The sequence below is a fragment of the Lolium perenne genome, chromosome 2 (assembly GCF_019359855.2).
Source record: "Lolium perenne isolate Kyuss_39 chromosome 2, Kyuss_2.0, whole genome shotgun sequence".
Taxonomy (NCBI): Eukaryota; Viridiplantae; Streptophyta; class Magnoliopsida; order Poales; family Poaceae; genus Lolium; species Lolium perenne.
In genome coordinates this window covers 27,860,503-27,932,591 of record NC_067245.2, presented here as the reverse complement: position 1 = coordinate 27,932,591, position 72,089 = coordinate 27,860,503, and the positions used below count along the sequence as shown (strand labels likewise).

The 72,089-nt window shown below is 42.2% G+C and overlaps 4 protein-coding genes across 4 annotated transcripts; 1 reads left to right on the top strand and 3 right to left on the bottom strand.

The window, feature by feature from the left end:
* Window positions 1–23,271: 23,271 nt before the first annotated feature.
* LOC127331623 (UDP-glucosyltransferase 29-like) lies at window positions 23,272–24,933 on the bottom strand. Its single transcript, XM_051357794.2, has one exon. It carries the CDS (start codon window positions 24,851–24,853, stop codon window positions 23,450–23,452), a length of 1,404 nt encoding a protein of 467 aa, XP_051213754.1. The 5' UTR covers window positions 24,854–24,933; the 3' UTR covers window positions 23,272–23,449.
* A 27,651-nt stretch (window positions 24,934–52,584) lies between these two features.
* On the top strand, window positions 52,585–55,487 carry LOC127331620 (uncharacterized). Its single transcript, XM_051357791.2, has 7 exons — window positions 52,585–53,075; window positions 53,823–53,900; window positions 53,985–54,127; window positions 54,678–54,748; window positions 54,841–54,936; window positions 55,062–55,154; window positions 55,242–55,487. Exons 1-7 carry the CDS (start codon window positions 52,620–52,622, stop codon window positions 55,322–55,324), a joined length of 1,020 nt encoding a protein of 339 aa, XP_051213751.1. The 5' UTR covers window positions 52,585–52,619; the 3' UTR covers window positions 55,325–55,487.
* Window positions 55,488–56,028: 541 nt separating this feature from the next.
* Window positions 56,029–58,232, bottom strand: LOC127331622 (uncharacterized). The gene is made up of 9 exons (XM_051357793.2): window positions 58,153–58,232; window positions 57,865–57,984; window positions 57,716–57,783; window positions 57,352–57,460; window positions 57,199–57,267; window positions 57,049–57,106; window positions 56,544–56,779; window positions 56,412–56,463; window positions 56,029–56,319 (listed from the first exon to the last, which is right to left on the bottom strand). Exons 1-9 carry the CDS (start codon window positions 58,153–58,155, stop codon window positions 56,252–56,254), a joined length of 783 nt encoding a protein of 260 aa, XP_051213753.1. The 5' UTR covers window positions 58,156–58,232; the 3' UTR covers window positions 56,029–56,251.
* Window positions 58,233–59,361: 1,129 nt separating this feature from the next.
* LOC127331621 (F-actin-capping protein subunit alpha) lies at window positions 59,362–63,692 on the bottom strand. The gene is made up of 10 exons (XM_051357792.2): window positions 63,466–63,692; window positions 63,239–63,354; window positions 62,732–62,821; window positions 62,021–62,085; window positions 61,768–61,929; window positions 61,177–61,255; window positions 60,995–61,072; window positions 59,978–60,052; window positions 59,859–59,894; window positions 59,362–59,741 (listed from the first exon to the last, which is right to left on the bottom strand). Exons 1-10 carry the CDS (start codon window positions 63,581–63,583, stop codon window positions 59,634–59,636), a joined length of 927 nt encoding a protein of 308 aa, XP_051213752.1. The 5' UTR covers window positions 63,584–63,692; the 3' UTR covers window positions 59,362–59,633.
* Window positions 63,693–72,089: the final 8,397 nt, after the last annotated feature.

Here is a 72,089-nt window from a genome sequence, read left to right as displayed (position 1 = left end):
AATCAGTTAATTTATCCAAGTAATCATGGGATCTCAATCAGTTATTTTATGCACGAATCAAAAGATATCAACCGTTTAATTTTGCAAATAATCTGGAATCTGTTCAAATTCAGATCCGAATCTGCTTTCTTTGCCTATGATGAATCGTTGGGCACAATTTTTACAGAGTGGGTTCAGCGAACCATTGATGTGTACAAATCTGTTGTGCATGAGCTTTGGTTCGCTAACACCATCCCTCAGAGACATATAATCGTCTCCACTCTAACCGAGGCTGGCTCTGCTTTTTCCTTACTTTGTTATCATGCACGTTAGACATCGTTGCAACTCCTTCACTCAAGTTCCAGCTTGATATGGATCGTGTGTCCGGCAGCGACGTCGGCAGCAGCGATGACGAGGACCATCACACCAAGACTCGCCAGTGTCGGAGGCCGCAGTCGGCCAAGACGTCTCCTACCTCGACGTCGCCAAGGGTGTCTACAGTGTGCCCTTCTGCACTAGGAGACTCGGCGGCACTGACTTCAACTGCCTCCTCACGATGCCGAGAACATCGGCAACATCTTCCCCAAGGTCGGCGCGTCGGTGAACCCCTACTCCTTCCGCGCCAAGCACAAGGCGCTCGGCATGCACCTCCGCAGCGTCCAGCGGGTGGAGATCTCCGCCGGGCGCATGCCTCCACTCAAGTCCAAGGCTCCCAAGGGGAGCAACAAGTGGAGGCAGAGGCAGATGGGGTAGGCGGAGTCCTGGACGTGTGCGGCTGCTGCTGCAAAGCAGCTTTTATTTTGTTGTTAGCTAGGGATCCCTTGTTGTTATGTTGTTAGTATGATGGTGTTGTGAAGAACCTCGAACCTGTTACTATGTTGGCTGCTGTGTATGCGGCTTATTATCTAGGGAGGGATCCCTATTCTACTATATTTTGTTGGCCCTACTATGTTTTCTAGATTTACTATGACTGTGAATTTGGCGTACATTACCCTGGAGATTTGCTTCTAGATTTAACTACATACGTATGGACCAGAGGGAGTACTAGATTTGCTGCCATATTGGGCAAACAACGAGGGCCAAAAGGCACAAATAATTGAAGAAAGACAGAAATGCAAGCTTCTCTAGATTTGATACTAATTTGGTTGAAAAAGACAAAGAGACATAGGGGAAAAGGTGCTCTTTTTTTTGAGAGAGAGGGGAAAAGGTGCTCTTAAAAATGCCAATTCACGCCGAGAGAGACAGAACCCAGCTCCTGCTCACGTACAACCAAACGCGGTCTCGTCCTGTCCCACGCGGTCCCTTTCTACTAGCCCCACACGTCAGCACGGAACGGTCAACTAAACGGGAATCCTCCCGTCTGAGCTCCTTCTGCGGGTTACAAATAAGGGCTTGCGATAATCGAGGAAAAACATAAGGCAATCTTATTGACTAATATAGCTGCTTAATTAATAAAAGGATTAGCTACAACGTGCTCGCTTTGCCCATTTATTAAGGTATAAGACCTGGCAGGAGAGAAAGTAATCGCTAGTTTCCTCATTTTTCCCATGCATGCTCGCACGATTAAAGCACCTTCCGCACGCGCTACTGACTCCTCGTTTCCTTAAACCTCCTCAAGTTTCTGGATAGACCAATGCTTTTTCAGATCGTGGGTTAATGTGGCCCTCATGCTCCCGGTCCCGTTTAAAGTTCGTAGCGAGGGAGTAAATTAAACATGGCATCTCGTGCATGAAGCTTGACAGATCGATCAAAGTTGGCTAGAATAGCAATACAATGCTGCTCATTAGGCTAGCCATAGTGGTAAGTATCATGCATATGATACTACTACATGATACTATCTCTATAGTGGGTACTATCATGGAGTAGTATCATAGTCATGTTATATTTATTGTTTTTTAGAATCTCAATGCAAATTTGTGTACAGGATTTGTTTAGCATTAACTTTTCTCGTTATTTGCGCTATGATATGGTATCTACCTATGTTACTCTAATCTTCTCTCTCCTCTTTAATTAGCTGCCACATCAGCATTTTTGTGGGACTAATCTGCATGATACTAGTTATGATACTAGCACTATGACTAGCCTTAGGCAAATGCATGCCATGTACGATAGTATACATCCAGACATGTTAAGGAAATCGGTAATCGTTAACTGCTCGGCCGGCTTTGGGAGTAGCGATTAATCGGAATTCAGACGATTAATCGATTTAATCGGTCGGCTATTAATCGGTGCAACCTACACAAATTAGCACTTAAAACAATTTATATAAGAAAAATGAAAAACCAAAGCACACAGTCTTCTTATGTCATATAGTAAGCATTAAAGTTGATAAACAAGGTCTAGACATATTCAAACCAGACAAATCATGTATCTACCCCTAACCCTAAACTCTGTCTTATGAAGTCAAGCATGAAGAGAAGTTGTTTTGGGTTTCAAACATGGAAATTTCAAAAACCCTCCCTGCAGCTACATTTTGGAGTGACTAAGAAGGATAAATGCTTAATTTTTGATATTCATGATTTAAACTTGTTCAAATCTTGGTCAAACATAGGATTTGACCAAGATTCAAATGGGCATAAAAATTCAGAAAAAACAATAAAATGAAAAACCAATGCACATAGTCATCTTATGTCATCTAGTAAGCATTCAATTAAGTTGATAAACAAGGTCTAGACATATTCAAACCAGAAAAATCATGTATCGACAAGCTACCCCTAACCCCAAACTCTGTCTTATGAAGACAAGCATGAAGAGAAGTGTTTTTTGGTTTCAAACATGGAAATTTCAAAAACCCTCCCAAGAGCTACATATTGGAGTGACTAAGAAGGATAGATGCTTAATTTTTCATATTCATGTTTTAAACTTGATTAAATCATGGTCAAACCTAGGATTTGACCAAGATTCAAATGGGCATAAAAATTCAAAAAAAATGAAAAACCAATGCACATAGTCATCTTATGTCATCTAGTAATTAAGCATTCAATTAAGTTGATAAACAATGTCTAGACATATTCAAACCAGAAAATTTATGTATCAAGCTACCCCTAACCCCAAACTCTATCTTATGAAGTCTAGCATGAAGAGAAGTACGTGGTTTTTTGGTTCAAACATGGAAATTTCAAAAACCCTCTCAAGATCGAGCTTCATTTTGGAGTGACTACGAAGGATACATGCTTAATTTTTCATATTCATTTTTTATACTTGTTTAAATCATGGTCAAACCTAGGATTTGACCAAGATTCAAATGGGCATAAAAATAAAAATAAACAATAAAATGAAAAACCAATGCACATAGTCATCTTATGTCATCTACTAAGCATTCAATTAAGTTGATAAACAAGGTCTAGACATATTCAAACCAGAAAATTCATGTATCAAGCTACCCCTATCCCCAAACTCTGTCTTATGAAGTCAAGCATGGAGAGAAGTACGCAGTTTTTTGGTTTCAAACATGGAAATTTCAAAAACCCTCTCAAGAGCTTCATTTTGTAGTGACTACGAAGGATACATGCTTAATTTTTCATATTCATGTTTTAAACTTGTTTAAATCATGGTCAAACGTAGGATTTGGCCAAGATTCAAATGGGAAAAATTGAAAAAAAAATGAAAAATCAAGGCACATAGTCTTCTTATGTCATATAGTAAGCATTCAATTAAGTTGATAAACAAGGTCTAGACATATTCAAACCAGAGAAATCATGTATCTACCCCCTAACCCTAAACTCTATCTCATTAAGTCAAGCGCATGCATGAAGATATGTCGTTTTTGGTTTCAAACATTGAAATTTCAAAAACCCTCCCAAGAGCTTCATTTCGAAGTGATTAATTAAGAAGCATACATGCATGCTTACTTTTTCATATTCATCTTTTAAACATATTCAAATCTTGGTGAAACCTAGGATTTGACCAAGATTCAAATGGGTATAAAAATTCAAAAAAAAAACAAAAAAGGTCTTCTTATGTTATATAGTAGGCATTCAATTAAGTTGATAAACAAGGTCTAGACATATTCAAACAAGAAAAATCATGCATGTATCTACCCCCTAACCCTAAACTCTGTTTCATGAAGTCAAGCATGAAGATATGTGGTTTTTTGTTTCGAATATGGAAATTCAAAAACCCTCCCAAGAGCTTCATTTTGAAGTGACTAAGAAGCATACATGCTTACTTTTTCATATTCATGTTTTTAACTTATTCAAATCTTGGTGGAACCAAGGATTTGACCAAGATTCAAATGGGTATAAAAATTCAAAAAAACAAGGTATTCTTATCTTATATAGTAAGCATTCAATTAAGTTGATAAACAAGGTCTACACATATTCAAACCAGGAAAATCATGTATCTACCCCCTAACCCTAAACTCTGTCTTATATATGAAGTCAAGCATGCATGAAGAGAAGTGGTTTTTGGTTTCAAGCATGGAAATTTCAAAAACCCTCCCAAGAGCTTCATTTTGGAGTGACTAAGAAGCATACTTACGTGCTTGCTTTTTCATATTCATGTTTTAAACTTGTTCAACTCTTGGTTAAACCTATGATTTGACCAAGATTCAAATGGGTATAAAAAATGAAAACCAAGGTCTTCTTATGTCATATAGTAAGCATTCAATTAAGTTGATAAACAAGGTCTACACATATTCAAACCAGAAAAATCATGTATCAAGCTACCCCTAACCCCTAACTCTGTCTTATGAAGTCAAGCATGAAGATAAGTACGTGGTTTTTTGGTTTCAAACATGGAAATTTCAAAAACCCTCTCAAGATCGAGCTTCATTTTGGAGTGACTACGAAGGATACATGCTTACATTTTCATATTCAGGTTTTAAACTTGTTTAAATCATGGTCAAACCTAGGATTTGACCGAGATTCAAATGGGCATAATTTAAAAAAAAACAAAAAATGAAAAACCAAGGCACATAGTCTTCTTATGTTATATAGTAAGCATTCAATTAAGTTGATAAACAAGGTCTAGACATATTCAAACCAGAGAAATCATGTATCTACCCCCTAACCCTAAACTCTGTCTCATGAAGTCAAGCATGATGATATGTGGTTTTTGGTTTCAAACATGGAAATTTCAAAAACCCTCCCAAGAGCTTCATTTTGAAGTGATTAATTAAGAAGCATACATGCATGCTTACTTTTTCATATTCATGTTTTAAACTTATTCAAATCTTGGTGAAACCTAGGATTTGACCAAGATTCAAATCCGTATAAAAATTAAAAAATAAAATAAAAAACAAGGTCTTCTTATGTTATATAGTAAGCATTCAATTGAGTTGATAAATAAGGTCTAGACATATTCAAACCAAAAAAATCATGTATCTACCCCTAACCCTAAGCATGTATCTCGTTGTTTGCGCTATGATACAATATCTACCTATGTTACACTAATCTCCTCTCTCCTACTTAATTAGCTGCCACATCAGCAGTTTTGTGGGACCAATGTGTATGATACTAGCTATGATACTAGCACTATCATGTGGGTACCTAAATCTCGAGTCAAAGTTTGACACGAAACCGATGTGGACTTTATTAATGGTGGAAGGGAGTAACAATCATAAGCACATTATTATTATTGATTGAACAACATTTTATTTGATGTGCCATAAGAAGTTTAGAAACTCCTAGCCCCTGGAGGTGGCGTTTTGGCACACGCGTGCATATGCACCCATTATTGAAAATAATAAAAAAAACAATTATATAAATGTTAAAAAAATCTGACATAATTTTTTTGGTATACATTGTGATATCCTATGTTCGTTCATAAGTTTTTGTGGAAAAACAACATTTTGTGTGGTGTGTACAAAAAAGGCAAAAAATGTGCTGTACGTAGTCGTGTTACAGCATCAAAATTTGACTTTTTTACAGGAAAATTTTAGTTTAGAATTTTTTGACACTTTGAAATGTGGATTCACATAATGGATTCCTCTACCTCGACCCCCTTGGATTCCTGAACAGACTTACAGTACTACTAGTAGGGCCTACTATTTTTTATTATTATTACCTACTGCAGCCAAAATTTAATCTCATCGAGCGGTAAAATTCCCCGTCAACGCCCAAATATCTCGCGCCGCAAAGTTTCAGATCTGCGAATATTTTTTCCCCTCAAAAGAAGGACTGCGAAATTCCCTTTTTCTCCTCTATCGCCCAGCTTCGCCCTAGTTTCGCCCGCAAGCCCTCAGAGAAATCGCCCCTCTTACCTACCTCCCACCTTCACGGCCGCCGCACCGGAAAATCACCGCCGCACTTCGCCGTTCAAGCTGCCACGGCTTCAAACCTCGAGGCTGCCCTATCCGCTTGATCCGCACCTACTCCGGCGTCCACTGCACCGTATCTATTTCGCCGACTCTATCGACCACCGCACCTGACCAGCTTCGCCGACACCAACGTCCCCGTGCACTGCACATCATCTGCTTCACCGACCTTCTACTTCGGCCGGCGCGCTGAACACTTCATCGACCGCCCAGCATGTCCTTCTGCGACCCCCCAAGATTTGCTTCCCCGGCACCCACCGCAACAGCAGTCCCCTCGCCGACCTCCACGTCACCCGTAAGAACGCGGAACACGTCTAAACGCCGCCCGTAAATAGGTAACCGCACATCCCCGCGTTTTGTTCTCGTTAGGAGTATTGCAATTGATCGTATTTCTGAATTCTTGCTATATTTTTAACTTACAAGTGCTTTCGTTGGTAACCACCTCATCCTTTAGATTTAAACACGACGCATAAGTATTTTTTTCCCTGACCTAACCCACCCATTTTCTGAAACTCTACATGGTATCAGAGCCTAGGTTTCCTTCCTGCTAGTGCTAGCCGCCCCAAACAGTACCATACAAGTTCTTCCTTTGACCACAAAAACCACCGTTGAGATGTAGAAATCCCGGCGGCGGGAGGCCGCATCAGGTGCTCTGCGTGGGTTGCGGCTATCACACACATCGATGTGAGTTGTGTGAGATCGGCGGCTGCTCGCGCGGGGACAAAGAAGAGGGTGAAAATCGTTTTGGTTTAGAAAGGAGAGAAGAGGAAGTTAATCCGTGGCAGAGAGATCTAGATCCGTGCGAGGGGGAGATGTTGGAGGCGTGCGGAGTGGGCCGAGCCTTTGAGCGCAGGGCGGAGCCGGAGGTTGGTGCTGGACGTTGACCAGCGCGAGCCGGTCGATGTGGCCAGGTGCGGTCTGCCAGGTTGGCCAGGGCGCGCAGACGAGGCGCCATCCGAGTGGAAGTGAGGAGAAAATGGAGATGTGAGGCTGTGAGGATATGTTGTGATGGAGTTGATGAGGCTGCGGTTGAGTCGTGACGGAGTTGATGAGGCTGCGGTTTAGTAGTGATGGTTGTGGATATGTCCAGGGGAAAGGCATGCGTGCCTGAGGTGAGACTAGTTGAGGCCTGACCGGGGGATAGGCATGGGTGCTTGAGGAGTGGATGGTTGAGGCAGGAGTTGGCTGGGGGTTTGTGGGAGAGACAGAAGAGGTCAAGGTCGGCAAAGGGAGAAGAGAGGCTGAGGACATTGAGGCGAGTGTGGATGGTTCTGCGGAACTTGTGTGGTGAGGCAGCCGGGGTTGTTGAGGACGTGTATGGTTAGGAGTTGTGCCTATCCCAGATGGTTGAAGCTGGATGTCTTCGCTGCTGATGAAGAGATGAATCGAGATGACAAGATGATGGAAAGTGCAATGCTGTCATGTATCCTAGGAGTTATGCTGAAAGTTCATTACTCGTCGTTGTCATATGTGTCATGTTGTTGTTGCAAGATGGCCATGGTTGTTTACCCATGATCATCTTGAGGGAGTGTGTTGGACCATGAGTGAGTTTAGTAGTAGCGCTATAGTAATATTGTATCCAGTGTGAGGCCCATAGAGGCCCATGTCCAGTGGTATTGTAACCCTAACTCAGATGATATAAATACAGAGTGTGGTGATCTGAGTGATTTAACCCACCCATTCGCTGAAACTCTACAAAATATGAGCCAGCAATCATGAACCGTTGAATGCTCTACATGTCCACGATTGACAACAACAAAGCCTTTATTCCCAAACAAGTTGGGGAAGGCTATACAAGTCCACCATTGACACGATTACAATTTCTCACTATTTGGCCGTAGGCTACTGCTCTAGTTACATCATGTTTGATATCTTTCTGCGATCCTGTATTACATGTTTATGCACGTCATAATGCTTCTACTACTGTTTGGTGTCAATTTAATTATAGCAAATCCTTGACTCAGAATCGTTTGTTGTTATTACACGTGCAACAGTACATCTTACACTCGTAAACGTAGAGTAAAGCTAGCCTATAATCATGTAAGTACCTGCTGTTTTTTGTATATTGCTTAATGCAAACTTCTATATCTTGGATCCTGCTTTCACATAATTGGCCTCTCCTTCATGCAGAGGAGAAATAGTGAGGCACTGTGTTCTTCTGTCCAAGTACCTGATGAGGTCCGTGTGACTCAAAAAAAAGCTCACGTAAGTTCCCTGTTTTTTTTGGAATGTTAATTTACCTCCTGTGCGTAGTTCAATTGCATCATTTTTCTGTATGTTGCACTACCTAAGTTTCCTAATGGAATCTAATAAATTATAAACAATTACCATATGGAACATTGCACACTGCCTTTGACCCATCTGGCATCCGGCATGCCTGGGTATAAGTTACATGATTTGACTATGTTAAACAAGTCCTGAAATTCTATTATGTTAATTTTTTGCCTGTTGCTTCATTGAGTTTGCCTGTTGTTCCATGGCTGGTGCATGAAGTTTGATAGAAATGATCCTAGCTGAAATGATGCACTTCGTGTTTTTTTATTGCTTTATTCCTAACCTAGCTTCCTATTCTACTTGAAACATGATTGCTTTATTCCTAACCTAGCTTCCTATTCTACTTGAAACATGATTGCTTTATTCCTAACCTAGCTTCCTATTCTACTTGAAACATGATTGCTTTATTCCTAACCTAGCTTCCTATTCTACTTGAAACATTGTGAAAAAAATAGTTATATTACTTGTTTAAATGTCTAGCTTTGTTTTTCTGAGTCCCATTGACATGATGTGGTATATCCATATTCAAATGATTTGGCTGTTTATATAATACGCTCCATGTTCAATTGCTTCATTCATTTTCTAGTAATCTACTAGTAAGTAGCACGTGCTTTGCACGTCACGACATATATAATTTTAAAATATATTTCCATATTTTATTTGATGTTGATAATTATTATTTTTTGCTAAAATTACTCACAAAGCCTAAAGTTTGGCTTTTGAAAAACTAATACACCCTAAAAGAAGTAATGGAAGGAGTAATATGTGAGTTCACTACAATTAAGTTTTTTAGTCAGTATGAAATAGAAGTATACCCTAATACGAAAGTGACAAAACTTTTTCATGGACACCCCATTAGGATTATGTATATTTTTGTGATTAGAGTCGAGAATTTTTAAGGATCTATCTTACCTTTTGAGGCATGCATATTGCACGGCAAGACTATCTAATTTATATATTTCTACTCCGTACCATATTTTTTGAAATTTAAAATACATTATCCAATATCTATGTATAAATTTACTACCACAATACTTTTTATGTGACCCACACATGGCCACCATTATATTTTATATCAAAACTGGTTTGTCATGGGAAAAAAAGTTAGACCTTAATATGAGTAAATACGAAATATTAGTACTAAATTAATATATAATATTTTATCAGCCTTGGTTGGTGGACCAATGAACTTCGTATCTTCGAGCTTGAAGATGGTTCTTGTAACATAGTAATTGCTATTTGTTTTCCTAGCACAGAATTATATATCAATATCTTCACATAACCATGTACGATGAAGATGATATTTTTCATAACACAAAGGCTAATGTAGACGATGGCTTGTGCTTCTATAAACTCCCAAAACAAAAATGTTTTCTTGAGTAAAACAAAAGAACGGCTGAGATTAAATGATACATGTTTGGTATTAGGGGTGAGATGGCTGAGATTAAATGATACCATGATACTCTTTCGGGGGATTACACTATTTTAAATTTTGATGGTATATGAAAGCTAAAGCCTTAGATTTTGTTGGCAAGTGAATGTTGTCATTGGCCCTGTTATGGATTTTGCATTTCTATTGCCACTACTTGTACTGACATCTCGCTTCATTCGTGTTTAATTCGGTCCCGTTGGTACTCGAACCCGGTGGGCTGGCCGTGCACTCGCAAGCCTTGCCACCGAGCTAGCACTCGCTTCTCGTATTAAGCAATGCCTCGTTATGCTTAATTCAAATGTTATGGCACTTCATACAAGCCATACAATTAATTGTTGCATTGACCTTCTACGTTGTCGAAGGCACTATCTGAGTCATGCTTAAATCAATCATACATTATTTTCCTAATTGTATCCAATCCAACATGCACATGTTTTGACTGTATTTGGCTATTTGCTAGATTTCTTCTCGTGCAAAGTGACTCGGCTTCGTTATTGGGCACATGATGTCTAGTTGCTTGGTTCATTGTATACATCATCGCCATGATCTAGTTTGGTTTGTTCTAAGAGGCATGTGGCTTAACTGGTTTCTTTGTTATATCTGCCCATGGTTCTTTCAAAATTATGTCAACAGTGTTGTTTGTTTGCCGTGTATTGTATTGCATTTTAACTTGTTTTGTCTTAGTTTCAGCCTACAAACAAAGCTGTAATGTCAGTAGGGACAACCCATTTATCAAGTGTTGCGATCATTTCACAGAGCAACAAAGGATGTAAAGGCATGTGCTCTCATTGGTCCACTGAGTCCAGTACACCAACCATTCCAGAAGAAATAGATGTACGAGGCTCTATTTTGGATTGCTTGCTATGTTATATCAGCTCAATGATGCTCTTGAAATTGGAGGTCTTTTATTGCATCATATGATGTTGTAACTTGTTTTATCTAAATTTCAGGCTTCAAATAAAGCTACAAAGCCAGAAGCAAGGGCCAATGCCTCAAGTATTGATGTTTCACAAAGCAGCAGTGAGAGTGCATATTGCTCGCATAGGCCCATGGTATCTATTGCTCAACTTAATCCGGCACAAAGAGATTTGGGGGATGCACTCCAAGAGACAGTTGATATATTTGGGCGGGAAAACAAAGATACTGATGAAATAATTGCCAACACACGCCAAGATATACATGAATTGAAAAATAGGCAAACTTTGACAGAAAATGTTCTAAAGAATCTCCTATGCACTTGTCATGGTAAGCCATTGTGATGTGTCCTGGGAATTGAAGGTGTCTAAATAAACTTTGATTCTCGTTGTTCACCAAGTGGATCATTGATGCCAATGCTGTAATTACTTACTGCTCAAAATTTCGTTCAAAATTTCGTGGTCTGTAATAATTGCAAATTTTGTTGTTGTACTAAAATTAGATATGTTCCATGTGGCTGCTGTATTTTGTGTGAAATAATATCCTGTTGTGTACTTCAATTAAACCATAAATCGGCTGCATGCTGAAAATTTGAATCTGAGCGCACGTGTGAACTGTTTTCCGTCGTAATGCAATAAAGGCTGTTTCTTCGAAGACTATGAACATGGTAGCCCATTAATAATACCTTAATAATTATGCCTGCTAGCAAGATAGATGGTCCTTATTATAGTCAGGCATGCCAACTTGTATGATTAAAAGTCGTTCCTACACATTAAATCTACCATCTGCATTTTTCTCTGTAATAACTTTTCTTTTTACACAACTCAAAACTTGTCATGCTAATATGAAATTCGAGATGGCAAAACATGGGAAAGATAAAGATATCACCAAAAACTCTTTCCTGCGAAATGCTGGGTTTTGAAGCCCAAGTCCAAGTCTTTCTCTGCTCAAGTGTTGGAGGAACAACTCCAAGAAGAACGAGGTGCAACAGCTATGCTAAGAACAAAAGTTGACATGTTGAGATCGAGATTAGAAGCATGTGATGCCCTACTGCACGAGGCCAATCAAGTTCGTTATAATCTCCCAAAGACTAAGAAAATGCCATAGATAATTGGAGATGAACACTACATAGTGTGTACATTGGTCTTGTGAAATGTTTCCTTAGATTATGGCACCTTTCCTACTTTTGTTGGTGGATGCATTTATCTGCGGTTGGGATCAACTTGGTAGTTGTTCCTGTGGATGTTATATAAATTAATTGCATAGCCTTTTTCAATCAGTTCGAACTTAAATGGTATCATAGCCAAGGTCTCAAGTTTGAATTGTCGAACGTGTGGTTTAATTTAATCTCAGTCGGGCGGCAAAATCTCCCACCAATCCTGAAATATTTCAAACGCATTTTTGAATTGGATTAAGAAGATAGATGATGATCATGGTAGTAACCGGTATTTAATGTGATGATGATTTGATTTTGCACTCGGCCATGAACAGAGGTACTAGTACGGTCTCACAATTTTTTATCATTATAGTTGGACCTTAGCCAAATTCAAAATCTCATAGCGGCAAAACTTCCCGCCCACAAAATACAAAAATTTCACACGCTTCCAAATTCCCATTCTACCCCTGTGGAGATGACAAAGAAAGTCGGTTGGTGGGGTCTGCCCGTCATTTTTTGGATCACCACCTCCCTAGCCCGGAAACCCTCCCAAAAAAAATTCATTTCCCTCAGACCACCCACCAGAACTTCCCAAGTCCCTCTCTCCCACCTCCACGACCACCGCACCGGAACATCCCCGCCGGACTTCCCTGGCCTACCCGAGGTCTCGCGATCCTCGTCTTCCAGCTGCCTGCCGGAGCCGCTTCATCGACGCCGTCATCAACCGGACCGGATCATCCCCGCCGAACCTCGAAACCATATGCTCATCCAGCAGTCTACCGCAGTCGCTTCAGCTGCGGTATCGTCCACCCCACCGGAGCCGCTTCGCCGGATCCGTCGTCCACCGCATCGGATCTTGCTCACCGACACCGCTGTGCATGAACCGGATCTGCTTCACCGGCGCCGTGCATGATCTAAACTCTTCTACTGTCGCTTTTCTATTGCTTGCCTGGAAGTTCTTGTTTAATCTTGGGGGGACCTGTTTGTGCTAACGACGCGTCGTTACGTTTTTGCATATGAGATGAGTAACCATGAAGTGTAATGGCCGTCTCTCCAACCCCAAGTAGCACATGTTGCGTACTTCATCACCGGATCTATCAACCCTGTGAAGATCTCGTCGTGACTCCTGCGCAGTGCTTCTCCTAATGTAAGTCCCTTGTTTTAGCGCCATGTTCGGGTTCAGTATGCTTGTTTGTCCGAAGCTCTTTTAGTTCATACCTAGCTATGACCGTAACACCTTGCTATTTTCTAGTTCATTGCTAACTTTAAGCGATTGAACATTTTGGTTTGCATTCCTCGCTCCGTAGATGTAGCCATCATAACTTCTATCTTGCTCACCATTGTTACAAAAATTATAGGTATTATAGTAACATCCTCGCTATTATTTAGTTCATGGCCAATTTTAAGTAATTGCACATGTTGGTTCGCATTCCCCGCTCTATAGCTTTTGGCATCGTAACTTCTATATTTGGTTTACATTGCCTCGCTTCCGTAGATCTAGCCATCATAACTTTATCTTGCTCATTCGTTGTTACAAAAATTATGGCCTCGCTACTATGTTGTTTGTGCCAATTTTTTACTCCATGAACATGTTGGCTTGCATTCCCTGTACTACAGGTGATGCCATTGTTTTGTATCTACTTCATTGTAAGCTAACAAAGTAAGGACTTAGTTTGGCATGTTATCACTCTGCTATCTAGCCTGTAGTACAAATAAACTTGTCATATTACTAGATAATAATTTTGCGTGCCATCTTGTTCTTCAAAAGCTGCATTATTGACTTGTTTCTCTGACTTGGCATGACGCTCACATATGGAATGCTGAACATATTGGTTTGCATTCCCTCTTATACAAGTTCACAGGTGATCCCACTATATTCTATATCTGGTCCATCCTAAGCTCCAGCATTAACTATCCTCTATGTGTTGCTCATTACAAGTTTATATCCCGAAACATCTTGATTTGCATCCCCTTCACTATAAGTTCAGGAGTATTATTTAGTTCACGGCCAAAATGAAGTAATTGCACTTGGCACATGTTGGTTCACATTCCCTCCTCTTTAGCTTTTGCCATCGTAACTTCATCTTGCTCAGTCGTTGTTACAAAATTTATAGCCTGCTACTATGTTTGGTTTACATTCCTCGCTCTCGTAGATGTAGCCATCATAACTTCATCTTGCTCGCCGTTGTTACAAAATTTATAGCCTCGCTACTATGTTGTTCATGCCAATTTTGTACTCCCCGAACATGTTGGTTTGCATGGGACTCGACGTAGTAAGTCTCAAGCTTCATTCTAACATGCTCTGTTATATTGGCTGTTGGTATGCGGCATGCACTCTTTGTTTGCTTATTGTGCGCATTACAATGATCTTGTTATAACGACGAAATGATGACTTCCAAATTCTTTGGCAAACAATATTGTAGTGTATTTGTCTTTCCATTGTTGCTATCTTAACTTGTAATGTCTTTGTTTCAGATATAGGTGATGCATGGACAACTTAAAAGATTGCCGGATCGCTTCATTGTATTGCTAGGTTTAATTACCATTCAATTTTGCTGGGTTCTGTAATATTTTTTCAAAGCCTTGCAGCTGATGTAATATTTAGTTAGTTTTTATAGTTCTTTCGCGCATTTTTTCTTTGGTGCTTGTGGTAAGTGAGGCTATCCGACAGAAATCAATGACGCGTAAATATTCTAAGTATCTAAATCACGAATTCCCATCCCTTAAACGGCCCAATTAAGCGAAATCACATCTGTGCCGGCCCGCAAAATCCTAAAGCGCCTATTATGCCGGCATATAAACAGCAACTAAACGGGCTGGCCCACTTACTTATTGGGCCAGCCCACTTGATTTATGGAGGACCCCACACACTAATTGGGCCGGCCCACTTACTATAAGGTGGACCCCACAAACTACTGGGCCGGCCCACTAACTAGTTGGGCCAGCCCAATTGCTTTTGTGGTGGACCCCACATACTAAATGGGCCGGCCCTTTAAGAGGAAAGTGGGACCCACCTGTGCTTTTGGCCCGGCCCACTATCTTGTTGGGCCGGCCCACTTGCTATATGGTGGACCCTACGTTCTAAATGGGCCGGCCAGGAAAGTGGGACCCACCTGTGCTTTTGGCCCGGCCCACTATCTTGTTGGGCCGGCCCACTTGCTACATGGTGGACCCCACATACTAAATGGGCCGGCCCTGTAAGAGGAAAGTGGGACCCACCTGTGGTTTTGGCCCAGCCCACTAGCGTGTTGGGCCGGCCCACTTGCTATATGGTGGACCCCACATACTAAATGGGTCGGCTCTTTAACAGGAAAGTGGGTCCCACCTGTGCTTTTGGCCCGGCCCGCTATCTTGTTGGGCTGGCCCACTTGCTATATGGTGGACCCCACATACTAAATGGGCCGGCCCTTTAACAGGAAAGTGGGACCCACCTGTGCTTTTGGCCCGGCCCATTTGATCTAATGTGGACCCCACGTACTAAATGGGCCGGCCCGATAGCAGGAAAGTGGGACCCACATGCTTATTGGGCCGGCCCACTTGCTTTAAGGTGGACCCCACTTGTAAATGGGCCGGCCCGATAACATGAAAGTGGGTCCCACATTTTTTTGTGGGCCGGCCCTTTTGCCTGTTGACCGGTCAAACGAGTGCATTCAGCCCGGCCCACATGCTTAGCGGGCTGGCCCATTAATCTTTTGACCAGTCAACCTTAGAGGTTAGGCCCGGCCCACGTAACTAATGGACCAGCCCAGCTATATAGTTGACCGGTCAAACTAAGTCAGCTGGCCCGGCCCGCAAACTTAATGGGCCGGCCCGCTTAAGACGTGGCAGCCTCGTGTGGGCCTACCATCTACCACGGGGTTTCGCGTTAACGCCGTTAATCGCGCTAATCTGTTCTGCCACGTGGCAGTTTGCATGACGTCAGCAGTCAACGGGCTCCCGGAAACACTTCTGCAACGGTCCAATTTTCCGTGGCGGAAGGGCACCCAAGCGCGACGGACCGAAAAAAACGTGGTAGGACTTTGCCTGACGCAGTTTCGACAACAGAACCCATATCGTCGGGTTAGGCCCATAGGCGACGAAAAACACCCCTTAGCGGACGATTTTGAGACGTTGCCTATCAGAACTTTTCTTGTAGTGAGAGTCTTTAGGCAAAGCTAGCAACCAGTCTTTTGTTTTTCCTCTTAATGAAAAAGGAAACACACGTAATTTAACCGCATTGGGGTCAACATCTTTAATGCGCATCATATCACATATTTCAGTGAATGTGTACGTTTAAGTGCATACCCGAGTCCTCAGCGGATGAGCCTCCAAATTGGTTCTGTTGAACTAAACTTAAAAGGTTAGGCTTAATTTCATAGTTCTCCGCTGCAACAACGGGCTGAGTTATGGGTGCACGAATAAAGTCATCAATGGGGATTTCATATTCCCCAAGCTTCTTTTCTGCCATCATGATTATCTTTTTGGTATTTTCTTCTATGATTATAAAAGAACAAGTAACTAGTTTTTTGGGTTTTCAAGTAAAGAGTAAAACAGTAAATAAAAACTTAAAACTAAAAATGAAATAACTAACAAGGTCTCCAGTAACCTTACCGGAATAGCGAAATTGCTTCCCCGACAACGGTGCCAGAAAAAGGTTGATGATACCTTCGATCCGGATTACGGATTGTAGTATAATAAGATTTTTTCCCTATAAGACCTAGCTTTAATCGAATCCTGGGAAGCACTGCTAAAAGGTGTAAAAAGAAAACGTCTACAAGACTTGCTAGTATTTTATCTTCAGTTTACCAGACCTATCTTGTTTACTTTTAAGGGGGTTGTGTTCAATGATGGAAATATGCCAGGGTTAAGGTTTCACCTGCAGCTATGGATACATATATAAATGAAACTCATATGTGTAACATATAAAATAGAGATACGAGATTTGTGAGTAGCACATCCGTAAATACTCTTGCCCCTAAAGCCAGAGGTGACAAGCGCCTAATGGTCTAACCATTGTCCTTACAACCGCAAGCAACAATAATTATTAAGTAAATAAATACAGACCAAAGCCTTAAGCTACATGATTGTGCTATGATCCCGAATGAATCACTAAACATGTGCCGTTACTTTCCCCTTTCCGACACCGAGGTTTCACGGTAGCACGCCATTCTCCACTCATCTCACCTCTTCCCTTGATCGACTCGAATGATATGGGTACCTACATATCATCAAGACGAGGCAGAGACAAGAATACAAGTTTGCAAAACTCCTATTCAATCCTTACACATAACATAAGATTAAATGCACATGAACGCTGCGAGGATTCACCCCAACCCGCAACCCGTGAGGACTAGTCACACATAATATCAAGATCAAATACAAAGATAGAAATCATTGTGCAAAATACTTAGATTGAAATCACAATATTCTTACAACGGTGGCTAATTCTCAAGGAGATCTCTATTACAATGGTGATGGCTATGGCTATGGAGGAGATTGGATATGGGATGGATGAACTATGGTGGTGGATCTCCTTCGGTGTGGTGCAGATGAGTCTGGTGGATGACGGCTCTGTTTGGCGACGAATGGCTCTCCTTTCAGTGTTGACCCCTTCACAAAATTAATAGGGTTTGACCTCGGGAATGCTGCAGCACATGGTACGGGCGGACGGTACAGGCGGGGATTTCCCGTACCAATGCCTGTTAAAGCTCCTGGAACCGCCTTTCCAAGCATAGTCAACTTTGCCATGCTCCTAACGTGATTTTCTTTAGTAATTGCAGGTCCATTTATCATTATGACGTGATTTCCTGCACATCATCAAAAAATAGAAGAGATTGCACATATTTTCATTAATTAGTCATTAGTGGCATGTTGAGAGGTAAACTTAGCCAATTTCTTGACTTAGCTCAGGGTTTAAACGCGAGAAAAAGTGACGTATTTCATAGGCATCATAAGGTGACTTATAAGATGCGGCAGGTCGGATGATCCAGCATTCATAGAGTTCAACAGGAGCTGCATCTGAGTTGCTTCCAGAACCATCCTTGGAAGGTGTGACCCTATTGGCAACGGGGGTTGGTGTTTCGAGTTCAGCTTTAGATTGATGCCCTACTCCATTTCTACCTTGGTACAAAAAGCAATTGCTTCTTCCTCCATTTCTGGACTCCAAACATCTTCATAATCATCAAAAATTGGTGACCTAAGGGATGTTGGTGTTCTCCCAACAGATGTTGCAACTACAAGACTTTTTTCTTGATTTTTCGGTGGACTGTCAAACCAAATATTGAAAGATGGGGGGTCACAACCCTTCTCCCATCTAGGATCCTTTGGTCGCGGAGGTGGGAAAGTTTTACGCCTTGCAACTAATGATTTCTAGGCGACACGGTTCGTCTCTGATCCTTGAAAAGTAGAAGGCGTAACAGGAGATGATGGAGTAGTCTAGTTCCGGCGTGCAGAAGTACGAATGAAAGGAGATGTTGCTGGAATTTTTGTTTGTGCAACAACATGAGTTGCGACTGGAGGAGGGTGCGTTCCTGCACCTATACTATGTGATGTTGTTCTTGAACTTGTTGCAGCTCTTGCAGATGAAAGATGCGCTTGATTAGCTGAAGTTGCTGCCATACCAACCATAATTGTTTCTAACATTGTAATAGTTGTTTTTGCTTCCAACGGAGTTGCACTTTGGTTTGCCAGCCTTTACTGTCATCTGATCCTAAAATATTTCAGACTGCCCATTGGTATCCATTGGTTTGTCACGATCCACAACCCTTTTGTGTTTCATCTTCACTGCTTTATCACCCGTGATTGCTAACATATCAAGTGCAATGCATTCTGCATGTAGTTTCTGTGCCACAATGTCCCTACGGAATTGGTCCAGTGGTGGTGTTGTTGCAGGAGAAAACCTTTGAGACCTCGCGATCTCCTCCATGAATATGGAATTGGGTTATATCTTTTCTGTGATATCAAATAATTGTGGGCCTGGTTGTTTGTCATGTCAATATTTTCACCTCCGGAAGATTCAAACCCTCTGATATATGAGAACGGTCTCAGCCCAGGCACTGGAGTATTTTCTGCACCAACTGTCTGGTTTGTGTTCATATTTCAACCTAGTAGATCTCTTGGTGTCTTCTTGAAATGAGCACCACGGTCTTCAAAATCACCATCCTCATTGTGTTGTTCATTTGAAGGATGTTCTTTGCTGGCACCATCTTCATTGTCATCGTCCTCACCGTCTTCATCATCCTCGTCATCACCGCCCTCACTGTCTTTGTCATCCTCATCACCATCTGCATTGTAGTCTTCATCATCCGCATCGTCATCATCGTCCTCATCAACAACAACTGAAGGTTCAGCCCTTGGCCTCTTCCTAACTCTACCACAAACACCTTTTCGATGTCTTCTACTTGTTCTAGGTCCCCTACTTGTTGTACGAAAGTGCCCAACCTGTTCGAGCTATCAGTGCCTAGCTCCCCAATCAACATAGCCAGTTTCCTTTTTCTGCTCAACAAATACAAAGAAAAAACTAGTGAGAATTACTTAGTTTTGTATGAAATCACTGCGTACATTTTGACACACAAATTAAGTGGGAAGACAAGATGAAATTAGATTGGAGGAACTAATGCCGTACCTGACATGGGAAATTCCTAGGCAACCTTGATGATACAAACTCTTCTAATCTCGTCATCCCGACAAAAAGACCGTCTCTAATAGTCACCCCCACCCTATCTTTCAACTTTAAAAGCAGAGATGTCATTTGTTAGCATAGGTGTGTAATTTTTAACTTACCTACGAGTGGTATAGAAGATCCAGTGAAACAACTAAGGTGGAGATAGTAAGCAACTTAGCTATTCTACCTAGAACAACTTAGATGAACACTTATATGAGTCTAGTAAAAGCAACCTAGGTAAGAGCTAAAAGTAAGCAAATGTAGTTGTGGTAGAAAGAAACACAACTTAGGTACTATTCTAAAGAAATTTGGGTGAGTGCAGTATACATTTTGAAAAAGCAAATTAGATGGGCTAGTATGACAACTTAGATGAGGCAGAAAAAGCAACTTAGCAGATGTACAACTTTAGATGAGTCTAGTGAAACAACTTAGATGAATCTAGTAAGTAAACTTAGCTATTATGCCAAGAAATAAGATAGTTTTTAAATAAAATAAACTTATATGAGGATAGTAACCAACTAGCACATGGTAACAGGAAAAACATAGCTATTTTTGTAGTTAATATTACCTTCATATTTCCAAACTCTCCACTAGACTTCATATATTTGCGCATGATCGCTTGCATTAATTTGTCACCCCATGCAGCAGCACGTATGGGACATTCCTCAATAGATGGCACAGGCTCATCAACATCAAGAAAGTCAAGATAAAGTATCTACAAAAGAAAACAAAAGGTAATGAAAAGTGAGACAGATCTGCTGAAAAAGAGCAACCTAATTTGCAGTAGTTATTATGAAATAAAATAAGGGCCAAAACAAAAAAGGTAAGATCAATACCACGGGGTGATGTAAACAACAACACACCAAATTTTCTGACACCCATCTTCTTGACTTCTTCAACAATCCGATCAACCGCAAACTGGCACCGATTAGACCTTCTCATTACATTGAGATCAATTAAGCTTGGATATGACCTTGGACTGATATTGGCACTTGTTGACGGCGATATAAAACAACTCACAATAGCAGCACAATATGCCCGTAGAAACTTCATATGAGCTACCCCTCCCATTTCCTGGATCATCTTACGCCATTGCTTGAACCCTGGTGCAGACCCACTCTGAATGTTGTACTCTTCATTCATGAAGGCTATTGGCTCAGTTTCCATTTCATACCGTGCAGGCAAGCCTTTGTTGGGTTGCCCAAAGACTTTGTTGTAACTTGTTGCGTCTACTGGTATGGTCCCCCTCCCTGGTATGGCTAGCTCACTTCTGATTGGGTCAAAACATGCCAAGACCCACATGCTTAGATCGACATGCATCTCAGTTGCTTTCACCATCATCATTCCTCCCCACCCCCACTCTTTGATCATTGTCTTTTGTTCAGGAGATAAAATTTCATTCAACTTCGCAAGTCTAGTAGGAGACGCTTTATTCCTACCAAGTTGCACACCATGATACGTGAAAAAGGTCAAATAATAATTCAGGTTATTTTCACAAAACATAAGAAATAATATAAAAATGTGAAGAAAAACAAAGGCGAGGAAGTATGAATTGGATGTACCGACAGGAACACACGGCTTTCTTAGGTTCAACCACATTAACAGAAGGTCCAGCAACATTTGTTGCATGATCAGTAAATTAGTAGCGAGTACGGGGTTCAGACCATTCATGTTCATAGAATTATCCGCAACTCCTGCCTGAAAAAAAGGAACAACATATTCCACATAAACTAATGTCAAAACAACTCAATTACTTTCCGAAGCTAACTTAGGCATGCTATCAAAACAATTCAATTATTTTTGGAAGCTAACTTAAGCATTCTATAAAAACAACTCAATTACTTCAAAAGACAACTTAGGCATAAATGTCAAAACAACACAATTAATTTCAGAAGCCAACTTAGGCATTCTATCAAAACAACTCATTTATTATTAGAAGCCAACTTAAGCATTCTATAAAATCAACTAAATTACTTCAGAAGCCAACTTAGGCATAAATGTCAAACTAACTCAATTAGTGCCAACTTAGGCATGCTATCAAAACAACTCACGTCACATGCTATACATGCTGGCAATGTTGCGCGCCTATTACTGCAGGTCCATCCGTTGCTCCCTCGGGTAGGTGTAGCCACGAAAAACGCTCAGTCATCTCCCTACCTTGTTGGTGAATAGTAACAAAAACCAAATCAATTTAACATGGTTACAAAGGCAAACACATGTACCCATGCAACTCTACATGATCCCTGTTGCAAAAGAAACACGAAGAATCATGTACAAAATATATCCAATGAAGAACATACCCCCTGCATTTTGTATGATTATATTATTAACAGAAACAATTAACCCCCATTGCAACAATTAAAAAGCAGCATATGCTGAGACCCCTAGTTAAACATCCCAAAAGGGATCAAACACAACATACAACTATATATCAACCACCACTCCAACTTAATCTAAAATCAAAAACAAGTAGAAAAGTGAAACTACCACACAAAAATCATCTACATGATCTGTCCTGCAAACTTAGTGAAAACATGGTTGGAACACATGTAACCCCACTACTCAAGCAACATCATCTCAATTAGACTATACCAAGTTGCAAAATAACCACTAAGAACATAAGCAACTACTGGCATCATCTTATTTCGGGTGTACCACACACAACTGAACCCAACTAAAATGGGGGAAAATGTTACAAACTATTCCAACATACTGCCTAGAACCATAAGAATATGTGGATCTCCAGGGAAAGGGTAGATTTCATGCTCTGTCATCCATCTACTTCCAAAATTTACACCATAAAATGGGGGCAAAAATTGACCAGAAAATCAAGGGAAATACGATCCTACTAGGGGATTTGGGGGGGGGGGGGGGGGTTGAGCACACAGAGCTTACCTGTGGACCTGGATCTCCAACTGCTCAAGCGTGCGAAGTACTCCGACAATGAACTCGACGCCATCCTAAGGACCTGGATGATCTCCGACGGTGATGAGCCTCCTGGACGGTGAAATTGACTGCACTCGCCTGAGAGAAGGTTGATCTCCGTCGCCGAGTTCGGGGCAGTACCTCGCGCCTCGTCCCACCGTCATCGACCTCCCGCTCCTTACGCCTACACAGCTCACGAGGCAGAGAGAACCTTCCCGGAACCCTAGCAAATCGCGGCGCCGGCAAGCAAGGTACCCCTCCCCGGAACCCTAGCGAATCGCCTCGCCGGAGCTTGCGATTTTTGTGAGGAACCCAAATGAATGGGGAACGAGGGAGAGAGACGATCGGAGGCCATTTCCTCGCACGCACGCGAGGCGGGTGGGGATCGGTCGGAACGATGCAAATTCGGTTGACATTGATCAACGATCCAACGACTAGGGTGACATTGATCAACGATTCAACGACCAGGAATCGATGGCTCGGAAAGACAAGGTGGCCACTGAGCACTCTTTAGCAATTGGGTTTTTTTTATATTTGTGCGTACTTGAAAAGTGGGCCATCAAAACGAACTAAGAAAGGCAGATCGGTTGCCAGCTAGGCATCGCATGGGATGGAAGATATGCCTAGGATGGAAGATATGCGGCGCCGCTACCTCGCCCAGTCCATCATTCATATTACACGGATGCGCTGCATTTTAGGAATAGTGTCGGACCATTTATTTGAAGTAGCGAAAAAAGCCAAGAATACATGGGAATGGGCTATAGTTGGATCTGCAAAGACCCACCAACCTAATTACAAGGACGGCGGCAGGCAACCAGCGCGTCTTTATTTGGGCCGGAATCGTGTTATTGAAGTAGAAAAAGCTCAGCACTAATTCGGCACGGCTTGGCCCTTGCCGCAGAGCCGCGCCATCCTCTGGAGCAGCGCCGCGATCTGCGCGTCGTCGCCGTCGTTCCGCGCCAACACCTCCCGCAGCTCCCTCGCGCGGCGCCTCGCCGCCTCGCCCTCCTTCCCGTTCACGGTGGCGCGCACCGCCCGAGCCACTTCCTCCGCCGTGAACTCTCCGAACCACTCCTGCTGCACGCGCGCGGCCGCCGCGCCCACCTCGGCCGCCAGGTTGGCGTTCAGTGGCTGGTCGATGTGCAGCGGCAGGGCCACCATGGGAACCCCCGCCGCCATGGACTCCAGCACCGAGCTCCACCCGCAGTGGGTGAGGAACGCGCCGCAGGAAGTGTGCGACAGGACGCGCCGCTGCGGCACCCACCCCTCCACCACCATCCCCCGCGCCGGAGCGAACCCTGCAGGCATGGACCTCGCCGCGCCGCGAACGTCGTCCTCGGCGTCCGGGAACCGCACCACCCACAGGAAAGGGACCCCGCTCAGCTCCAGCCCGCGCGCCATCTGCGCCATCTGGCTCTCCGACATGAAGTACTCGCTGCCGAATGAGACGAGCACCACGGAGGCCGGCTGCTCGCCGTCGAGCCACCGCATGATGCGATCAGAACCCCCGTTCTCGTCCTCTGACCCACCTCCGTGGGTGAGCAGCGGGCCGGTGGGCACGATCTCCTTGCCGACGAGCTGGGACAGGTAGTCCATGTACTTGCGCTCGATGTCGGCGCACGTCTTGACGGCCACGAACCCTGACGAGCGGTCCAGGCTGAGCGGCAGGCGGTCGCGCTCGGGCACCAGCGCGGTGCCGCCGTCGCAGCGGATGGCGAGCAGCGCGGTGTACTTGGCATCCTGGTCGGGGCCGCCGAGGCTGATGGCCTCGAACGGGAACGCGCGGGGGACGCGCTCGTTCTGGAGGCAGTGGGCGAAGAAGGCCGTGGCGGCGGCGCTGCACGTGCTGAAATGCACGGCCGGCACCCCGCGCGCGGCGGCCTCGAGCGGCGCCCACGGCTGGATGAAGTCGTAGAGGAGGACGTCCGGGCGCGGGCGGAGGCCGTCGAGGAGCGCGCCGAAGCGGGGCGCGGCGAGGTCGCAGGCGCGCTTGAGGGCCGGCATGAGGCGGGCCGGGAGGCGCTTGGTGGTGTGCAGCGCGGGCGGGAGGTCCGGGAGCGAGGGGAGGTGGAGCGAGACGAGGTTGATCCTGTCCGTCTGGTGGCAAGCGAGGGGCGCGAGGTTGGCCGGCGTGGAGACGAGGTGGACGACGACGTCGAGGTGGGAGGTGACGGCGGTGAGGCGCCTGGCTAGCTCGAGGTACGGGTTGATGTGGCCGTGCGCCAGCCATGGGAACATTACCACGCTCATGCGCTCGCGCTCCGCCTGCGCCATGGCGATCGATCGATCGGTCAGTCGGGCAGGGTGGTGGAAGAGATGGTATGAGCTACCGGTTAAGTGCCGGCCCGACTAGAATTCTGGTACGTGCAGTGGGATCTGGCCGGCGCGTGGAGTTTATAGCGGGAGTGGTCGTGTCTGAGTTGGCGTGGTACGTGCAGCGAGGGCGAACGAGGGAGCGCCGCGCGGGAGGCTGCCGGAGGTCAAGGGCTGCGGCGTCTGCTGAGGCGTCGTGGTGTGCGACACGTAGAGAGGCGTGGCGTTACGTGTGTCCACCGTCCTCGACTACGTTCCACGAGATTCCTCCCATTCAAGATGGCGCGCGACGGCACCAGGTTTTTGTTAGCTTCACCATCATATCACACGAGTTTTCGCACCCAGATGCAGATGCTTCTGTTTTTTAAATAATTTTTAATGCATTTTAAAATACTAAAAAATAGTGCATGTATATTTCAATGTTCTATGTGCTCCAGAGTCGTTTCACAATAAACCGATATTGTTCGTGTCATGTATAAAAAATGATAAAATTCGATGTGTTTTTTAGACATTTCTTTATTTTTCTACACACCACTTGGCGTGCGCACCTAAAATGTCAATATGTATGTGCACAACTTTGTTCGATTTTTTGAAAGATATAAAATGTTTTCTCGAGTGGCAGGAGCATATCAACCTGGGATTAAAACTGTATTTCCGAATACTTACGCTCGACTTTGTTGCAACGAAAAAACACAGAACTAGGTATCAGCCAGTAGTAAATTGCAGAACTTAAACCATCTTAGAATTTCCGAATAGCTAGGAGTTTGGCACGACGGAGCTTAGAGTTAGGCTGGTGCCAACGCGGTCGATAGCGGGGGCGCTATCGCCCGTGGCGGGGCGGGAGGCGGGCGGGAGTGGGGCGGGACGGTAGCGGCAGGCGCCGGGCTGGGGCGCTCGGCGGTAGCACCCGCTGCCGCCCGGCTACCGCCCGCGTTGGCGGCGTGAGCGAGGCGGGAGGGAGGCGAGAGGCGGGCGGCAGGCGCTGGCGACGCGGGCGAGAGTGGGGGCGATAGGAGGTAGGAGACGACCTGGTCGGTTTTTATTTTTATTTTATTTTCTTTCCTTCTTTTATCCTTTAAATCTCAGTTTTTATTTTATTTTCTTTCCTTCTTTTATTTTCTTTCCTTTTTTTACTCTTTCAGTTCAAAATACAAACACAAGTACACACTTGTCATATAGGCTATTTAGAAAAACAAGAAACATAATTTGTATTTTTATTAATTATTATGTAATCGGTAACATTTTTAGTTGAATAAAATAATTTTCTTGCATTATTTTGAATGTCTACAAAAATTCGAGTGAAATAACTTAATGTGAAAAAGAAATGGTGATGTGGAGGAAAGAGAAGTGAGAGATGGCACTATAGCCCGTGCATTGGCACCGTGGGGTGAGAGTGGGGTGAGAGTGAGGGAAAAAGCTGACGTGGCGGGTGAGAGTGAGGTGAGGCATTGGCACCAGCCTTAGGGCGGCGAGGGGTTGGTGGCTGCTAGGGCACCGCCGTGGTCTGGCCTGCTAATCGTCTGGAATGATGCTCTTTGTCCGCACGGAGGTGGCAGGCAATGAGCGAAACTTGTAGGTCTAGATCGAATAATTATGGGGGATCCACCCGTTGATTTGTGGTGGTTTAGTCCTGCTCATCTCCTTGCACCAAGTCATCGATCCGGATGTCGGCCTCTTTGATCTGGCCATTGACGATTTTTGCTCTTCCTTTCGGAGATCTCCACCTGACAAGGGATTAACTTATCAATGCATACAGATTGTAGACTAGGGTTTAGTCGGAAGTAGAGGGCAAGTAGATCTCGAAGGTTTCAGCGAAAAGTACTCGACGATTGTAAAGACTAGGGGTTTGTGAGACAATGATTCGATGTTTTCTTTGTCCCTCGACTCCCCCTTATATAGGAGGCGGAGCCGAGGGATTCGTGATACACAAGTTACAGAGTCCGGGAGGGTTTCTGACCCGTCCCGCAAGATTACAAGTCTATGTTTCGTAATACAACTCTAGCTTTCCTTAACGCTATCTTGGGCTTCCGAACTTCATATTCTTCGATACATGGGCCTTCAGTAAACCCCGGGTACTATCTTCGGCAGGCCCACTGGGGATGCCTATGTCACCACCCTTTGGCGCTTGCATGGTGTCCCTGATTATTCAGATCGGAATCTATCCGGCTGTGTGTGCCCTTATCTTTAGCCAGTGAGGCTTCGTGAGGACGTGGCGCGAAGCTTCGCGTTTTTATCGGTTTCATAGGACATGTCTGTTTATATAAATTTACGAGAAAATCATGTGATTGTGATTAGAGTTTTTGAAGTTATGGCGGAGATATGTTTTGGTTTCGGCGAAGCAGCAGCAGCCTCAGCAAATGAGGTTGGCAACACAGGTGGACTGCATTCTTTGTGGTACTCCTCAAGTATCGAGTCACGAGTTTTTGGGTGAAAACCCAAGGTTTGACATTTATTGGTTTTACCTGGCAATGGCCTTGGTGAAAGCATTGTTTTCTGAACTCGAACTTTCTTCAGGGTGAAAACCTAACATTTTCGATCGGACGATGACAACGCTTGTGAATTGCTTCCTTCTTGGAGGCATTGCTCTTGGAGGATATCCTTTTGTAGTCTAGGTGTTGTATTTGGTGGTGGTTAGAGTGTTGCCCGTGAGAGATCTTCTTTCTTTTATTTTATGTGCATCTTTGATGTTTATGGGCATCTTGTTGGTGCAAAGGCTAGGTGTAATAGCTATCTTTGTGATATTAATATTTTTATAAAAAATAAATTTGTAGCATGATATACATTTAACCAAAACCATCCTTGTTTTCCCAAAATCATCATTGTTTTTCTAAAATCGTTAGTATTCACATCAATACCTAGAAATATCCAAGCGTTGCATCTGCGTCCAATCATGTAGAAAAAATGTTTCACATGTAGCAATTTTTCTACGTATATAACAACATTTGCAACATTTTTTTCCAAATCCATAAAAATTGCGAGGTGTAGCAAGAAAAATTGGATGTACTGAAAGAAGTGTAAATTGTTCCACCCTTGACCGGAGCAAAGTACGCTTTACCTACCATTATGATTGTTTTTGTCTTCTCCACCCAACGTAAATCCTCAAGCCTATTGAGATTGAGGATCTGAACCCACCTTACTCTCCTATGTCTTAAATGGTTATAGATCTGATCAGTGGCAATGCGATGCTAATAACGTTGAGATACTAAGTGCAGAGTATTATGTCAGCAGAGTATTTTCCCACAATGGTGACTCAAGAGTTATATCGAACTTTCGGGAAATTGAGAAAATAGTTATTTCTCCCTCTCTTCTTCTAGAAATCCTGCAAAATAAAATAAAGGCTTGTGTCTTCAACTCCACCCTGTGGTTGTCACAAGGTTTCGTATTAGTAATAGTAAAATAAAGTAGTAACGAAAGTATGATAAAAAAAAATATCGATGTGTTGAAATGTTTTGACAAAAATTTCTACATGTACATCTCTATAATGTACGTGCGTTCGTCAAGTTTCGCGAAAAACTGATAATTTTTGTTGCCTATGTAAAAAATGAGAAAACATGTCTTGTCAAAAGCCTTATTTTTAGCACCTGGTTGTTTTCTTTTTTACACACTTCATATGATAAGTTGATTTTTCATGAAATGACTTTGTTGGCGCGTGTAGCACATGAAGATGTATGTGCGAATTTAGGTTCAGCTTTTTCTTTTGACATTTCAACATATATCTAAGATGCATTTCAAAATAAGGAGAGCATATGCTCCCATGAGCCAAAAACCACTCCCAATAAAAACTAGACAAGTAAAGTAAACTAAGCAAAAGCAATAAAGTATTGATTGTTTTTTGGGTTTTGTGTGCAAATAAAATAACTAAATATTTTTGTATTTTCGATTAAAATAGTGCTGCAAGTAGAGAGATAAATGCAATGCAAAGGTGTTTTTTGTGATTAAAATTGGACCGAGATTCATGGGATCATTTGATTATTCTTTCTTTTAAGTTGTATCGGACAATAACAATTCATCAATGAGATATGAAGAAAACAACTCTAACATGTATAAGATAGCATCCATATGAGCATCACCTCCTAACATAGAGATGATGCAACACATCTCTCGTACACTCCACAAGATAGGAATAACTTCAAGCAATCATGTATTAAGAATTAACAGAGTATATCAATAAGTACTTTGACAGGATGTTTGAATATCAAATATGCTAGTTTGAACAAACAAGATCACTTTTGTCACGTAATAAACATAGAACATGCATTCACTTTATCCCTAGTGAGATAGCAAAAGAAAAGTCAAATCCATAATAGATAATAAATTTGTTGTCACCATCCAATCACTAAAACCATGCTATTCCATCTAATGCACACATCACCACATACACGTTCTTTCATACAAGTTGGATCATAATCAATACTTGAGAACGGTGTACATAATATGCATCTATCAATACATCTTACACAAAGTATAGCAAAATCTCATAGTATCATATCATAGAATAAATATCCACCACATAGGTATTACAAATATGACCATAATCATGTTGGGCAGCTCATATGGAACTAAGAACTATGAAGAACATGATAGAAATAGATCGAACTACTGCCACAAAACCATAGTACAAAGGTGGAATACTCCCCCTTGATCATGGTGTTGATGAGGAAGATGTTGAAGAAGATGGAGTTCCCTCCGGCGGCGGTTCCGGCGCAGTTTTCCCCTCCAATCTCCGTTGCTGCAGCCTCCGTTTTTATGTTTCTGCATTTCTATGGCGCTCTCCTCCAGAGAACCCTCGGGGGTCATATATATAATGGTTTTTAGGTTAAAAGAAATTGGTTCACAAAGGAATCAAGCGAATCGGACGATCGATGGCCAAAAGAGGGTGGATGGCGCGCCCCCCTTGCTGGGCGCGTGATGGTGTGTAACTCACACGTTCGTTGGGAACCCCAAGAGGAAGGTATGATGTTGTATAGCAGCAGGTTTTCCCTCAGAAAGAAACCAAGGTTTATCGAACCAGTAGGAGCCAAGAAGCACGTTGAAGGTTGATGGCGGCGAGATGTAGTGCGGCGCAACACCAGGGATTCCGGCGCCAACGTGGAACCTGCACAACACAACCAAAGTACTTTGCCCCAACGAAACAGTGAGGTTGTCAATCTCACCGGCTTGCTGTAACAAAGGATTAGATGTATAGTGTGGATGATGATTGTTTGCAGAGAACAGAGAAACAAATATTGCAAAGAGATTGTATTCGATGTAAAAGAATGGACCGGGGTCCACAGTTCACTAGAGGTGTCTCTTCCATAAGAAATAGCATATTGGGTAAACAAATTACAGTTGGGCAATTGACAAATAGAGAGGGCATGACAATGCACATACATGACATGATGAGTATTGTGAGATTTAATTGGGCATTACGACAAAGTACATAGACCGCTATCCAGCATGCATCTATGCCTAAAAAGTCCACTTTCAGGTTATCATCCAAACCCCTTCCGGTATTAAGTTGTAAACAACAGACAATTGCATTAAGTATGGTGCGTAATGTAATCAATAACTATATCCTCGAACATAGCATCAATGTTTTATCCCTAGTGGCAACAGCACATCCATAACCTTAGAGGTTCTTGTCACTCCTCCAGATTCACGGAGATATGAACCCACTATCGAGCATAAATACTCCCTCTTGGAGTTACAAGCATCAACTTGGCCAAAGCATCTACTAGTAACGGAGAGCATGCAAGATCATAAACAACACATAGATTGATAATCAACATAACATAGTATTCTCTATTCATCGGATCCCAACAAACACACATGTAGCATTACAGATAGATGATCTTGATCATGATAGGCAGCTCACAAGATCAGACAATGAAGCACAATGGGGAGAAGACAACCATCTAGCTACTGCTATGGACCCATAGTCCAGGGGTGAACTACTCACACATCAATCCGGAGGCGACCATGGCGGTGTAGAGTCCTCCGGGAGATGATTCCCCTCTCCGGCAGGGTGCCGGAGGTGATCTCCAGAATCCCCCGAGATGAGATTGGCGGCGGCGGCGTCTCAGTATGTTTTCTCATATCGTGGCTCTCGGTACTGGGGGTTTCTCGACGAAGGCTATAAGTAGGCGAAAGGATAGGTCAGGGGGGGCTCACGAGGGGGCCACACAACAGGGCGGCGCGGGCCCCCCCTTGGCCGCGCCGCCTTAGTGTGGCGCCACCTCGTGGCCCCACTTCGTATCTCCTCCAGTGTTCTGGAAGCTTCGTGGAAAAATAGGCCCCTGGGCTTTGATTTCGTCCAATTCCGAGAATATTTCCTTACTAGGATTTCTGAAACCAAAAACAGTAGAAAACAGCAACTGGCTCTTCGGCATCTCGTTAATAGGTTAGTGCCGGAAAATGCATAATAATGACATATAATGTGTATAAAACATGTGAGTATCATCATAAAAGTAGCATGGAACATAAGAAATTATAGATACGTTTGAGACGTATCAAGCATCCCCAAGCTTAGTTCCTACTCGTCCCGAGTAGGTAAACGATAACAAAGATAATTTCTTAAGTGACAATGCTACCAACATAATCTTGATCATACTATTGTAAGCACATGTAATGAATGCAGCGATCAAAACAATGGTAATGACATGAGTAAACAACTGAATCATAAAGCAAAGACTTTTCATGAATAGTACTTAAAGACAAGCATCAATAAGTCTTGCATAAGAGTTAACTCATAAAGCAATAATTCAAAGTAGAAAGTATTGAAGCAACACAAAGGAAGATAAAGTTTCAGCGGTTGCTTTCAACTTGTAACATGTATATCTCATGGATATTGTCAACATAAAGTAATATAACAAGTGCAATATGCAAGTATGTAGGAATCAATGCACAGTTCACACAAGTGTTTGCTTCTTGAGGTAGAGAGAAATAGGTGAACTGACTCAATGATAACCCACAAGTATAGGGGATCGCAGCAGTCTTCGAGGGTAGTATAACCCAATTTATTGATTCGACACAAGGGGAGACAAAGAATACTTAGAAGCCTTAACAGCGGAGTTGTCAATTCAGCTGCACCTGGAAACAGACTTGCTCGCAAGAGTTTATCAGTAGTAACAGTTTTATAGCAAAGCGTAGTAAAATAGCAGCAGAGTAACAAAGACAGCAGTAGTAATTATAGTAAACAGCAGGATTAAAATACTGTAGGCACAGGGATGGATAACGGGCGTTGCATGGATGAGAGAAACTCATGTAACAATCATAGCAGTGCATTTGCAGATAATAATAAAACGGTGTCGAAGTACAAAGCAATCAATAGGCATGTGTTCCAATTATAGTCGTACGTGCTCGCAATGAGAAACTTGCACAACATCTTTTGTCCTACCAGCCGGTGGCAGCCGGGCCTCAAGGGAATCTACTGGATATTAAGGTACTCCTTTTAATAGAGTACCGGAGCAAAGCATTAACACTCCGTGAACACATGTGATCCTCACGTCACTACCATCCCCTCCGGTTGTCCCAATTCTTGTCACTTCGGGGCCATTGGTTCCGGACAGCGACATGTGTATACAACTTGCAGGTAAGACCATAAACAATGAATATCATGATGAAACAATAACATGTTCAGATCTGAGATCATGGCACTCGGGCCCTAGTGACAAGCATTAAGCATAACAAGTTGCAACAATATCATCAAAGTACCAATTACGGACACTAGGCACTATGCCCTAACAATCTAATGCTATTACATGACCAATCTCATCCAATCCCTACCATCCCCTTCAGCCTACAGCGGGGGAATTACTCACACATGGATGGGGGAAACATTGCTGGTTGATGGAGAGGCGTCGGTGGTGATGGCGGTGATGATCTCCTCCAATTCCCCGTCCCGGCGGAGTGCCAGAACGGAGACTTCTGGCTCCTGAGACGGAGTTTCGCGATGTGGCGGCGTTCTGGAGGGTTTCTGGCGACTTCGACTTCTCCCCGTGCGTTTTTAGGTCGAGGGCGATAAATAGTCCGAAGGAGGGCGTCGGAGGCCGGCCGAGGGGGCCACACCATAGGGCCGCGCCGCCTGGTGGTGTGGGGCCCTCGGGCCTCCCCCCAACTTGTCCTTCTGGCTCCGTCAGTATTCTGGGAAAATAGGGCCTTCTGCATAAATTCCGAGGATTTTCCCGAAAGTTGGATTTCTGCACAAAAACGAGACACCAGAACAGTTCTGCTGAAAACAGCGTTAGTCCGTGTTAGTTGCATCCAAAATACACAAATTAGAGGCAAAACAATAGCAAAAGTGTTCGGGAAAGTAGATACGTTTTGGACGTATCAACTCCCCCCAAGCTTAGCTTATTGCTTGTCCTCAAGCAATTCAGTTAACAACCGAGCGATAAAAGAACTTTCACGAACACATTTGCTCATATGATGTATATATTCTCATGCTATGGCTAATACTTAGGCAGTTCATAATGAGATGCATGCAAATAAGATCATCTAACAGCTATGTCAATCATGGAGAAGTGCCAACAATTAATAATAAGCATCATGAATCATGTATATAAGCAGGATTGCAATGTTCATAAGAAAGTATGATAAAGTGGTATCTCGCTTGCCTGTATTTGAACAGCAAAACATAAATGCTCAGGCACCTCTGAGGTTCATAGAAAGACTAGAAATAGAGATTGTCAAAGATAAAAGCATCAAAGTTATACCACAATTAACAATATTTCGAGACAAGCATATTATACTAAGAATGACAGTTGTGCTCTCAAGATAGTGCTCAAAGAAAGGATGGAGACACAACATAAAAATAAAAGATTGACCCTTCGCAGAGGGAAGCAGGGATTAACATGCGCTAGAGCTTTTCATTTTTAAAGCAGGAGTAAAATTATTTTGAGAAGTGTTTGTTGTTGTCAACGAATGGTAATGGGTACACTAACTACCTCGCCAACCGGACTCCCAAGAGCGGCTCCCATGAATTATTTGCATATTTATGTGGCACTCCTTCCAACCTTTCTTACACAAACCACGGCTAACCGAATCCTCGGGTGCCTGCCAACAATCACATACCATGAAGGAGTGCCTTTTTATTTTAGTTTTATTATGATGATGACACTCCCCCCAACCTTTGCTTACGCAAGCCATGGCTAACCGAATCCTTCGGGTTCCGTCCATCAATCACAAACCATGGAGGAGTGTCTATTTAAGTTAATTAATTCGGGACTGGGAATCCCATTGCCAGCTCTTTTTGCAAAATTATTGGATAAGCGGATGTGCCACTAGTCCATATGAGAGTCCATCAAAAGTAAATGACAAGGTTGAAAGCTAAACACCACATACTTCCTCATGAGCTATGAAACATAAACACAAATTGAGAAGCATTTTAAAAGTTTTAAAGGTAGCGCATGAGAATTTACTTGGAATGGTTTGAAATGCCATGCATAGGTATTTATGGTGGACACTTTGGAACAACTTGGTTTCAGGTGTTTGGAAGCACGAGCAGCGTTCCCGCTCAGTACAAGTGAAGGCTAGCAATAGACTGGGGAGCGACAAATCAAGAGAGCAGTAACTGTCATAATCATGCTTGCGGCAAAATAAATTAACAGAGGCATAAAAGTGATACAAGAACTCTGAAGCAAATTAAATCATCGAGGCTTAGTTGACTTTTGTTCAGTCATATGCATGCGTGAGCATGTGCCAAGTCGATATAAATGAATTATTCAGAGGAGGATACCACAATGCCATACTTACTTATGAATAAAACAATGCAAGCAAACGTCCATGACATGCTACTCATATTAATAAATTGGAGCTAAACATGAGAGATCATAAACTACTAGACTTTCTCAAATGACATATACCTCACATGAACCAACTAAGCATGCTCACATGTATGAGTATATGTACAAAAATGAAAACAAATAGAGTTCATACCAGCCTCTCACCACAATCCAATTGTCGTAGATCGTCATTATTGCCTTTCACTTGTGTAGCTTGGATAATATAAGATGAAAACCACGCTCCAGCCACCGAAGACCATTAAACTCAAAATGAACTTTACAAACCAAAGAAGAACAGCAAATATTTTTGGTGTTTTCGAATTGGAAACGAGAACAAAGAAAACAAACAAACAAAGCAAAATCTTTTTGGGTTTTCTTGTAGCAAACTAGTAATAGCAAATAAAGCAAAATAAATGCAAGAAACCAAAACAAACAAATGATGAAGAGAAACAACAGAAATATCTTTGGTCTTTTTGTGTTTTAGGAAAGAAACAAAGCAAAAACAAGAAGATGAAAACTAAAAGAAACACAGAAAAGCAAGATGACAGAAATCTGCTAAAACTTGACAGCAGTACAGAAATCGATTTTTACAAAAATCTTCCATTGCTCAGCTGGAAAAGTGTTCAACTAATGAAAGTTAGATAACAACCTGGGGAGCATGCACAAAAATTGGCTTCGCAAAATAACGTTCTGGCTGTTTTTGAGAATTTTTATGGTGACAGCCCAAAATCTGTTTTCAATCAGCACTTCCCCAAATATCATCTTCCTCTCATTAGAAAACCACTCAAACAAACTAAACAAGTATATACAAGTATCCAGCAATCATAATATGCAAAGAATGAGTGATGCCGGTATACCTCCCCCCAAGCTTAGGCTTTTGGCCCAAGTGGAGATCAACCCCAGCGAGGGTTAGGGTTCCACGCCGGTGGGTCGTACATGGCGTAGTCATAGTAGGGCCACTGTGCAGAAGAAGAACATAGTAGGGCCACTATGCAGAAGAAGAACGTGGAGGCTCCACATGTCCAAAATGTTGATGCGAAGAACTTGCTGCATCGGATGAGTCGAGGGGTTCCTCGGCCTCTTCCGTGTTATCTCTTGCATGGTGGCCTCCTCCCTCTATGTGTGCATTCAGTGCACCTTCTGTGACTGACCAATCATTCCTGGAATCAAGGTTAAATAGAACAGGCGTAGGCAATTTTACTAGTTTTTCAGTTTTCTTAGTTGCCCTCCAAGTTTTCTTATAAAAAGTCATCTTGTACAACAGGTTACCCAAGTTAGATGATAGAAACAAATTCATGTTTAATCATGGAGGCTATGTCAAGTTTCTCTACGGTGAACGGAATATCAAGATGGTGAGGTTCTACACCATGCATAGCTAATAAACGAGAGGCGATGAGACCTCCACAAATTCCTCCCTTCTCACGGTTAGTAGCAAGTCTATAGGCTATCAAAGCACCCAAGTTATAAGTCCTATCACCTTGTAATGCAGCAGCTAAGAAGGCTAAATCCGGGATAGATAACTTACTTCCATTCCTTCTAGCAAGAACGCACTTGGTGATGAAATAAGCAAAGTAGCGAATGGCTGGGAGTTGAATACTACTAATTTTATCACTATCCTCTGAGAAGCTCCTTCCATGACAAATCATCTTGTAGAGATTCGAGAGCTCTTGCGGCGATCCCCTCATCTTCTCGCACGATCCCCATTGCGGCACCCTGATTGCTGCACAAAAATCACTGAATGGCAAGTTGACAGCTTTATTATAAATCTTATACTGAACCGTGGGGTTAGATCGCGACCAATTGAACTTAAAGTCCTGCACAAAATACATAGTTAATTTTGCATATTGGCTTGGTTCTCCATCAACAAAATTGCTCAACCCTGCACGAAGAAATAGACTTTGAACATCTTCCAATATTCCCGCGCTTCCCATGAAATCGTCGCACGGGTAGTAAGAAGGGTATACCCCCTCTTCGTGATTCACTCTCATGACTTGTTGTACCTCCAATTCTTGTTGATTCAATTGATATCTATTCCACTCCATTTTCTGAAATTTTTCAACAATCATTATAAAATTTGATTTGGTGACATATAATCAAGGGGAACTACTATAGGAACTTGCTAGAGTACTAATCATGCATCAAAACTAATTTATACAACTTAGAACAAGCATGCAAGCTCACCATATATGTTACCTACAGCAGCAAAATAATCAAGATATACTCAACCAAACAAAATTCTACTTGGATCATTGGAGGAGTCACATACCAAGGAGTAAATGTGCCAAATTTCAGCAAGAAATCTGGGCTGAGCAAGGAGATCGAAAAATCCTGAGCTCTTGAGCAAAAACGCGAGTGAGAGGAAGCTGGTTCGAGTTTTTTCGGGAGAGAGAAGATTCTGGGAGGAAGAGATGGCAAAGTGGGGCAAGGAGGGGCCCATACCACAGGGTGGCGCGCCCCCCTCCTTGGCCGCGCCGGCTGGTGGGGTGGCCCCCTGGGGTGCCCCACTGGTCATCCTCTGGTGCTCCCAGGTGCCTCGTCAAAAAATAGGACCAACGGTATAATTTTTGTGAATTTTTGAAAACTTTGAAAAATGCACTTTTCTGGGTATTAAGTTTATTATTACTGGCTGGGAAATTTTTTGAAATCTCTAATTAACTAAGGAACTTTGCAAATCAAAAGTGCTACAACAAATAGAACAAGTGGAGGAAGAAAGAGATGATGTTTACCCCTCTATGCATATAAAAAGTATTTGTTAACAAGGTTGATCAAGTCTTGCCACCAAATAAATTTTACATAACATATGAAGAAATAAACCTCAAATCAATCATGTTACCTTGTATTGGATTGATATGGATCCAATTATGAGAGTTTGATATTCTTCTTTAGGCTCATATATAGGACAATCAATAGTTCCAATTTTGATAGTTCTCACATTAGAGATAGTATTAACTCCACATGCTTTCTCAATCCTTTTGGGAAAATAAACGGTATGTTCCTTATCATCGACATTGAAAGTAACCTTTCCTTTGTTGCAATCAACAACAGCCCCTGCGGTGTTAAGAAAAGGTCTCCCAAGAATAATAGACATATTATCATCTTCAGGCATTTCCAACACAACAAAATCAGTTAATATCAAGCAGTTAGTAGTAACTTGAACAGGAACATCCTCACATATACCAACAGGAATAGCAGTAGATTTATCAGCCATTTGCAAAGATATATCAGTAGGTATCAACTTATCTAAATAAAGTCTCTTATAAAGAGAAAAAGGCATAACACTAACACCGGCTCCCAAGTCACATAGAGCAGTTTTAACATAATTATTCTTAATAGAACAAGGAATAGTAGGTATACCTGGGTCGCCCAACTTCTTTGGAACTTTGCCATTGAAAGAGTAATTAGCAAGCATGGTGGAAATTTCCTCATTGGGGATTTTCCTTTTGTTAGTAACAATATCTTTCATATACTTTGAATAAGGAGGCAATTTAATAGCATCAGTCAAAGGGATTTGCAAGAATAAAGGTTTCATCCAATCACAAAATTTATTATAGTGTTCTTCTTCCTTTGATTTTAGTTTCTTAGCAGGAAAAGGCATTGGCTTTTGCACCCAAGGTTCTCTTTCATTACCATGTTTCTTAGCAATAAAATCTTCTTTAGTATACTTTTTATTTTTAGCATGCTTTTCAGGTTCAGCTTCAACTTCTTCTTTATCAGAAGCGTCATTCTTATCATTATCTTTGTCATTATCATGTTCATTACCACTTTCAGTTTCAGCATCGGAAATAGAAATACTATTAGGATCATTAACAGGTTCAGAGGATTCTACAACATTTTTATGTTTCTTCTTCTTTTTCTTAGAAGGAGCACTAGGTTCAATTCGTTGAGAATCTTGTTCAATTCTTTTGGGATGCCCTTCAGGATATAGAGGATCCTGGGTAGAGACACCGCCTCTAGTTGTTACTTCATAAGCATGTTTCTCTTTAGAATTATTTTTTAACAAGTCATTTTGCACTTTAGTGAGTTGATCAATTTGAGTTTGAACCATTTGAAAATGTTTAACAAGCATCTTAACATCATTGGTGGTTCTCTCCACAATATCATGCAAATTGCTAATAGCTTGAGAATTTTCCATTAGATGATTCTCTACTCTCATATTAAAATTGTCTTGCTTAACAATATAATTATCAAACTCATCTAAGCATTGAGCAGGAGGTTTTGAATACGGAATATCTTCCCTAGTAAAGCGTTGAAGGGAGTTTACCTCAATCATGGTTGAAGGGGGAATTGTCTCACATATATCTTCTATGGGAGGTAGATTCTTCACATCTTCGGATTTAATACCTTTCTCCTTGAGAGACTTCTTAGCTTCCCTCATATCTTCATCATTCAATTTAATTAAACCCCTCTTCTTCAATATTGGCGTTGGAGTTGGTTCAGGTGTAGTCCAATCATCATAATTCCGACTTATTCTAGCCAATAATTCTTCAGCTTCGCCCGGAGTTCTTTTCCTGAAAACACAACCAGCACAACTATCCAAATATGCTCTAGACGCGATGGTTAGTCCACTATAAAATATATCAAGTAGATCATTCTTTTCTAAATCATGTCCAGGTCGAGCTCTGATAAGAGAACAAAATCTTGTCCAAGCCTCGGGCAATTTCTCTTCATCTCCCTGGTCAAACCTATAAATTTTCTGTAAAGCAATATGTTGAGCACTAGCAGGAAAGTATTTTCGAAAGAAAACATCACGCAAATCAGTTGGATTTTTAATAGAACCAGGAGGCAAATTATTATACCAAGTTTTAGCATCGTCCTTTAATGAGAAAGGAAAAAATTTAGCGACAAAGTAAGTACGCATCTTGACATCATCAGAAAACAAGCTACTCATAGAAGAAAGCTCAATCATGTGCTCTACAGCACTTTCTTTTTCAGTACCACAAAAGGGTGTTTTCTCTACAATAGCTATGTGAGATAGATCAAGAGAAAAATCATAATCTTTATCCTTAATGCATATAGGAGATGTGGCAAATTCAGGATCAGGAGATAACTTATGTCTAACAGTATATTGTGCGAGAAACTTTTTAATTTGTCTTGCATCAGTAGTAGCATTGCATCTATTAATAAAATCATCATTAAGCTCCACATAATCCTCATCAGGATCATCACTAGAGTAATCAAGTTCAGGTGAACTAAAAGGTGTAGTAACATTAGGAGTTTCAGCATTTTCAATTTGTCTAGACCTAGCAATTGTAGCATCTAGAAAGGATCCCAATGAACCACTATCATCAAGCACAGCAGAAACATTATCAATATTATAAGAGTTTTCAGATTCAGCAGAAGTACCAGCAAGTGAAGCTTGCGGCGGTGAAACAAGTTGACTTATCACAGATGGTGAATCAAGAGCAGCAGAGGTACTCAGAGTTGTACCTTTTCTTGCAGTGGATGGTAATATGGCGACTTTAGGATCGCGAGATTTACCCATGATGGAGAATTTGCAGCGAACAATATCAATCCAAGTGAACCTCCAAATAAAGCTATGCTCCCCGGCAACGGCGCCAGAAAACAGTCTTGATAACCCACAAGTATAGGGGGTCGCAGCAGTCTTCGAGGGTAGTATAACCCAATTTATTGATTCGACACAAGGGGAGATAAAGAATACTTAGAAGCCTTAACAGCGGAGTTGTCAATTCAGCTGCACCTGGAAACAGACTTGCTCGCAAGATTTTATCAGTAGTAACAGTTTTATAGCAGTAGCAGTAGTAAAATAGCAGCAGAGTAACAAAGACAGCAGTAGTAATTATAGTAAACAGCAGGATTAAAATACTGTAGGCACAGGGATGGATAACGGGCGTTGCATGGATGAGAGAAACTCATGTAACAATCATAGCAGGGCATTTGCAGATAATAATAAAACGGTGTCGAAGTACAAAGCAATCAATAGGCATGTGTTCCAATTATAGTCGTACGTGCTCGCAATGAGAAACTTGCACAACATCTTTTGTCCTACCAGCCGGTGGCAGCCGGGCCTCAAGGGAATCTACTGGATATTAAGGTACTCCTTTTAATAGAGTACCGGAGCAAAGCATTAACACTCCGTGAACACATGTGATCCTCACGTCACTACCATCCCCTCCGGTTGTTCCAATTCTTGTCACTTCGGGGCCATTGGTTCCGGACAGCGACATGTGTATACAACTTGCAGGTAAGACCATAAACAATGAATATCATGATGAAACAATAACATGTTCAGATCTGAGATCATGGCACTCGGGCCCTAGTGACAAGCATTAAGCATAACAAGTTGCAACAATATCATCAAAGTACCAATTACGGACACTAGGCACTATGCCCTAACAATCTAATGCTATTACATGACCAATCTCATCCAATCCCTACCATCCCCTTCAGCCTACAGCGGGGAAATTACTCACACATGGATGGGGGAAACATTGCTGGTTGATGGAGAGGCGTCGATGGTGATGGCGGTGATGATATCCTCCAATTCCCCGTCCCGGCGGAGTGCCAAAACGGAGACTTCTGGCTCCTGAGACGGAGTTTCGCGATGTGGCGGCGTTCTGGAGGGTTTCTGGCGACTTCGACTTCTCCCCGTGCGTTTTTAGGTCGAGGGCGATAAATAGTCCGAAGGAGGGCGTCGGAGGCCGGCCGAGGGGGCCACACCATAGGGCCGCGCGGCCCCCCCTGGGCCGCGCCGCCTGGTGGTGTGGGGCCCTCGGGCCTCCCCCCAACTTGTCCTTATGGCTCCGTCAGTATTCTGGGAAAATAGGGCCTTCTGCATAAATTCCGAGGATTTTCCCGAAAGTTGGATTTCTGCACAAAAACGAGACACCAGAACAGTTCTGCTGAAAACAGCGTTAGTCCGTGTTAGTTGCATCCAAAATACACAAATTAGAGGCAAAACAATAGCAAAAGTGTTCGGGAAAGTAGATACGTTTTGGACGTATCACTCAACATAAAAGTAAAAGAAAGGCCCTTCAAAGAGGAAAGCATCGATTGCTATATTTGTGCTAGAGCTTTTATTTTGAAAACAAGAAACAATTTTGTCAACGGTAGTAATAAAGCATATGAGTTATGTAAATTATATCCTACAAGTTGCAAGCCTCATGCATAGTATACTAATAGTGCCCGCACCTTGTCCTAATTAGCTTGGACTACCGGATCATCGCAATGCACATGTTTTAACCAAGTGTCACAATGGGGTACCTCCATGCCGCATGTACAAAGGTCTAAGGAGAAAGATCGCATTTTGGATTTCTCGCTTTTGATTATTCTTAACTTAGACATTCATACCGGGACAACATGGACAACAGATAATGGACTCCTCTTTAATGCATAAGCATGTAGCAACAATTAGTGTTCTCATATGAGATTGAGGATATATGTCCAAAACTGAAACTTCCACCATGATTCATGGCTTTAGTTAGCGGCCCAATGTTCTTCTCTAACAATATGCATGCTCTAACCATAAAGTGGTAGATCGCCTTTACTTCAGACAAGACGGACATGCATAGCAACTCACATGATATTCAACAAAGAATAGTTGATGGCGTCCCCAGAAACATGGTTATCGCACAACAAGCAACTTAATAAGAGATAAAGTGCATAAGTACATATTCAATACCACAATAGTTTTTAAGCTATTTGTCCCATGAGCTATATATTGCAAAAGTAAAGAATGGAAATTTTAAAGGTAGCACTCAAGCAATATACTTTGGAATGGCGGAGAAATACCATGTGGTAGGTAGGTATGGTGGACACAAATGGCATAGTGGTTGGCTCAAGGATTTTGGATGCATGAGAAGTATTCCCTCTCGATACAAGGTTTAGGCTAGCAAGGTTATTTGAAACAAACACAAGGATGAAGCGGTACAGCAAAACTCACATAAAAGACATATTGAAAACATTATAAGACTCTATACCGTCTTCCTTGTTGTTCAAACTCAATACTAGAAATTATCTAGACCTTAGAGAAACCAAACATGCAAATCAGATTTTAGCATGCTCTATGTATTTCTTCATTAATAGGTGCAAAATATATGATGCAAGAGCTTAAACATGAGCACAACAATTGCCAATTATCACATTATTCAAGATGTTATACCAATTACCACATATATCATTTTCCAATTCCAACCATATAACAATTTAACGAAGAAGAAAACTTCGCCATGAATACTATGAGTAAAGCTAAGGACATATTTGTCCATATGCAACAGCGGAGCGTGTCTCTCTCCCATACAATGAATGCTAGGATCCATTTTATTCAAACAAAAACAAAAACAAACACAAACAGACGCTCCAAGCAAAGTACATAAGACGTGACGGAATAAAAATATAGTTTCAGGGGAGGAACCTGATAATGTTGTCGATGAAGAAGGGGATGCCTTGGGCATTCCCAAGCTTAGACGCTTGAGTCTTCTTGATATATGCTGGGGTGAACCACCGGGGCATCCCCAAGCTTAGAGCTTTCACTCTCCTTGATCATGGTGTATATCATCCTCCTCTCTTGATCCTTGAAAACTTCCTCCACACCAAACTTAAAGCAACTCATTAGAGGGTTAGTGCACAATTAAAATTCACATATTCAGAGGTGACACAACCACTCTTTATACTTCTGGACATTGCACAAAGTTACTGAAAGTCAATGGAATAAAGAAATCCATCAAGCATGACAAAACAGGCAATGCAAAATAAAAGGCAGAATCTGTCAAAACAGAACAGTTCGTAAAGATGAATTTCTAACAGGCACCAGACTTGCTCAAATGAAAAAACTTAAAACTAATGAAAGTTGCGTACATATCTGAGGATCACTCACGTAAATTGGCATAATTTTCTGAGTTTCCTACAGAGAATTAGCCCCAGATTCGTGACAGCAAAGAAAACTGTTTCTGCGCAGTAATCCAAATCTAGTATCATGCTTTTATTAGAGACTTTACTTGGCACAACAATGCAATAAAAATAAGATAAGGAGAGGTTGCTACAGTAGTAAACAACTTCCAAGACTCAAATATAAAACAAAATTACTGTAGTAAAAACATGGGTTGTCTCCCATAAGTGCTTTTCTTTAACGCCTTTCAGCTAGGCGCAGAAAGTGTGTATCAAGTATTATCGAGAGATGAAGCATCAACATCATAATTTGTTCTAATAATAGAATCAAAAGGTAACTTCATTCTCTTTTTAGGGAAGTGTTCCATACCTTTCTTGAGAGGAAATTGATATTTAATATTACCTTCCTTCATATCAATGGTAGCACCAACAGTTCGAAGAAAAGGTCTTCCCAATATAATAGGACAAGATGCATTGCATTCAATATCCAAGACAACAAAATCAACGGGGACAAGGTTATTGTTAACAGTAATGCGAACATTATCAACTCTCCCCAAAGGTTTCTTTGTAGAGTTATCAGCAAGATTAACATCCAAATAACAATTTTTCAATGGTGGCAAGTCAAGCATATCATAAATTTTCTTAGGCATAACAGAAATACTTGCACCAAGATCACATAAAGCATTACAACCAAAGTCATTGACCTTCATCTTAATGATGGGCTCCCAACCATCCTCTAGCTTCCTAGGAATAGAAGTTTCGCATTCTAGTTTCTCTTCTCTAGCTTTTATGAGAGCATTTGTAATATGTTTCGTGAAAGCCAAATTTATAGCACTAGCATTAGGACTCTTAGCAAGTTTTTGTAAGAAATTTATAACTTCAGAGATATGACAATCATCAAAATCCAAACCATTATGATCTAAGCAATGGGATCATTGTCCCCAATGTTGGAAAAAATTTCAGCAGTTTTATCACAGGCAGTTTCAGCAGTTTTAGCAGTTTCAGGAAGTTTTTCGCGCTTTGCATTAGAAGTGGAACCATTGCTAACACCTATTATTTTACCATTATTAGTAGGAGGTGCAGCAACATGTGTAGCATTAGCATTGCTAGTGGTAGTAATAGTCCAAACTTTAGCTACATTATTCTCTTTAGCTAGTTTTTCATTTTCTTCTCTTTCCCATCTAGCATGCAGTTCAGCCATTAATCTTATATTCTCATTAATTCTAACTTGGATGGCATTTGCTGTAGTAACAATTTTATTTTCATTATCCCTATTAGGCATAACTTTCAATTTCAAAAGATCAACATCAGCAGCAAGACTATCAACTTTAGAAGCAAGCATATCAATTTTCCTAAGCTTTTCTTCAACAGATTTGTTAAAAGCAGTTTGTGTACTAATAAATTCTTTAAGCATGGCTTCAAGACCAGAGGGTGTATTCCTATTATTGTTGTAAGAATTCCCATAAGAATTACCATAGCCGTTGCCATTATTATAAGAATATGGCCTATAGTTGTTACTAGAATTGTTCCGGTAAGCATTGTTGTTGAAATTACTATTTTTAATGTAGTTTACATCAACATGTTCTTCTTGTGCAACCAATGAAGCTAACGGAACATTATTAGGATCAACATTTGTCCTATCATTCACAAGCATAGACATAATAGCATCAATCTTATCACTCAAGGAAGAGGTTTCTTTGACAGAATTTACCTTCTTACCTTGTGGAGCTCTTTCCATGTGCCATTCAGAGTAATTAATCATCATATTATCAAGAAGCTTTGTTGCTTCACCAAGAGTGATGGACATAAAGGTACCTCCAGCAGCTGAATCCAATAGGTTCCGCGAAGAAAAATTCAGTCCTGCATAAAAGGTTTGGATGATCATCCAAGTAGTCAGTCCATGGGTTGGGCAATTTTTAACCAAAGATTTCATTCTTTCCCATGCTTGTGCAACATGCTCGGTATCCAATTGTTTAAAATTCATTATGCTACTCCTCAAAGATATAATTTTAGCAGGGGGATAATATCTACCAATAAAACCATCCTTGCATTTAGTCCATGAATCAATACTATTCTTAGGCAGAGATAGCAACCAATCTTTAGCTCTTCCTCTTAGTGAGAAAGGGAACAATTTTAATTTTATTATGTCACCATCTACATCTTTATACTTTTGCATTTCACAAAGTTCAACAAAATTATTGAGATGGGCAGCAGCATCATCAGAACTAACACCAGAAAATTGCTCTCGCATAACAAGATTCAGTAAAGCAGGTTTAATTTCAAAGAATTCCGCTGTAGTAGCGGGTGGAGCAATAGGTGTGCATAAGAAATCATCATTATTTGTGGTTGTGAAGTCACACAACTTAGTATTTTCAGGAGTGGCCATTTTAGCAGTAGTAAATAAGTAAACTAGATAAAGTAAATGCAAGTAACTAATTTTTTTGTGTTTTTGTTATAGCAAACAAGATAGTAAATAAAGTAAAACTAGCAACTAATTTTTTTGTGTTTTGATATAATGCAGCAAACAAAATAGTAAATAAAATAAAGCAAGATAAAAAAAAGTAAAGAGATTGCGATGTGAAGACTCCCCTTGCAGCGTGTCTTGATCTCCCCGGCAACGGCGCCAGAAAAACTGCTTGATGGCGTGTAACTCACACGTTCGTTGGGAACCCCAAGAGGAAGGTATGATGTTGTATAGCAGCAGGTTTTCCCTCAGAAAGAAACCAAGGTTTATCGAACCAGTAGGAGCCAAGAAGCACGTTGAAGGTTGATGGCGGCGAGATGTAGTGCGGCGCAACACCAGGGATTCCGGCGCCAATGTGGAACCTGCACAACACAACCAAAGTACTTTGCCCCAACGAAACAGTGAGGTTGTCAATCTCACCGGCTTGCTGTAACAAAGGATTAGATGTATAGTGTGGATGATGATTGTTTGCAGAGAACAGTAGAAACAAAGATTGCAAGAGATTGTATTCGATGTAAAAGAATGGACCGGGGTCCACAGTTCACTAGAGGTGTCTCTCCCATAAGAAATAGCATATTGGGTAAACAAATTACAGTTGGGCAATTGACAAATAGAGAGGGCATGACAATGCACATACATGACATGATGAGTATTGTGAGATTTAATTGGGCATTACGACAAAGTACATAGACCGCTATCCAGCATGCATCTATGCCTAAAAAGTCCACTTTCAGGTTATCATCCGAACCCCTTCCGGTATTAAGTTGTAAACAACAGACAATTGCATTAAGTATGGTGCGTAATGTAATCAATAACTATATCCTCGAACATAGCATCAATGTTTTATCCCTAGTGGCAACAGCACATCCATAACCTTAGAGGTTCTTGTCACTCCTCCAGATTCACGGAGACATGAACCCACTATCGAGCATAAATACTCCCTCTTGGAGTTACAAGCATCAACTTGGCCAAAGCATCTACTAGTAACGGAGAGCATGCAAGATCATAAACAACACATAGATTGATAATCAACATAACATAGTATTCTCTATTCATCGGATCCCAACAAACACACATGTAGCATTACAGATAGATGATCTTGATCATGATAGGCAGCTCACAAGATCAGACAATGAAGCACAATGGGGAGAAGACAACCATCTAGCTACTGCTATGGACCCATAGTCCAGGGGTGAACTACTAACACATCAATCCGGAGGTGACCATGGCGGTGTAGAGTCCTCCGGGAGATGATTCCCCTCTCCGGCAGGGTGCCGGAGGTGATCTCCAGAATCCCCCGAGATGGGATTGGCGGCGGCGGCGTCTCAGTATGTTTTCTCGTATCGTGGCTCTCCGTACTGGGGGTTTCTCGACGAAGGCTATAAGTAGGCGGAAGGATAGGTCAGGGGGGGCTCACGAGGGGGCCACACAACAGGGCAGCGCGGGCCCCCCTTGGCCGCGCCGCCTTAGTGTGGCGCCACCTCGTGGCCCCACTTCGTATCTCCTCCGGTGTTCTGGAAGCTTCGTGGAAAAATAGGCCCCTGGGCTTTGATTTCGTCCAATTCCGAGAATATTTCCTTACTAGGATTTCTGAAACCAAAAACAGTAGAAAACAGCAACTGGCTCTTCGGTATCTCGTTAATAGGTTAGTGCCGGAAAATGCATAATAATGACATATAATGTGTATAAAACATGTGAGTATCATCATAAAAGTAGCATGGAACATAAGAAATTATAGATATGTTTGAGACGTATCAGCGCGCCACCGGGCCTGTTTTGGGCCTCCAAGCCCTCCAGGTCTGGTCCAAGTGCCCATACTTCTTCTCTTGATGAAAAAATGACGTCCCCGAAATCCTAGCTCAGTTTGACTCCGTATAGGTCTTTGAAAGTGAAAAATACACAAAACATAGTTTTTCGAGTTATAACCCAAATAAAGGGGATCATTGGTAAATCCCCATAAATAAATATAAAACATGGAATAACATCATATATGTTGCAAATATATGAAAATATATGTTAATAAAGTACAAAGTTTATGTGTGCATTTTACGTGCATCAGGTGCCCACAGAACTTGACAACATCATCTGCATCATATTGAAGATCCTTCTGCCTAAACCCCTTATCCATTTGGATCCTATTATAGATGAACTAACCCCTTATCCATTTGGATCCTATTATAGATGAACTGACAAACCACGTTGAACATGAAGGTGGATAGAGCAGGTGGCCACATGTTGTTCTTCTTCTGAAGTACCGTGCACTTCATATATCGAAGCAGCAACCCTGAGTTTATCGATAGATCACACAAGTTTTCCTTGTCCTAAAACACAAATCAAAGATACCATAGTAGAAGAACAATGGTAAGCATGCAACTTCGAACATACTAACAAATTGCTAACATACTCATCACATCTAACATTCTAGCAAACTTGTGAGGATGAACAATGCAACACTATCAAGCTTGTTAACTGCTCTCCGTTGTATGCTGCCATTTATAAATAGGTGGCTGGCTAGCACAAGGAGAAGAAGTCTATACTTTATAACCAATCCTCGTACCACCTATCACATTTATACATGGACTATACAACAATAAGGATCAGACAACTCATGCAACATGGCCACAAAACATCGATCTACCTCTTCCCCACACTACATAATCAAGCAAAAGTTGCAAAATCTACTACCAAGGCTAACAGATCCGAGCTACCGAAGTTACCAGATCTAAGCTAACAAATCTTAACTACCAAATCTATCATATCTAAGCTACAATGTGCTAACATATCTAAGGTACAAGATCTAGAGTTCAATGTTACCCATAGCACTCTGATAATAGACAAGGAATACGATATCTCAGAGAATTGGAGGAAGAAGACTTGCCGTGACAGAGCTCCACCAGCTAAAGTAGATTTTTTTTTACACTAAACATTAGGGGAAAAAAACTCCCTACTGTGTCATTTTTCATTTATATATAAGCAAGAGTCAATATGTACAAAGAATTTCTCAGCATTCTGAGCTCATAAAGTATCTAACCAAGATTGCATGCCCCCTTAAGACTAGGCTTGGCTCGGTGCATATTATTTTTTATGAAGTATTTAAATTTGTATAGACATCTAGAGAGGCTAGGGGCATTATTATTAAAGATGGCATCATTTCTTTGGTCCCAAATACTCCAGCATCCTGTAATGATAATCTCCATAAGGAACTTCATGCGATATCTCTCCTTTGCTTTGGCAATCATGTCACATATGGTTAAGTAAGAATTCCATTCCATCCCTAGTGCCCACCAGAAGATCGTACTGAAGGAACACTCAAAAAATAAATGCATAGGATCTTCTTCAGGGCATTCCTCACATAGAACACAATCTGCAAATTCAACATAGAAGTTCTTCTTCTTCATCATATCTTTTGTATTTAATCTTCCTTGTAATAGCAGCCAGGAAAAGAATTTCTGTCTAGGTATGTTGCAAGTCTTCCATATGTTGGTAATTGTTTTGTGAGTTGTGTGCTCACCAATAAGCATTTTATATACCTTCTTTGTCGAATAATATAATGCTCCCCCATTAAGTGACCAATCATCATTCTCCTCATTGAACTGCACATTCTGTATTTCCTCATATAATGTATGGAGTTGCTGGTGTGCCATGATGGATAGCGGCAAATGGAACAAATCATAGATATTCTCATTGTTTACATTATGGACTGATGCCATATTTTGTTCCTTGTCCTTGGCAAACGAGAATAGTTGTGGCATATCCACTTCTCTATAAGAGTCTTCCCATTTATCTTTCCATAGATGGAATGTCCACTATTGATTGAGCACGTAGATATGTTTTTGAAATTTTCATTTAGTGACATATAGTCTCTCCACCAGAAACAACCTTGGGGATTCATTGCATGAGGTGCTTCTCCATTACTATAATATGCCCGCCAAATAAGATTTACCCAGGGTATATACATATGGTTATAAAACTTATATAGATTCTTCATCGGCAATGCTTGATTCTGAATTCTGAGATTTAGTACTCCTAGGCATCCCTGCTTTTTTGGTTTGCAAATCTTTTCCCAACTCACTAGGCACCTTCCTTGCATTTTTTGCTCTCTGTCTGCCCATAACAATTGCCTTCCACTTTTTTTCAAAATGAATGAATATAGTGACTGGCACCTTTATAGAGCACATAACATACATTGGTAAGGAGTTAATGACTGAGTTTAGCAGTGTAAGTTTTCCAGTATAGGACATCAGAAATGAAATTCCAAATAGTCTTTTATCCAATCTGCTCACAAGTAGCATGAGGTCATCTACTGATGGTCTAGTTGTGCCCAGAGGAAGTCCCAGATATGTAAATGGAAGAGATTCAACTTTGCATCCAAATGTATCTGCCAGGTAGTTTGCTTCATCGAGATTTAAATTGATATGTACCATAGTAGTTTTGTGGAAGTTCACTTTCAAGCCAGTGGAAGTACTGAACTGTTCAAGAAGTCCTTTAAGGTGTCTTAACTAGTTTACATCGGCCTGCATGATCATGAGTGTATCGTATGCATACTGTATAATAGGAAATTGTTGTCCATAGTCCACTCCAGTTGGCAGATTGATATGTCCTTTCCCCCATGCATCATTTATTACAGCTTGTAGTAATTCAGATATGATGACAAATAATAGAGGTGACAATGGGTCTCCTTGTCTGACTCCCCTCCTGCAAATGATTTTCTTTCCAGGTATTCCATTGAGTAACACAAATGTGGATGCTGAATATAAGATAGATTTCACTAGCTGGATCCATTTAGGGCCAAAACCTTTTGCTTCAAGCATAGCAATAATAGCTTTATAATCCACTTTGCCAAATGTCTTTTCAAAGTCAATCTTGAGTATTATGATGGGTTTCTTTGACATGAGACATAGGTGCAAGTACTCAAAAGTCCATCCTAGGCAATCCTGTATAGTTTTCCCTTTGGTGAATCCATACTGGTTACGATGCAGAATGGGGATAATGTCCTTCTGAAGTCTGTTTGCCATTAATTTGGTAAGGAATTTCAAGGGCAATCTGACTAAAGAAATAGGTTTGTAGTCATTCATAGTTTGTGGATCATTGCATTTTGGTGTCAGAGTGATATGAGCAGTGTTGATAGCTTCAAGGTTGGCATTGCCATTATAGAATTCCTTAACTAGTCTCTTGAGTTCTTCTTTCATATTTGGCCAGTATTTGTTGAGGAAAACTCCATTAAATCCATCTGGACTACGTGCTCTGTCAGATGGAATCTCCTTGACAATCATCTCAATTTCGTTATCACTGAATGGTTCATCCAGGTGCCTCGGATCATGTGACTGTATAATCTCATTAAGATTGAAATGCATAATAGTGTATTCTGATATCCCAAGTCCTTCCTTAAAAGAATTCCAGATTATAGCAGCTTTGTGATCATGGTTACTGACAATAGACCCATCTTCTGTTGTAAGTGAGGAGATCATGTTTTTCCTGAAATTCTGTGTAGCCACTGTGTGAAAAAAAATTATTTTCGTCCCCTAATGTTCCCATCTGATTATAGCTATGTTTCTCCAATATATTCTCTTGTCCTCCAACATCTTTCTGGTATGAGCTTCTAATATTATCTTGAAATTCTTTTCCACAGTAGATAGTTGTCTCTGCTCTTCAATCCCCTCCAAAAGGGCCAGAGTGAATTGGCAGTTGGATATGATAGTATTTAGCTTAGATATATTCTTGCTCCATTTTTCTAATCCATATCTGATACTCTTGAGTTTGGCACATACTGTTCTGGCAGGGTCTTGGTAATATATAGCTTCATCCCAGCATTTGTTAACTGTTTCATAGAATCCCTCAAAATCCATCCAGTAGTTCTCAAATCTAAAAATATTGGAGCTTGGTATACTGGTTCCTATCTAAATGTGTATAGGTACATGGTTAGGGTAGGATAGAGTATTGGGAAATTCATTGGTCCATTCTACAGATGTGAATACCCAGTCTAACCTCTTTAGTAATGGATTGTTCTGCATGTTGCTCCATGTGAAAGCTCTGCCTTTAAGTGGGATTTCTTCTAGATCATGTTTCTGTATCCAGCTAAAGTAGATACTACCGCTTGTTCATCGATGAAGAAGCTTCCCTACATGGATAGCTCGATGTGTGTGTGTGGGGGGGGGGGAGGGGGGGTGATGGTTGCGCGGGATTTGACGATAAGACGGAAGGGTGTAAATAGGTGGGAGGTGATCGAATTTCTCCATCCATTTTTTTGTGGACACTCGCAAGCTCCCGCCATCTCCCCCTCGCACGATCTTGGCGCAGTGTTTCCCCACCGAGGGCAACAATAGTTTGGCTCATTAGAAAGCTGATTCAAGCATATACCTTCTCTTCTCATACATGCTTCGGCCTGCTTTAAGAAACCTGTGATGTGTGGAAATATTTTTTCGTGAGCAACCAAACACATAATTTTTAGCTCAGCTGGTGCGGGGAAAGACTCCACGAGCAACCAAACAGGCAAAGGTGCACAAACAAATCCCAATCTGATCCACAAGTTAAATATCATTCGTTGGATTCAGATCCAACATAATGGACGGCCTTCTATAAAGCAGATGTGCCTTGAAAAAACAGCACTACTCCAGTAGCAGTTTGGTCCCTGAAAAAAAAACAGTTGGAGCAGCAGGGGATGGAACGCTTCCGGTTGAGGTCTCCTCCCCTGTCGCTGAAGCTGGCCTTCGCCGTCTCCCTCACCGTCTCCTTCGCCGTCTCCTGCTGCTCCTCCTCCCCCCTCCCCTCCTCCGCCGCCCCCAAGTCTCCCCCGCCTTCTCCCCAGGCCGTAGCCGCCGATCTCCTCTCCCTCCTCGCCGGCCCGAGCGCCGCGGCGCGGGTGCCGGCTGGGGAGGCGTCGCGCCTGCGCTCCTGCCTCCGGTTCCTCGCCCCGGTCAGCCCCGCCACCGTGTCTAGGGCTTATCCGTGGAGGGATTCCCGGAAGGTTCTCCTGGAAGTCCGCGATGCGGCTGATGAGGCGGATGCGATGGTGATGTGGCCGCCGGCGCCGGTCATGGAGCTGGCGCGCCTCGCCGTCGACTCCGGCGGCGACCCTGGGGCGATCCACCGCATGCTCGACCCCACCATGCTTCCGGTGAGTGCTTACTGTAGCTCAATAACACTTCCGGTGAGTGCTTGGTCTTTCAAGTTTTTTGGGGAGGATGCAGCTCAGATCTTAAGGCACGCGACAACATCCTTCGGTTGGTACATGGCTACTGGGAAATTTTGCAGTCTCTTGTGGAGAATTTAGTTTGATGTAGATGATCAGGAAAACGGATATTGTTTTGAAGTGAGTTGTAATATCCTGAATGTATTTTTTTCGCGGCTTTGCGTTTGAATGCATTGATGAATAGAGCTAAGCGGTAGAAGACGTCAAGGCACGTATGAAGACTGCTCCAGCGGTAGCCTCGGATCGAATCGTGCCGAGGCTAGAGGTGCTAGGAAGCACATTGTCAAAGACAACCGTGTTGCGGTGCTTCCATATCCACCAAGCCCTGAGCATTATCAACGATGACGTTCCCTTGCAAAAATGAGGGGGTAGATTGGGTAGCCATCGACCACCACGCCACCAAGTCTGTCCTCCACAACAGCTTGTCGGTGTCTGTTGTCGCTGGAATAAGCATTGTCGCTGGCTCTGTTGCATTTCATGTTGGGAGTTCCAAGATATTTTGATTTTTACTCTACTATGAGGTTTGTGATTAGTTTGTTGGAGAGGAGAACGGGTTGTAGAGTGAACTGGTATACCAATGCTGAGCTCTGAGTGTGCACACTGGCTTTATTCATTTGTCAATGCCCAGAATATGATTTTTTCTTTCCCTATCTACCTTGGTGTCCTCTTTAGGTGCCTGATATTGCGGGATCGAAGGAGAACAAATGCCAGCTCACTAGGACACCATACGGAAGGCACTTTGCTAACGAGGTCCCCTTTTTTTTGGCTCAAGCTTTAGTTGCAATCCTTTTACTTGTAGGTTCAGCATTGTTTACATGTTTGTGTTCTGACCAGGAAATCAATTCATACTTCGCATTTTTGTTTGAATTGATTGTTGCACGAGGACCATCAGTTGGATTTAATGTATCACTGACTCGGTATGATTTGTTCCATGGGCATCTTTTCCTGGCATCTGGGACGGGAAGGCTTGGGATTCTGTAAGTTTTACTCAAATTTTCTAGTCATTGTTACAGAGAAGTTTTATGATCTGGACATGTTTGGACTTTGGTACCGTGCCAATATGAACTTACAAAGTAAGAGAATTGTTTGCATATACAAACTGGAAATTAGATGCCTTCTTGAGAAAGAATAATGGACATTGGACTCTCTAGGCTCTTGTCAGTGAAATTAACTAGGTAGCATGGTATCTGAGTCGCTGTTTAGTTGCCAAGTCGCTTTCTCAAAATCATGGCGACTTGCACTGAACAGCAACTTTTGTCGAATACTCACTGCGTCGCAGGGTTGGCGACTTGTTTTGACTCGGCAACTCAAAAACCTTGCAAGGTAGGACAGTAGGAGTAAGCATATTGATTATAGGATGGTGAAAAGGTTCTTTCTGTTAATAGATGGTCCTTGATATGCCACTACAAATATCAACTATGTATCTGTAAATCAAATTTGTATTACATTTACATCTTTAGATTGGTAAGTGCAAGTGGCAGTGTGTTAACTGTTAGGTATACCCATGATGATTTTATTCTGGAACAGGTTCCACGCTAAAGAATATCCAGCAGTTGATAAGGAATTGTTCCCTTACAATTTGGGATATTGCCAGGCTGGTATGATTTAAGTCAGATGCATATGAACTCCTATTAATTTATACCTTTGCACTGTGTGTGCATCTGATAAGAGAATCCACCATCTTTAACAGGATCTGATGTACCTTATGATGATTCTATGAATTTACGTAATATCCTTTGGTTAGCACCATTGCCATCCAATGAGACAAAAGCTTGGTTAGCTCCAGGTATGCTGATACTTTGTTCTCTAAGTTAATGTTTCTACCTTGTTCCTGTTTAAGAGCTTACGGAACGGCTTCCTATTTAGCAAACATTAACTGACATACCATGGGCAAAATTTGCAATCATACAGGAGTGTTAGTCGTCTTAGATGCACATCCTGATGGAATTATTTATCAAGATATGATACGAGACTATGTTCAAATTGTACGAACAATATATGAAGGTATGATTTGTCAATATACTTGACGTCGTGACGTGAATGCTTACTAAATGATACAAAACTTAACTGTTTCCGATTGAATACTTGCAGATGATTTTGGTAAGCATGCCGTTGATGTCAATTATCTGAATGTTGCCAACGCAGCTCCAGCCGATAGAATTTTCATTTGCTGACATTCATCCATGGGACTATTAATTTTTCCCAGTGTGATTTCCTCTCTGGCAGCAAATATCAAATGTACTACTAAGGGGTGTGCTCAAGAAAGCAACAGTCACTTGTATGATTCAGATGTTGACTTGATTGATATACTTGGGGAAGCAATTATTTGCTTGCAAACTGTGTGACATACATTGCATGTTTGTTCAATAGAGGTCGTCAGAAATTCATCTGGTTCAAAAAAAAAAATTCTGATTGCAGAATCCCAGTCCAGCTCTTTTCGTTATGGCAACGCAAATGTACAAACAAAAGTGTGTATATGGCATGCTTATAGTGAACTTCAAACAAGTGAGAATAAAGCAATAGAAAGTTGCTACTGCCTCTTCCTAAAATAAGTACTCCCTTGTCTGAGATGGATGTATCTACACACTAAATAGCATTTAGATACATATAATATTGATAAATCTCAGACAAGTTTCTACGAAACAGAGAGTAACTCAGTTTAGTTGTATCGGATTAGACTAGTTTTTTTATATTCATGTAATTTATATAATTTGTCATTACAGACAGGTGATGTGATGACTAAAGGATGTATGAAGATTACGTGTACTGTTTCAGAACTGCACATTGAAGTGAGTCTACTCAAGACTACAAATTCCGCGTTATGGGGAATCAATCAGAAATAATACAGATAACCTGACAAGTACATAGCAACCTGCTGTGAACATGAAAACCTAAGAGGTTCATAGATTTGCTTGTTCTATAGCTCAGATTTTACAGCCGGTTACAGTAAGGGGAGAAGACTCTTGCACCCTGATATTACATTGTGAAGCGGGTGTCCCAACGACAAGCATGGACTGCAGTGCTAACAAAACAAAACTGCCCTCCTTGGACCAGATACAAACAGGGTGCCACATCACATGATCCAGAATTGCATAACGACTTCACACAAGTAAGACAGCATTGATACAGCCATCGTTCTCTGGGTTATTTGTCACCTGGGCGTATTTACCTGGACATACAAGAAACATCAGGTTATGGAACATGTCTCAAGACTTAGGGAGGAGGAAAATAGCTGAACTTTTTTTTTAACAAATGCCTTACCCCAAACAACTTTTCCAGCAGGGGTTACGAGTCCAAGTTCGCTGACATTCACCTGAGTGAAATTTATTATTGTAAGTGTATATTAATGCAGCGAGCAATAAGAGTTTCACACAGGTAAAATGCTTTACATACCTCAATGATTGTTCCCCTTGTCATAACACCAAGAGAAGTATACATCGGACCATTTGGATTTTTCTTCACGGAAATTATGTCGAGGTTGAACGTACATTTCAGTTCAGGGTGAGTCACATGAGCTTTCGTGAAACGCAGACCAGTGGGCCGAATGAACCTTTCGTACTTTGGTGGCTTCCTTGTAAATCCAGGACCAACAAAGGTGGCTTTAGTTACCATTCTCTTCCACTGCTTGGCTGCATAAGGAGAACTATATCAGCTACTCGACTCAGTGAAAAAAATACTGTATGTAATCGATGCTATTGTTCACCAAACGATCATGAAAGCAACTACAGAGTTCACAGAATCAGTTGCCTTGCAGCACATTGCAATTTTAGGAGAACAACCGATAAAGAAATGGGCTAACAAGCAACTAATGGGTTACAAACATATGCAATGCCTGTATAAGAATGCATGGCACTAAATTCCGAATGCCAAATAGTAACCTAAGCTTATCATGACTTACTTTTCCTCTTGCCAGTCCGAAGAACTTTGAACATCTCTTCTTCAGCAACAGGTCTGACCTGAAAGAAGATAAATCATGACACCATTTAGTCGAGTGGGAAACCAACTATTCTGAAGCAAGCAGACAAAAGCAGTTTGCATTGGCAATTACCTTTGGCAAGGGAACGTCCCATTTGCCAGCCTTTTCTTTCCTCTTTTGCTTAATTGTGTTGCTGAGAACCTGCATATATTACGAGAAATCAGCAAGCAATGCAACAAAATGGTTAGTGTGTGCCTCAGAAGGTGGTAGGAACAGAGTGTATACCTTGGCGCGCTGTGTCTGATCACGATCCAGCAGATACGGAGGGATAGCGCCCTCTTGAACATCATCATCAACCTTCTGACGGGAAGTTGACTCATCATGCATTTTCAGGCTGCAAAAGAACACATTGACTAAGTCCCACGTTACATAACCAGATACGCAGATTCTACATCACTAGGGAAACTGTTTTCCATGCTCTCGGATTCATATTACTTATACATCATCTATCTAAATGAGACAAGGGGGCAGGGAATTGCAGCCAGTTTGGCTCCAATCATGGCTCCTAATCCTAGACATATTATCCATACATTAAGTGGAGCAGTAGCAAGAGTAAGCAGTCATCCTGAAACATCAAACGAGCACTTACGTCTTCTTCATCTGCGCCTTCTCGGCATACCGCTTCTTGGCGAACCTCTTGCCCTTAGCGCCGAGCAACTGCCCACAGACCAAAACACAACACGCATCAGCAAACACACATGAAAACGGTATCTAAAAGGGGAGTACATCGCGTCATACGTTGCGGGCATCCTTGGAGTTCCTCTTGACCGAGCGGGCCTCCCTCTTGCGCTTGCGCTCCTCGTAGTCCAGGCGCCGGCCATGGCGCTTCTGGTGGAGCTCGATGTAGTCTCCCTGAGGCTGCAGCCAACTCGAACGGGAGGGAAAATCAGCACAAAATTCAGGAAAACTGTACGGCAATCAGGGAGAGGGTGGTGCAGGCAAGCTCAGGACGGATCAAATCGGAGGCGGGTGGGAGGACGGGGAGGTCTGGACGGAGGCGGCGGGAGGAAGGCGGAGGGGACTTACCATGGCGGCGAACCCTAGAACTGCTCGGGGTTTGGTTCGGGGAGCGGCGGAAAGGACCGAGATGAGGCATCGTTTGGGGGTTTATAGGACTCCATGGGCTTTGGGCTGTGTAGTCTGGGTCTGGACATTGTTGTCGGCTGGGCTAACGAATTGTGTGGCCCAGGACGGCCTGCTTTGATGATTCACTTTTTTTTTTTGTGGGGGCTTTGATGATTCACTAATCACGTTTGGCATACTCTCTTCTTTATTCTACGAGTAAAAAATATGTTGTAAGGCTCTTCGCTCAGAGTTTGGATAATTGGGTCTACCAATTTTCCGCCACAACACAAATACTCCCTTCGTCCCACTAATAGTGTCTCAACTTTGCTAAAATTTACCGGACAAATATTTTTCATGTGTACCCTCGTGCCTTATTTAATTGAGTCTAGAACTTGTACTACCTCTGTTCATAAAATACACCTCAGTTCATAAAATACGTTTTAAATTTGTTTAAATTTGGATGTATGTAGACACAGACAGAGGGAGCACCAAAAATTAACTAGCCTATAGTATCTAGATAAATCTAAATTTTGACAAAATTGAGATACTTTTGGTGGGATGGAGAGTTTGAAATTTGCTTGGACTGCTGTCAGAGTAACATCTCAGCGCCTATTTGCCTACTCTATGTTTCGCAGATATTGATCACCTCATGGTCAAACAGAACCTAATTTTAGGCTAGTCAAATTTTGGTGATCCCTCTGTCTGTCTACATACATCCAAATTTAAAACGTATTTTATGAACAGCAGTAGTACAAGTTTAGACTCAATTAAATACATCAGGAGGGTACACATGATAAATCTTTGTCCAGAAGATGACATTAAGAATTTCTACAAATGTGTAGATTTTAGGATAGTAAACTTTTGGCACTCCTTCTGTCTGTTTACGTACATCCAAATTCAGATAAATCTAAGACATTCTTTTGTGGACAAGTTTTGGACTCAATTAAATACATCCTGAGGGTACACATGATAAATCTTTGTCCAGAAGACTTTGTACAAATGTTTCAAAATTTGTGTAGCATATTCTGTCATGTTTGTACATAATCTCTCCATTCCCTTTTAACTGAATCTGATTTAATATAACTTTGCACTAAATCAGAGTCAATTAAAGAAGAACAGAGTAAGTACAAAATAAATCTAATTCTGATCATCCCTAAAAGCAGAGCTGCAGAAGGTACACATGGACTCCTTTCAAGGCTAAAAACAGATATGGATCTCACATCAAGTGACACGGGTCAGAATCTGAATGAACATATATCCTGGCAATGCCACTTCTCGACAAAAAAAAAAGGGCATGCTATTGATTTACACCGATATGCGGAAGCACAGAGACCAAAAGAAGAAAATTGCTGGTTACAGGATACGAATTGTACAGTCTAAGCAAATAATAGCATGGAGCTAAAATTTCCATATGAAGCTACCCTAGTGACCTGCCAAAAGCTTCATTTCCCTAGCGCTAGCTCTTTGGCGAGGTCCCGTGTAAGGCTGAGGGCATGAGTGTTGTGCCATGGGAAAAGGGTGCGGGTAACTGGAAGTTTCCTCCGAAGATCCTGTGAGCAAGACATGATCAGCTTTGACATATGTAGAACAATGCATGGGTAAAGATTACTGGTAATCCAGCATCATAACACCTAAATCGTTAAATATTTAGCATTGTCTCAGCATACCTTGAACGTTGCGTCGGACAAGTTCAAGTATGATTCCTGTGTGCAGATAAAAGCAAGTAGCATCATTCACTGTGTTCGCATCTGATGTGATTGAGTAAAAACAACACAAAGGTTCCAACCTCAAGAGAAGAAAAATACTCGGACTCCTGATGGCGAATGATGTTAGTTACTGAGAGTGCAGTGTCTTCAGGCGTCTGAAAGAGAAGTAGTATAGGGTCAAAGTCATGATTAAAATTGTAAACCCCGCAAAGATATAAAAAGAACAAAGAAAACAAATAGGGGTTTGAGCATATTGAAGGCAGCGCAATAAATATATAGATCCTATGGCACATCAAAATGGGTCAATGGCACAAAAGATACACATACCCTCCCTAAATGTGAGTGGTGTGAACACACAAACTCCACAACCAACTAGAAGAAAAGAACTAGGGGAAACAGCAAACATGTCCCACCCTTTCCTTTCTCCCTTAAATGCCAGTCATGAGGTGAACTTGCAACTGGATTACTATTTACGTAATCCAGCAAAGTAAAATCTGGGAGGAAATATGCCATCGTTCACCATTTCCCAAATAAAGATACATAAAGCTAAGGTTTTGGGTTGGAACTGTTTGCACCAATATAGCATCGGCCAACTGCAACCACACGAATCTGCACAACCCAAACCGCAAAACAACAATCCGGCCTGGTAAAGTCAAGAAGTTATTCTGAAGTCCTGAATACACACATGCTGGTTCACGTGTGCAGGACAGTTCGAGAAAACAATATTATCAAAGAACGAAACAAAGTTTCCTCAGAATCCATAATAACTGCATAGTGTATCCAGCACAGAACTAAAGAAGCGATGCAACATCCAAATAGAGAGCTTAAGATCCCAAGAACCTATTTCAAGGTAGGCCATGTTTAAAGCGATGAAACACCAAATTCTGCAAAGAAACTTTAAAGTTGAATATTGAGGGTGCAAAAAGGGGTAAGGTAACACTTCAGCTTTAGGCCTCTTCTTATACAACTGAGGTTGTAGAAACAAAATGGGTATGGGACACGGCTCATGTTAGCCTCTACAAACTTTCGCCTACAGAGGTCAAAGAGAAAGAAGACAACGTTACAGTATGCAGGGTCAAATTATTGCATGAACTAACCTGCATTAGTGTGGAGTCCTTGCGATCAACATCAGTATCCAGCTGTACATTTCCCTCTTCAAAATAATGAGCACCTACCTGGTGACCATAGAAGTAACCAATACAATACAGAAACTACTAACTTTACTTACAGTAACATCAATTAACTATGATTTTACTTTCAGCGAAGCAAAACATCTAACCTGTATCTTTCCTTTAATTTCAACAAGTTGAAATGCATAACTGAATTCCAGAGTCCAAACAGAGCGCCAGCTGCCGTTGCTGGATGACACAATATTAAGTTGCCTCCATCAGATAGACACTAAATGATAAGAAGATCAAACCTATAAGGAGCATACTTCAAGTGTCCTAGTGACAGATTCTGTGAAACAAGTGTTCAGATACAGTACAAGTACTAAATCTTACAAAGTACAATTAAACAAATACCAATGTATTCTAGCAGATGATAAACAGTATAGCCACAAACCATATGATTATTTTTGAGTCGGAAAACATAATGCTGTAAATCGACACTCAAAAGTTGCATCCTGGAAGTAGGTTCTGAAGGGATACAAAGATGCTAAGATAAAAAGTAAAGTCTCAAACTATAAGTAGGGATCTCAATTATGCCGATGAGGAATTGAAAACAATAAGTGCTAAAAAAAGACCAACAGAACCTCTAGGCATCATCATTATTAAGACCAAATTCACTGATCATAGGCGCAGGATTAAAGTAAACAAGGTAACTTCCTTGTAACAACAGAGAGGTAATAGACGCAAGTCAGGAAACATACCAGAAGTTCTGTGGGCTGCGTCTAGCAGCAGAAATAACTACTGCCAAACCAAAATCAGCACCTGGTTCCTCTATATCCTTTCCGCTGGTACAATAAACAGCACACACACCTTTTGGATAAGCTTCACCAACGTATTTTGACACTTCAACATCTATAGCATTCCTGTATAAAATAAATAAGTACAGATTATTCACTACCAATATATTACGGGCAATGAAGAAATGAGCAATACAAAGTAGCAGAGATAATATACCTAAACTCCTCAATATATGCTGAAGGAAGCTCCTCGTCTGCAGCAGGCCTCAATTTTGTACAAGTCTTTGCACATAAGCACGAAAAAAATGAATTAATTCAATGCAGGAATTTTGATCTTTTAGTGACAGAAGAAAGCGAGAATAAAATCCCATATCCAGTTTTGTGGAGTAATATTAACCAGCGAAGCATGATATTACTCGAAGTGTTGTTTGATGTAGTGTTTGAGACAGATTGGAGTAGCTTTTCATATTTCTGTTTTTCAGATATTTCATGGAAGATAATACTATCATAAGAAACCCATTCAAGTCCAGCAAATCTATTTGGGTTTGAAACATATGGTTATTCATACCCAGTTTAATTCCTCAGTAACAATATAAACCAGCAACGGGCAAGAGTGGATCATCTACAGGCAGAGCTCAGCTCTGAACAAATATATGTAGAGTTACTGAGTTAGACACTATACACATCCATATATGACAGTATTCATCATTAAATAACACAATTGCGAAAAGGGTGACAGATCAGCCTAAAAGTGTAAAATTAGTAGGTCCATCAAGCCTAAGATGCAAATGTAACTGCTAAATATACAGTGGTCTCTAACATGAGTGAGCCACTGACTCACTTTACATTTCTCTATGTTAAAATATTTTAATAGACATAATAAAGCTAAATAAACATGAGCAGTATCAGTCACATCCTTCAGCGCTACCTGCTTAACATGGTCCACCGTAGCAACTTGGGCAGTCCTAGGGTCCAGATAGTTATTCCTGTCGAGCTCCCCATAAGTTGTGATGATTATCTGCAGGCATGTATCACACAACCCAAATTCAATACTCGGCCAAAAAGGACACTCAAAGCATGATACCTTCTTCATGGATATGGAAAGACGCACAAGTAGAAGAGTGGTCAGTCCAACAGAAAAATGGTCCTACTCTACTTATCATGTGGACAAAGAGAGATCTACCAAAATATTCCTATTCCAGTACAGTTCTTCAGTTCACAGGCCTAGCAAATTGGGGGAATCCGGAAAAAATAGCCTCAAAAGCCAGATTCGTGGAGTATTAACTACTGGTTGTGCGACCTATCGCTAACATACATATCGACGTTTATATTTGTGAATACGCGTAGAGTCGAAGCACATCACCAAACATATCTCGGTCCCTTCTACCAAAACGTAGCTCGGTCGTGAGAGAGAAAGTGAGAAAGGGACACTCACATCGCCGCTGCGGTCGGGGAGGTCGAGGGAGACGAGGTGCGCCTTGTTGTACTTGGGGTAGGCCTCCGCGGCGGCGGCCTCGTACACGGCCTCGTCCCGCAGCAGCGCGCGCACATCTGCACGCATTCGAGCGGGGGGTCAGAGAAACCGCGCGGGCGGCCGGAACCAGACGTACGGCCGCCTAAATTTTACGGGCAGGGGTCATCAGATGGGGGCGGGGCGGTTGCCTTTGGCGACGTAGCGGATCTCGCCGGCGGGGGCGTTGGAGAGGAACCAGACGGCGATCTCCCGCTTCTGGTCGTCAGTGAGCTGCTCGCCGGCGCCGTCGCCGTCGTCGTCCGACATTTGGTGGGCGCGGCGGTGGGTGGGGCGGGGGAGGCCGATGTGGAGTGCGCGGAGCGGGAGGCGTTGGGGGAGAGAGAGAGAGGGATTGATGGGTGGCCGCGCGGACGGCACGTGGGAGCAGGCGAGCGGCGGGTGGTGCCTGCCGGGCCGGTTGACGATGGTCGCGGTACAGTACCGATCGGACGGACGGGGTTGGAGGTTTTTTTGTGTGGAGGTTTTTTTTCTGAGAAAACACAGTACAAACGCAAACACTCACTTACACTGCATACACTTACCTCTATGAACACACACGTACACCCTACCAGTGGCAGCGCTAGAGATGAAGGGCCGGGTATTCATTTCCAACCCGGGTATTCATTTCCAACCCGGGTATTCATTCTGCCAAAATCCTCATGTATTTGCTAAAAAAATCGCTGACTTATGAGGAAATCCTAAGGTTTTGTCAAAATCTTGGGTATTCAGTTGCATACCCAAAAATACCCCTGACGCCGCCCCTGCACCCTACCCCTTTGAGCATCTTCGAAAGACTGAGCCGGCAGATTGGATCTTGAAATTGACGAAGTCACCTCATGCGCCTCGCTATCGATGGGAACGTCGTCTCCCACTAAATGAATATTCCGCCTTTATGAGACACACACATGTCAAACCTGGCCACCTGGCGTGAACTCTGGTGGGCTGGGGGTACAATCACCCTTGTGAAGGTTTGATTATGATTGCTGAGTGTTGGATGTTTTTTAGGGCAAATGGAGAAAATTGTGAATTGGGGTAGTAGGCTGTCCATTTTCTAATAAATTCTAAGTGCAAGGAGGGGAAAATGTAAAGTTGAAATGGAATTCAAGGTCTCTTTGGTTGGCAAGATTTTGAAAAGTGTCATTTTCAAAAACACAGAAATATGACGACATGACATGTGGAATCATAAATGAATTTTAGTACTACAAATTGAGGCATAGGAGATGTCGTTGCCTATATATTCAACGGTACCCCGGAGGAGACATCCTCACGAAGGGGAGAAGAAGTAGGGGTCATAGGACGAAGAGCCATTGGGATGGTGGTACGCGGTTTACCCAGCTTCGGAATACGCTACTCGGAGGCAGGACCTACTGTTGCTTGTTTGGAATTATCTAGGCGCTTTCACGTTGTTACAATGAGTTGTGGTTGTCCCTCTAGGGTTCCCGGGATCCGGCTTATAAAGGTGCCAGGATCTAGGGTTTGCCACGGAGAGTCCTAGCCGGAATACAATCTTCCCTAACTACGAAATGTTACATTGGCGTGTACGTCAAGGATCCGCCTATACCTAAAACGTCGTACTGGATTCGGCTACCTTAATGGGCCTTGCCGGATCCGACTCCTGGCGCAGGTCGGGCTAGATCCGGCTCCTTGTTCCTGGGCTGGACTTCTTTCATCTTGATCAACAGCAATCGGGCCGCCCGGTGGGTCATATGCCACCACCACCATTTGTGGGCCACCCGGGCTTGCCGGATCTAGGCACTGTCGATGGTACACCCATGAAGTATACCACAACAGGAGAAAATTCAGTGCATGGCATAGACATAAATAAAAAAATCCAACAGGTATGGTCTTGCTGGGAGTCCTATGGAACTTGGCTGCATGAAAACAATGCATCGGAGTTTTAAAGAGTTCATATGGATCGAAAGCCTATAAAATTCTTATGAAAATCCTTTGAACCAGTGACACATGTCTAACGAGGCTCTACGCGGTTCATGACCCATGTCATGAAGGAGTGAAGGGAGAAAGAGTTGCATCAGCAATCAGTTCAGATTTCTCCATAAAAGAAATAACTCTGAATTATTCTTTAGCTGAACAAAGAGCAACACCGAAGGAGTTATCATGGAGTAAACCTCCAGCACACCATTACAAGCTGAATGTCGATGCATGTTACTTCCCCAATGTATCGGGTGCTACAGCTGTTGTGGTACGGGATAATCATGGTGAAGTGATTAGTGAAGGGGACTTGGCTTTTGATGAATATTTTAAATCCAGCTTCTGCCGAAGCAGTGGCACTGAAGAATGGCATGATTTTATTGGAAAAATATTGGATGCTTGCCAGCAGTTGTAGAATCAGATAGTTTGGTTTTGATTACATCATGTAAGGGAGAAACAAAGCTTTAGAGCCCATATTCAGCAGTTCTGGCAGATTGTTTTCAAATTAAGGATCTCCTTCCAGCATTGTCCCGGGGAAGCAAACAAGACGGCGCACAATCAAGCTAGATTAAGTTTTGAGTATAACACTGCATTTGGTTGCATGGAATTTGGGCTTGGAATCGGAATTAGAATTTGCTAGGCCCAAGGGTGGTCTTGGAATTGAGGCTTGGAAACTGAGTGCGATTCCGAGCCCACCTCCCGCGTGTGTCTACTCTGCCTGGTGAGATTCTGAGCTCGCTCGCTCAGAAACGCACGGAAATGTCTGTGTACCACTTCATCACGAGATAGCGAGGCTTCTTCGCTCGGGAGGTTTCCTTGCTCGCTCTTCTTCCTCACCCCTTCCAGCCCCCTGCAACCGTCGCCGTGCATCCCTGCAACCACCGCCGCGTGCCCCTGTAGCGAAGTTGACTGGACGAGATATGGCCGAATCCAGCCCTCCCCGATGTTCCGCTTCGTGGTCGCCACCGGGACGGGATTCCCTCGGCCTCGAGGAGAACATGTCGATCCCGGCCACATCTGGCGGAGTCCGGCCACCGCCGGCTCGGAGCCATGGAGGAGGGTCGAACTCGAGCACGCTGGGGCCAGGCACCCCTACCAGTTTCATCCCACCGGCAGGTGTTGTGTAGAAAATTCAGATTCCATAGCTTGCTCGTCCAAACATGATTTGGAATTGGTTACACCCTTTGATCCCAATAGCAATTTCCAAACGCATCCAAACAATAGAATAGAATTGTAAGCCAATTCATTTGCATCTTAGTTTTGGAATTTTAGTCCAATTCAATTCCATGTCAACTTTCTATGCATACAAACACAATATAATAGATTTTTTATTTGGGACGGTGCCACCACCATCTGTGATGACAGATGTTTTGAACGATGTAACTGTACTGAGTTTGTGAAGCAGCAAGTTCCAACGCACTCTTTTCCTTATCAGGATACCTAAGGGGACTGGAAGGTTTTTAATGAAATGGCTTGCTTGCTTGATATATTGTCGTTTATTTCAAAAAAAAATTGGCTTGTAATCAAAACAAGACCTAGCTCTTGTGGTTCACACTTTTTCCTCTCCTCGACATCGCCTCCTCCTCCTCCTCGTGTGTGGCATCTTGTCTTGCCTACTGATGCGTGCAGTCGACACACGTCCGTTGGGAACCCCAAGAGGAAGGTGTGATGCGTACAGCAGTGAGTTTTCCCTCAGTATGAAACCAAGGTTATCGAACCAGTAGGAGTCAAAGAAACACGTGAAGGTTGTTGGTGTCGGAGTGTAGTGCGGCGCAACACCAGGGATTCCGGCGCCAACGTGGAACCTGCACAACACAATCACAATACTTTGCCCCAACGTAACAGTGAGGTTGTCAACCTCACCGGCTTGCTGTAAACAAAGGATTAAACGTATGGTGTGGAAAATGATGTTTGTTTGCGAAGAACAGTAAAGAACAGAGTTTGCAGTAGATTGTAATTCAGATGTAAAAGAGTGGACCGGGGTCCACAGTTCACTAGTGGTGTCTCTCCCATAAGATAAATAACATGTTGGGTGAACAAATTACAGTTGGGCAATTGACAAATAGAGAGGGCATAACAATGCACATACATATCACGATGATTACTATGAGATTTAATCAGGGCATTACAACAAAGTACATAGACCGCTATCCAGCATGCATCTATGCCTAAAAAGTCCACCTTCGGATTAGCATCCGCACCCCTTCCAGTATTAAGTTGCAAACAACATACAATTGCATTAAGTATGGTGCGTAATGTAATCAACACAAATATCCTTAGACAAAGCATTGATGTTTTATCCCTAGTGGCAACAGCACATCCACAACCTTAGAACTTTCGGTCACTGTCCCAGATTCAATGGAGGCATGAACCCACTATCGAGCATAAATACTCCCTCTTGGAGTCACAAGTATCAACTTGGCCAGAGCCTCTACTAGCAACGGAGAGCATGCAAGAACATAAACAACACATATGATAGATTGATAATCAACTTGACATAGTATTCCATATTCATCGCATCCCAACAAACACAACATGTAGCATTACAAATAGATGATCTTGATCATGATAGGCAGCTCACAAGATCTAACATGATAGCACAATGAGGAGAAGACAACCATCTAGCTACTGCTATGGACCCATAGTCCAGGGGTGAACTACTCACACATCAATCCGGAGGCGATCATGGTGATGAAGAGTCCTCCGGGAGATGATTCCCCTCTCCGACAGGGTGCCGGAGGCGATCTCCTGAATCCCCCGAGATGGGATTGGCGGCGGCGGCGTCTCTGGAAGGTTTTCCGTATCGTGGCTCTCGGTACAGGGGTTTTCGCGACGAAGGCTATAAGTAGGCGGAAGGGTAGGGTTGGAGGCGGCGCGGGGGCCCCATACCATAGGCCGGCGCGGGCCCCATGCTGGCCACGCCGCCCTATGGTTACGGGCCCTCGTGGTCCCACTTCGTATCCCCTCCGGTCTTCTGGAAGCTTCGTGGAAAAATAAGACCCTGGGCGTTGATTTCGTCCAATTCCGAGAATATTTCTTCTGAAACCAAAAACAGCAGAAAACAGCAACTGGCTCTTCGGCATCTCGTCAATAGGTTAGTGCCGGAAAATGCATAATAATGACATAAAGTGTGTATAAAACATGTGAGTATCATCATAAAAGTAGCATGGAACATAAGAAATTATAGATACGTTTGAGACGTATCAAGCATCCCCAAGCTTAGTTCCTACTCGCCCTCGAGTAGGTAAACGATAACAAGGATAATTTCTGAAGTGACATGCTATCATAATCTTGATAAATACTATTGTAAAGCATATGAGATGAATGCAGCGATTCGAAGCAATGGTAAAGACAATGATTAAACAACTGAATCATATAGCAAAGACTTTTCATGAATAATACTTTCAAGACAAGCATCAATAAGACTTGCATAAGAGTTAACTCATAAAGCAATAAATTCTTAGTAGAAAGCTTTGAAGCAACACAAAGGAAGATATAAGTTTCAGCGGTTGCTTTCAACTTCAACATGTATATCTCATGGATAATTGTCAACATAAAGCAATATAACAAGTGCAATAGGTAAACATGTAAGAATTAATGCACACAGTTGACACAAGTGTTTGCTTCTAAGATAGAAAGAAGTAAGTAAACTGACTCAACATAAAGTAAAAGAATGGCCCTTCGCAGAGGGAAGCATGGACTACTTTTTTTGTGCTAGAGCTTTTCATTTTGAAAACATAGAAACAATTTTGTCAACGGTAGTAATAATTCATATGTGTTATGCATAATACATCTTATAAGTTGCAAGCCTCATGCATAGAATACCAATAGTGCTCGCACCTTGTCCTAATTAGCTTGGATTAACACGGATTATCATTGCATAACATATGTTTCAACCAAGTGTCACAAAGGGGTACCTCTATGCCGTCTGTATAGAGGTCCAAGGAGAAAGTTCGCATTGGATTTCTCGCTTTTGATTATTCTCAACTTAGACATCCATACCTGGACAACATAGAAAACAAATAATGGACTCCTCTTTTAATGCTTAAGCATTCAACAACAGATAATATTCTCATAAGAGATTGAGGATTTGTATCCAAACTAAAACTTCCACCATGATTCATGGCTTTAGTTAGCGGCCCAATGTTCTTCTCTAACAATATGCATACTCAAACCATTTGATCATGAAAATCGTCCTTACTTCAGACAAGACGAACATGCATAGCAACTCACGTGATATCCAACAAAGGTGTAAAAGTTGATGGCGTCCCCAGAAACATGGTTACCGCTTGATGACCCACAAGTATAGGGGATCGCAACAGTCTTCGCGGGAAGTAAAACCCAATTTATTGATTCGACACAAGGGGAGACAAAGAATACTTGAAAGCCTTAACAGCGGAGTTGTCAATTCAGCTGCACCTGGAAACAGACTTGCTCGCAAGAGTTTATCAGTAGTAACAGTTTTATAGCAGTAGCAGTAGTGAAATAACAGCAGCAGAGTAACAAAGACAGCAGTAGCGATTATAGTAAACAGCAGGATTAAAATACTGTAGGCACAGGGATGGATGAACGGGCGTTGCATGGATGAGAGAAACTCATGTAACAATCAAAGTAGGGCATTTGCAGATAATAATAAAACGGTATCCAAGTACTAATCAATCAATAGGCATGTGTTCCATATTTAGTCGTACGTGCTCGCAATGAGAAACTTGCACAACATCTTTTGTCCTACCAGCCGGTGGCGGCAAGCCTCTAGGGAATCTACTGGAAATTAAGGCACTCCTTTTAATAGAGCACCGGAGCAAAGCATTAACACTCCGTGAACACATGTGATCCTCATATCACCGCCTTCCCCTTCGGTTGTCCCAATTTTTGTCACTTGGGGCCTCGGGTTCTGGACAACAATACGTGTATACAAATTGCAGGTAAGATCATAAAGCAATGAATATCATCATGAATTGATAACATGTTCAGATCTGAGATCATGGCACTCGGGCCCTAGTGACAAGAATTAAGCATAACAAGTTGTAACAATATCATAAAAGTACCAATTACGGACACTAGGCACTATGCCCTAACAATCTTATGCTATTACATGACCAATCTCATCCAATCCCTACCATCCCCTTCAGCCTACAGCGGGGGAATTACTCACACATGGATGGGGGAAACATGGCTGGTCGATGAAGAGGCGTCGGTGGTGATGATGGCGATGATCTCCTCCAATTCCCCGTCCCGGCGGAGTGCCAGAACGGAGTTTCTGGTCCCGAGATGGAGTTTCGCGACGGTGGCGGCGTACTGGATGTCTTCTGGCGATTTCGTCTTACCCCCCATGCGTTTTTAGGTCGAAGGCGTTAAGTAGTCCAGAGGAGGGCGTCGGGGGCCAGCCGAGGCGGCCACACAGTAGGGCGGCGCGCCCCCCTCCTGGGCCGCGCCGGCCTAGTGTGTGGGGCCCTCGGGCCCCCACCTGGCTTGCCCTTCTGGCTCCGTCAATATTCTGGGAAAATAGGACCTTTCGCATAAATTCCGAGGATTTTCCTGAAAGTTGGATTTCTGCACAAAAACGAGACACCTGAACAGTTCTGCTGAAAACAGCGTTAGTCCGTGCTAGTTGCATCCAAAATACACAAATTAGAGGCAAAACAATAGCAAAAGTGTTCGGGAAAGTAGATACGTTTTGGACGTATCAACTCCCCCCAAGCTTAGCTTATTGCTTGTCCTCAAGCAATTCAGTTAACAACTGAGTGTGATAAAAAACTTTCACGAACACATTTGTTCATATGATGTAAATATTCTCATGATATGGCAAGTACTTAAGCAATTCATAATAAGATACATGCAAATAAAATCATCTAATAGCTATGTCAATCATGGAAAAGGTACCAACAAATTAATAATGAGCATCATGAATCATGTCTATAACCAGGATTGCAATGTTCATAGAAGGATATGATAAAGTGGTATCTCGCTTGCCCGTGTTTGTACAGCAAAACATAAATGCTTGGGCACCTTTGAAGTTCATGGGAAGACTGGAAGTAGAGGTTATGAAAGATAAAAGCATCAAAGTTATACCACAATTAATCACATTTTGGGACAAGCATATTATACTAAGAATGACAGCTGTGGTCTCAAGAAAGTACTCAAAGAAAGGATGGAGACTCAATGTAAAAGTAAAAGATTGACCCTTCGCAGAGGGAAGCAGGGATTAACATGTGCTAGAGCTTTTCATTTGTAAAACAGGAGTAAAATTATTTTGAGAGGTGTTTGTTGTTGTCAACGAATGGTAATGGGTACTCTAACTACCTCATCAACCAGACCTTCAAGAGCGGCTCCCTTGAAATTTTATTTTTGGGTGGCACTCCTTCCAACCTTGCTTTCACAAACCATGGCTAACCGAATCCTCGGGTGCCTGCCAACAATCTCATACCATGAAGGAGTGCCTTTTTATTTTAGTTTTATTTAGATGACACTCCTCCCCGCCTTTGCTTTCTCAAGCCATGGCTAACCGAATCCTCGGGTGCCGACCAACAATCACATACCATGGAGGAGTGTCTATTTGTAAATTTATGAAAGTTAATTAATTGGGGTTGGGAACCCCGTTGCCAACTCTTTTTGCAAAATTATTGGATAAGCGGATGTGCCACTGGTCCATTGGTGAAAGTCCGTCCGGAGTAAATGACAAGATTGAAAGATAAACACCACATACTTCCTCATGAGCTATAAAACATTGACACAAATTGAGAAGCATTTTGAAGGTTTTAAAGGTAGCACATGAGAATTTACTTAGAATGGTTTGAAATGCCATGCATAGGTATTTATGGTGGACACTCTGGAATAACTTGGT

Excerpts from the sequence above, each read along its gene's own strand:
- LOC127331623 (XM_051357794.2), bottom strand. The coding sequence starts at position 24,853 with ATGGCGCAGGCGGAGCGCGAGCGCATGAGCGTGGTAATGTTCCCATGG.
- LOC127331620 (XM_051357791.2), top strand. The coding sequence starts at position 52,620 with ATGGAACGCTTCCGGTTGAGGTCTCCTCCCCTGTCGCTGAAGCTGGCC. Across the intron at positions 53,901-53,984 it reads GAAGGCACTTTGCTAACGAG|GAAATCAATTCATACTTCGC; the intron begins GTCCCCTTTTTT and ends TGTTCTGACCAG. Across the intron at positions 55,155-55,241 it reads TGTACGAACAATATATGAAG|ATGATTTTGGTAAGCATGCC; the intron begins GTATGATTTGTC and ends GAATACTTGCAG.
- LOC127331622 (XM_051357793.2), bottom strand. Across the intron at positions 57,268-57,351 it reads ATCAGACACAGCGCGCCAAG|GTTCTCAGCAACACAATTAA; the intron begins GTATACACTCTG and ends TAATATATGCAG. Across the intron at positions 57,107-57,198 it reads GGGACGTTCCCTTGCCAAAG|GTCAGACCTGTTGCTGAAGA; the intron begins GTAATTGCCAAT and ends ATCTTCTTTCAG.
- LOC127331621 (XM_051357792.2), bottom strand. The coding sequence starts at position 63,583 with ATGTCGGACGACGACGGCGACGGCGCCGGCGAGCAGCTCACTGACGAC. Across the intron at positions 62,086-62,731 it reads CGGTGGACCATGTTAAGCAG|ACTTGTACAAAATTGAGGCC; the intron begins GTAGCGCTGAAG and ends TTATGTGCAAAG. Across the intron at positions 61,073-61,176 it reads AAATTAAAGGAAAGATACAG|GTAGGTGCTCATTATTTTGA; the intron begins GTTAGATGTTTT and ends TATGGTCACCAG.